The 72,089-nt window shown below is 40.4% G+C and overlaps 4 protein-coding genes, 1 non-coding gene and 1 pseudogene across 6 annotated transcripts; 2 read left to right on the forward strand and 4 right to left on the reverse strand.

The window, feature by feature from the left end:
• Positions 1-2,466: 2,466 nt before the first annotated feature.
• On the reverse strand, positions 2,467-5,346 carry LOC104701144 (uncharacterized). 2 transcript variants are annotated; one of them, XM_010416785.3, is made up of 5 exons: positions 4,988-5,346; positions 4,039-4,422; positions 3,786-3,913; positions 3,060-3,695; positions 2,467-2,959 (listed from the first exon to the last, which is right to left on the reverse strand). In XM_010416785.3, exons 4-5 carry the CDS (start codon positions 3,210-3,212, stop codon positions 2,582-2,584), a joined length of 531 nt encoding a protein of 176 aa, XP_010415087.2. In that variant the 5' UTR covers positions 3,213-3,695; positions 3,786-3,913; positions 4,039-4,422; positions 4,988-5,346; the 3' UTR covers positions 2,467-2,581. The 2 variants fall into 2 exon arrangements, with proteins under 2 accessions (XP_010415087.2, XP_087312593.1); XM_087456467.1 differs by having other exon boundaries at positions 4,039-4,341; positions 4,988-5,303.
• A 378-nt stretch (positions 5,347-5,724) lies between these two features.
• Positions 5,725-42,262, reverse strand: LOC147941316 (uncharacterized; annotated as a pseudogene).
• LOC147941317 (uncharacterized) lies at positions 8,922-10,073 on the reverse strand. Its single transcript, XM_087456981.1, has one exon. The coding sequence runs from the start codon at positions 10,071-10,073 to the stop codon at positions 8,922-8,924; it is 1,152 nt and encodes a 383-aa protein (XP_087313107.1).
• On the reverse strand, positions 23,864-23,970 carry LOC147941318 (small nucleolar RNA R71). Its single transcript, XR_015562923.1, has one exon. It is a non-coding gene; the product is annotated as a small nucleolar RNA R71 (small nucleolar RNA).
• Positions 42,263-47,955: 5,693 nt separating the features above from the next.
• On the forward strand, positions 47,956-48,957 carry LOC104704615 (uncharacterized). Its single transcript, XM_087458467.1, has one exon. It carries the CDS (start codon positions 47,956-47,958, stop codon positions 48,955-48,957), a length of 1,002 nt encoding a protein of 333 aa, XP_087314593.1.
• Positions 48,958-70,066: 21,109 nt separating this feature from the next.
• On the forward strand, positions 70,067-71,805 carry LOC147941319 (uncharacterized). Its single transcript, XM_087457958.1, has 2 exons — positions 70,067-71,250; positions 71,343-71,805. The coding sequence occupies exons 1-2, from the start codon at positions 71,002-71,004 to the stop codon at positions 71,721-71,723; spliced, it is 630 nt and encodes a 209-aa protein (XP_087314084.1). The 5' UTR covers positions 70,067-71,001; the 3' UTR covers positions 71,724-71,805.
• The last annotated feature ends 284 nt before the right edge of the window (positions 71,806-72,089 follow it).

Raw genomic sequence — 72,089 nt, forward strand, 5'->3', positions numbered from 1 at the left:
TTCGTTTAAGTTTAATAACTCTCCCAAGCATGTAATGGTCGAACTTGTTTTGTCTTTGTTTTAGCTTTCATTGTTATGTGTTTATAATGCTCTGTTTATTATGCTTTCCTTTCGTTATTTTGACATTTTGAACAAAAAAAAAAAAATCAATATCACAATTAAGTACAACAATTTTTTAAATAAGCATATAATTCTGGAAATTCCAAGAATCAAAATCGATTAATCATGTAAACCCAAAACTCAATTTTTCTGATGGGATTGAAATTTAAGTTTAAAAACTCACAAGACAACAAACAATCAGTAAAATGACAATCAAACTAAAAAACCCATATCAAATTTCACATGATCTGAAGATTTCTCTTACTTTGGATCTCTACCCTTGTCAGAATGGTTCTTGTCATCGGCTTCTTTATTAACTTTCTGCAGATCTTTCGTTGATGCGCGGATAGAGAGAGAGAGAGAGAGAGAGAGAGAGGTAATATGTAATTAAACTTGAGAAAAGTATATGAGTAGTAGAAAGTAGGTGTAGTGGTGAATAGTTTTGGAGAAAGTGGGTGTGGATGCAAAATTCCCATAAATAATAAACCAATATCCAATAATTCAATCCAACTAACAACAATGTAAAACAATAAATCAGTAACCTAGCAATGCTCTAATAACTCATCTCTCACACCCTAACAGAAGTTAGACCACAATCAACGAGATACAAGAACATCCTCCACTTCATTGCCTTGATTCCACGATCACACTTTGCATTTACATGCACCACAACACATATGAGATGCATGAGTATTTTATAAACACTCAGTGAGGCAATCCTCCCATCTACTGGGCTATACACAAAAGCAATTGAGATATCCTGAACCATCAAACAACAATCAACAACCAAATAATAAACCAGGACAACTGCATCGACCGACACCAACTGGGGTTAAATCGATCGACACAAGCTTGCATCGACCGATACAAGGTTCACTTGCATCGACCGACACTCACACTGCATCGACCGACGCATGCTTGACATTGCACAAAATCCCGAATTGCATCGACTGACGCCTCCACATGGCATCGACCGATGCTCCTAGGTCAAACTGCCTCGTCCTCGCATTGCATCGACCGAGACACATAGTGCATCGACTGATGCATATGCCGAGCATCGTTTTCCCCCAAAGCTTCTCCCTGGATCTCCGTCCCTAAACTACCAAAACACACAAACCAAAGCCACAAAAAGCTTCCCAAAGCCTTTGCCAAAGAAGATTTTGAACCTAAAACGATGGATCTACGCTCCTAGCACGTTTCTATAACGTTTCTAGCTTCAGATCTCTCAAGAATAGTCACCAAACTCCCAAAATCTCACCAAAAACCTCAAGGATAGTGAAGAACTCTTCTTCTCTCTACTTTTCTCTCAAAAGCGGCTAAACTCATCCAAACCCTCGAGTTCCCCCTGTTATAAACGATTTCAGGGTTTTCCTCACCCCAAAACGCAACGTTTAACTTAAACTCGTTCGCGAAAACCAACTTTGAATCGATCGACACCACCCCTGCATCGATCGATGTACATCCTAAACCGGGATTCCGGTTCGGGATGTTACACTCACCAACAAGCTAAGAAAACCCCTAAAACCCTTAAGAATACTCAAGAGCTTCTTTTCTCCCTCTCTCTCTCTGGAAAACGGCGACCAAACAATAATAACACGACTAGGTCGACTTTTTCCCTTAAAGACTCGGTTTGGGGATCCCAATTAAATCAAACCAACCCAAAATCGACAATTAAAACAATATGGTCGAACCAGAAATTGCTGGTGTCGATCGACACTACCCTTCATCCCCAAAATCCACAATTTTGGTTTACGAATGTGACATAACCTATCCGCTGTCCACTAATAAAAAAACGTGGTATAGCTAGGAAATTTTTCGTGGCTGTAATCTATAATCCGTAGCTATAAGACTTATTAGCCACAAATTGCTACAAATACATTTCCTGGCTATAGCGTCGTGGCTGTGAGGATCTGTGGCTTTTCGTGGCTACAATAGCGATGATTTAGGAAGAGTACATTTGTGGCGATCCAACCTTGTTCGTGGGTAAGTAGTGACGGGAGTTGTTGTGGTTTTCCATAGTTCCTGTAGCTACAACAAGAATCGTGGGTTCCCGTGGTTGACTTTGTCATGGACGTTGGTGTGGTTTTCCGTGGTTCCTGTAGCCACAACAATAATCGTGGGTTTCCGTGATTGACTTAGCCACAACGTATTTTGTGGTTGGTTCGTGGGTAATTTGATAAGGAGCCATGAATTTAATCGTAGCTTTTTTGTGGGTACTGGTACGTAATCCACAATTTGTGTTGTGGGTTTTCCGTAGAAAATTGTTAAATGAACAGGTTTTTTTTTTGGTTCATAACGAGCAGATCAAAATTGTCAAAAATTATAGCTTTGTATGAAAACAACATAAATATTATAAGGCTTAACCGATAATAAGAACTGAACATAAATATAATCCAAATAATTTTGGTTTACAAAAAACACGGAGACATCATTTAATCCAAAATACCAAAACATAAGTCAAGTCATGTGTCTTATAATCATATCATTCCTCATTATTATTGTTCTGAGGTTGTAAAGGAGTGGAGGCAGGGACTGATTCACTAACCATGGCACGAGCACGTGAGGGTGTGATCCATTTGTGAGTTATGGGATCAATGCCAATACCCCTTAGAATCACATGTGTTGAAGCTTTCATTGATGCTGCACATTCCTTTACCACTTTCATGTCATCTTTGAGCAACATCACATCTTCTTTCAGCATTGCCATATCTGCTTTAACTGCTTCTACATTAGTCTCTAAACTAGATAACCGCATATCAATGTCAAGATTGTGGGCAAGATGTAAAGTCTTGTTTGGGCTGACATCTTTATCTTGAGCGCTGCCCAGTCCATAAATACGACCTTTTTTTGGTTTATTTATCTGGACAAAATAATATAGTTTCAGTGTGAAAAATATATGATATGAACTATTGAGCTGCAAAGAAACCCAAATCCCAAAAGATTAAAGCAATTGAACTAACCTCCACAAATGATTGGTTGATGAGATGAGTGTGGGAAGGAAGTGGAGATCCTTCAGCAGCTCCATCAGCAGCTTCAAGTTGGGATACAGTTAGCTCGACTTCTTCGACAATGGACTTTGCACGATAGTCAACATATGTTCCATCTTTGCGCATGTGTGTCTGACGTAGAAGATCTGTGTATGGTACCGGTTCATCTTTCCAAGACTTAAGCTTCTATAAACAAGAAAATGCAACAATTCACCCAAAAAGAAACATCAAAGTAAATTAAAGAATCAGATATTCATGTTTTCTGGAAACTAAACCAACATACACTAATTATAATGGAGACAACAATACAGTTTAAATAATCAAAGAAACGCATGGAACATTCATAATGTAATACTAAATCAAACAAAAAGTATCCCTTTGCCATTAGGATTAGAAAGGCGATTTTCCGAGTTGGTCTTGGACTTTTCAACCATCTCTTCTGTTGCCCAATTTACCATCATCCAGTCCCAAATCTATTTGGCTAATGTATTTGGGGTTTATGTTGTCTCTCTTTTTTGTGCTAATACGATCACGAACCGAAACAATAACCTCAGTCCTCCATTTGCTATGTACTAAATCGTGGTGCACCTTATCCCAGTAATAATTTTGCTACAATAGAAACAAATATGTTAGTTAGATGATGATGTATATAAAGATAATTTAAACAGTCACAAAACGGTAATAAAAACAAACACTGACCACAAAATCCTGCCACCCACTAATCCTTTTTGTTATGAGGAACTGTGAACCAATTCCACCAAGGTCCCATGAAATTGCTCTGCCACGTTGTTCAGATGGATTTATTGACAGATTTGTCAATTTTGAACCTGAAATGTGTACAATAGCACCATTTTGAAAGTACTAAGAATTGTAACAATAGTGTTTTCTATGTGTGTACATGTAACTGTCAACTTTTAACAAGAACAAAATCATATCATAAAGCTCCGTTGACCTTCTGAGGATGGAGGTGTGGCTGGTCTCGCCTTGCTGGTGCATTAATTAGTGCCTCAAGGGTAACATTATTAGAACTGCTAGCACCATTAGAAGATACACCAGTAGCTCATGGTGGCATGTTAGCTCTCAGTGGCATGGTAGCACCATTAAAAGAAAAGCCAGTAGCTCCTGGTGGCATGGTAGCTCCATTAAAAGAAAAGCCAGTAGCTCCTGGTGGCATGGTAGCACCATTGGAAGATACACCAGTAGCTCCTGGTGGCATGGTATCTCCCGGCGGCATGGTAGTTGGCCTGAAACTGGGCTGTTCTTGAGATGAATCTGGTGTCGCATGGTAGTTGGCATGAAACTGGGCTGTCCATTGTCGCTTTGTTTTTGATGTAATCTGTAGCAGTTAATATGATCTTATTCAAATCAAGATAAAATATAACTAGTTGAAGCCAATGCAAATTCCAAATGAATCAACAACAGACGTAATACTAGGATTTGTACATTAATATATATCTTCTCCATCACAAGTGTGGAACAACGTATTTGGCTGTGTGATTAAAATAACTATATTGAGTACAATGTATATATGAATGACTCAAACATATATAGACAAAGTAGTCTAAGCAAATGATTAATTATCCCAAGATAGACAAAGGCAATGAATGCACGCTCACCAAAACCAAATTAATATATATCTTCTGAAGGATAATGTAATCATAGGAACAATTTAAATCACACAATATTACTGGTTTTAAAATTCAAAAAAATATTGTGTAGTTCATAAAAGTGAAGAGAATTCAGTATAATTCTCAACAAATAACCATAAATCAATACCCCAAAAATCTTTGAGACTATACATCAAACATGAGGTTTAAAACGCAAATAATTTTGTATCCAAGAAAAATTAGGACCAGCGATGGTTCTAGAACTGGAAGATTGGTGATGCAGGGGAGATTTACCTGAGACATTGATGGTTCTAGTCTTCTAGAACTGAAATTTTGGGAGCGTGAGAAGTTGAATAAGCAGGAAGAGACGAGAAACAGAAGCAGCGGTGGTGTGGGTTTTAGACGACGAAGCCGGAGGAAGAGGAGAGAAGAAGTAGCGGTGGTGTTGGATTTAGACGAGAGAGCTTAATTAGGTTAGTGGAAGAGGAGAGAATTACACTTAAGGAAATAAAATAGATGAGGAAGACGAAGAGAAACACTTAGGCAAAAACATAAATCACTGCTTAATATTTTATTCTTCCCCCACACACCCAAAATTATTTAGGCGCAAGTCCCAAATTTTTCCACCTTCTCCCAAATTGCACTCCCTCCAAATTGTAATAAAATATATATATTTAATCTAGTTTTTTACATCATATTATTTTATGTAATTATTAGTTTTGTAATAGTAGATTTATTATTCATAAAATATGACATATGTCTCCTATAAAATATTTAATGTAATTATTAGTTTCGTGGGAGTAGATTCATTATTCACAAAATATGACACATCATATAAATTATTTAATGTAATTATTAGTTTTGGAGTAGATTTATTATTCACAATATATGACACATATCTTCTTGAAGTATAAATTATTTAATGTAATTATTAGCTTTTGAAGTAATAGGTTTATTATTCATAATATGAAAGATATTTTACAAAAGACGACACAACTAATGATGGATACATAATTAGATAAAATTAACACTTAATCGGAGTTCGAATCACAGTCGATCACACACATCTTCTATATCATCTTCTGATACATACTCGTCATCAGGATCATCCGACGGTAAATCTTCATAATTAGAAATGTCTTGCACAGCATGAACTTGGACCCTTAGCAATTCACTTGGTACAACCACTTGGTTGTATCTATCATCTTGTAAAGCTATTTCATCTACTTCCAATGTTTCGCGAACACCTCGAGGTAAGACTTTAGTACAAGCCCACCAATCATCTACCGTTGTACCTCCACCCAAACGTGGATAAGGAATGAAACAAACTTGATCACATTGTTCTGGTAACACAAAATGATCGTATTTCTCGTATCTTCTACGTGGTGCGACATCAACAATACCAATATGATGTCTGCGCACCCCACAACTTTTTGTCTGAAACAATCCGACCCATTTAAAATATATATATATATATAATAATAATAATAATAATAATAATCTAAACTAGTGGTCCCATACCCACTAGATACCTAACCACAACAACCAAGAGCAGAAATGACCGATACCATTAAACCAATAAAACAATAGTATTCCATAACCATTAATTCAATAAAACCAAACATCATGAATCACATAAACAGAAATCCTGAACAACATTCTAGGACTCACCTCTAACAACCTAACAGAAGCCAGACAACAACCAAGCGAGTCACTAGAACATCCTCCTCTTCATTACCTTGATTCCACGATCACACTTTTCCTTTACCTGCACTACAAACACAAATTGAGATGCATGAGTATTTTATAAACACTCAGTAAGGCAATCCTCCCATCTACTGGGCTATACACACAAACAATAGAGACATCTCTATCCATCAACCAACAATCAATAGCCAAACAATAACAAACCCGGACTCTGCATCGATCGACACCAATCCATGCATCGACCAACACCAATTGGGGCTGCATCGACCAACACAAGCTTGCATCGACAAACACACACACTGCATCGACTGACGCATGCTCGACATTGCACGAAATCCCTAATTGCATTGACCAAGGCCTCCACATGGCATCGACCGACGCACATGCCGAGCACCGTTTTCCCCCGAAGCTTCTCGCTGGATCTCCGTTCCTACACCAACAAAACTCGATCCCAACCCACAAGAAAGCTTCCCAAAGCCCGAAATAACATTCTAACAAGCCAAACAACACATAAACAAGCAAATCAGAGAGATCTCCAGCTTAGATAAGCCATGGTCATGTACTTACCTTTGCCATAGACGATTTTGAACCTCAAACAAGCAAAACAACGCTCCTAGGAAGCTCCTACAACAATCCTGATACGCCCAAAATTGGAGGATCACTCAGCCGGATTAGAAAGTATAGAAACTCGCCAAGGTGCAAGGTGCAACAAGGGATATTTGATGGATTGAGGGGTCACACAGCAGTTGCAGAAGGCTGCTGATATTCCCAACTCCAATCACTGTTAGATATGACACACTAGTCCAGCAAGAGGAGGCTGTTACTTGGATATTACACACCAAGAAACAAAGAAATGTTCTAGAAAAAGAACAAAGAGATAGACTCATAAAATGAAAAGGAAATTGATTGATGATTCTCAAATAAGATTACATGAGTTTATATAGTGATAAGAAACTTGGTAACAAAGCCAAGTTTGATTATTCTTGAAACTAAAAGATAATAAAGATAGTAAGTTAAATGAAGATTCAACTTTTGGTGCATGTTTCTCTTCCCAAGGTGTCCTTCCCAAGGTGAGTTGAACTCCATTTTCGTCATCCCTCTTTGACCACAAAATAAAGTGATTATTTTGGGCTTTCTTGGACTTGAATTAGGCTCAAAGTGGGCTGGACTTGATAGATATCATCTCCAATAGTTTTTCTCATGCTCTCTTTGGCCATAAGCTCTTGAATAAGCCCATTTAGTGCATATCTTAGCTTCTTAGCTTTTGCTCTAGTCATTGGTCCTCCAGGTACATGCAATGGTTTCTCAGCAAAAAGCTCATCGGGTTCAAGCTCAGCTATAAGTTCCTCATGTTCAAGCTCAGATACAAGCTCCTCCTCATTAGCTCCATCCATGGTCACATCATCCCCCTCCTCTTGAAAAGGATTTGTCCTCAAATCTGGATCATCTGCCACAAAGGGAACTAAATCAGAAACATTAATGATTGATCTCACATTGTACTTACCTTGAAGATCAAGTTGGTAGGTATTGTCATTGATCTTTTTTTTGATCTCGAAGGGTCCATCAATTCTAGTCTTGAGGTTTGATTTCCTTTCAGCGGGAAACCGTTCTTTCCTCAAGTGAACCCACACTTGGTCTCCGGGTTTGAATACCATCTTGCGCCTTCCTTTGTTAGCTTCTTTTGCATATTGCTTTGTTTTCTCTTCGATGTTTATTCTAGCTTTCTCATTGATCTGTTTGTCAAGATCAGCTTTCTTTTTCCCATCCAAGCTAGCTATTTCACTCAAAGGTAGAGGGGTTAGATCCAATGGAGATAAAGGATTAAAGCCATAAACGATTTGGAACGGAGAAAACTTAGTTAAAGAATGAACTGATTGATTGTATGCAAAATCAACATGTGGTAAACAATCTCCCCAATTTTTAATGTTCTTTTTGTTCAAAACGTGCAAGAGAGTAGACAAAGTTCTATTAACTACTTCAGTTTGTCCATCAGTTTGCAGATGACAAGTAGAGGAGAATAGCAAATTAGTTCCTAGTTTAGACCAAAACGTTTTCCAGAAGTAACTCAAAAACTTTGTCTCCCTATTAGAAACAATTGACTTAGGCACTCCATGAAAACGAACAATTTCCTTGAAGAACAACTCAGCAACATGCAAAGCATTATCAGTTTTGTGACAAGGTATGAAATGCGCCATTTTTGAAAATCGATGAACGACCGCAAAGACTGAATATTTACTAGTCCTAGTTCTAGGCAAACCAAACATAAAATCCATAGAAATATCTGTCCAAGGCTGAGTAGGAATAGGATGTCGATACTTTACCGTGATGTTGTTGATGGCTCTACAATCAACACACATGCGCAAACTTTCATCCTTTTTAGGCAAAAGTAGGACTAGAGGTGCACATGGGCTCACACTCTCTATGATATGTCCCTTCTCCATGTGTTCATTAACTTGCCTTTGAATCTCCAATGTCTCCACAAGATTAGTCCTGTAAGCTGGTCGGTTTGGAAGTGATGCACCTAGGATGAAATCAATTTGATGTTCTTACCTCTTATTGGCGGCAAATCGTTAGGGTTCTCTTTTGGAAAGATATCTGAGAATTCCTGCAAAACATCTATCAAATGACTCGGGAGCTCTGGTGCAAGGTCAGAAAATCCTATTAGTGTTTCTTTATACACAAGCAAAACCAATGGCTGTTGAGAGTACAAAAATTTCCTTACTTGACTTTCTTTGACAAAGAAATTGGAGTTCTTAGGAGATACCTCAGGTTTTGCTGGTTTAATTTCTTTGTCTCGGCTATTCTTCAACTGGAGCTGGTCTTGATGGACCTCCAATGGAGTTAAAGGAACCATAGTGATCTTTTTTCCTTTATGCTCAAAGGAATGCCGGTTGGTGTAGCCATCATGTATCACCCTCATGTCAAACTGCCAAGGTCGTCCTAGAAGGATATGGCTTGTATCCATGGGAAAGACATTGTACATGATCTCATCTTCATATCGCCCGATGGTAAGAGGAACCATGACTTGTTCCTTGACACACTGTTCGCCTGTCTCATTCAACCATTCTAGTTTAAAGGGATGAGGTCTGGTCTCAAGTCCAAGCTTCCTAACAAGAGTATCACTAGCAACGTTAGTACAGCTTCCATCGTCAATTATCAAAGAACAAACTTTATCTTGAACTAAACATCTAGTGTGAAAGAGATTCTCCCTTTGTTCTCGGTCATTGGACTTAGGCTGAACGCTCAATGATCTCCTAGTGACCAGAAGTGTCCCTTGAGTTGGATATTCAAACTGTTCTTCCTCTTCGTCAAAGATTGGACCAAGATCTTTCTCTTTTTCTTTATCGTCCTTGGACTCCACGTCACCGTTATCTAGGAGGATCATTACCTTTTGATTCGGACATTTGTTGGCATAATGTCCAAGTCCTTGACATTTGAAACACCGAATATCTCTTGCCCGATTGTTGGTCTCGACTGCTTTTCCTTTATCAAGACGAGTCGGAGCATTAGTCTTAAAAACTGAATTTGATGGGGTTGGAGACTTACCTTTATCTTGATAACTTGGTTTTGGAGCAGAGGAAGGTTTAGAGAAACCACTTCTCTTGGTTTGTTGTTCGATTAGAATCGCCTTGTGCAACATTCCCTCCAAGCTTTCATATTCTTGAAGCTCCATTCTGTCCTGAATGTCCCGATGGAGGCCTGCAAGGAATCTGGCCATGGTAGCTTCTAAGGTTTCATCTACATCCGCCTTGATCATTAAGCTTTCCATTTCATGGATATAGTCCTCCACAGATTTGGTTCCTTGAAGCAAGCATCTGAGTTTTTGGTGGAGATCTCTGTGGTAATGAGCCGGCACAAACTGTTTCCTCATCACGGTAGTGAGCTCATCCCATGAAGCTATTGGTCTTCCACCTGTCCTTCTCCTGTGAGTCAAAACTTGATCATACCAGTTTCTAGCATAGCCTATAAATTCAGTTGCTGCTAACCTAACCTTCTTGAGTTCAGAAATTTTTTGACAATCGAATATTAACTCCATTTTCCTTTCCCATTCTAGGTAAACATCCGAATCGTTTTTACCTTCAAAGGTTGGAATTTTAAGTTTTAAACCACCTAAATTGTCATTTCTTGTACCAAAAGGATTGATATCACCTTGATCACGGTTTCTATGACTTCGTCTAGGTCGGTTGATGGATCGATCATCTTCTTCATGGAACTCTTCTTCTTCAATTTCCTCCTCAGGCCGGTAAATCCTCCTTGAACGTTCTCTCCTAGCTGCGGGTCTAGAACGGGTTTGTTGGCTATTCTGAATCTCGTCAAGCCTCTGGTGTAGTTATTCTAGACCTGTATTCATAAGGTTAGTAATAGTGTCATTCAATTCCCTCATCTGCAAGTTAGATAGCCCGGCGACAAAATTTCCTGGTCGATCTCTTTCTCCATCACTTTCCATGGTTTCCTGAAAACTTAACACCAAAAGTTAGCAGATAAAAATTCCTCACACACAAAAGTTTTTCTCTCAATTTTGGTATGTCATTTAAGAGCTTTCTCCCTAAGTTCTAAGAGAACAAATCCAAGCAACCCAATGAAATTCCCAAGCAACAAGGGAAGAAGGAATATAGAAAGACAAGATAATTTTGTGAAATCTGTTTTAACCACTCCAAGGCTGGATTTCTCCTCATCCAGAAGGATTTCTCTTTCACCACCTAGCCAAATGTAATTTTTTTTTCTCTCTCTTTTTTTTTTTTTTAAAAATAGAAATGGCCTAGGTAAGGAGATGGCCCGGATTTGAGATAGAAAGAAGAAGAAGTATTTAGAAATAGAAGATGAGAAGATGAACAAACAAATACCGGTTGAGTGTCTCTGATACCACTTGATACGCCCAAAATTCGAGGATCACTCAGCCGGATTAGAAATGATAGAAATTCGCCAAGGTGAAAAGTGCAACAAGGGAGATTTGATGGATTGAGGGGTCACACAGCAGTTGCATAAGGCTGCTGATATTCCCAACTCCAATCACTGTTAGATATGACACACTAGTCCAGCAAGAGGAGGCTGTTACTTGGATATTACACACCAAGATACAAAAAAATGTTCTAGACAAATAACAAAGAGATAGACTCATAAAATGAAAAGGAAATTGATTGCTGATTCTCAAATGAGATTACATGAGTTTATATAGTGATAAGAAACTTGGTAACAAAGCCAAGTATTGATTATTCTTGAAACTAAAAGATAATAAAGATAGTAAGTTGAATGAAGATTCAACTCTTGGTGCATGTTTCTCTTCCCAAGGTGTCCTTCCCAAGGTGAGTTGAACTCCATTTTCGTCATCCCTCTTTGACCCCAAAATAAAGTGATTATTTTGGGCTTTCTTGGACTTCAATTAGGCTCAAAGTAGGCTGGACTTGATAGATATCATCTCCAATAGTTTTTCACATGCTCTCTTTGGCCATAAGCTCTTGAATAAGCCCATTTAGTGCATATCTTAGCTTCTTAGCTTTTGCTCTAGCCATTGGTCCTTCAGGTACAAGCAATGGTTTCTCAGCAAAAAGCTCATCGGGTTCAAGCTCAGCTACAAGTTCCTCATGTTCAAGCTCAGATACAAGCTCCTCCTCATTAGCTCCATCCATGGTCACATCAGATCCCAGCTACAGATCTCTACCGGAACAACCTCCAATCTCCCAAAAACCTAAAGAACACTCAAGAACTTTTTCCTCTCTTTCTGTTTATGCAGAAAGGGCCCAAACCTCAGCCAACCCACGAGTTTCTGCTTTTATAAGCGATTCCAGAGTTTTTCTAACCCCAAAACGCAATGTTTAACTTAAACTCGTCCGCCCAAAACCGGCCTTGCATCGACCGATACATCACCACCATCAATCGATGCACATCCCAAACTGGGATTCCGGTTCACGGATGTTACAATTCTCCCCCACCTACATAGATTCATCCTCGAATCTCCAACAACCATCAGCCAATGACTCCTGTGCAACCGCCTCCGCGGTCTGCACCTCCTCCGACCGATCTACGAAGGTCACCTCTAGGCGATAAACTCACGTTCTAGGCATTATTTTCTCTCGACTTTTGGACTTTCCTTTACTCATAGGTCTCAACCTTGAGTTTTCATTGGCTCCTCATCATTGGGCCTAAGCCCACATGCCATAATATATAAGAAAGTCCAATATTCGTCTCTCGGGTTGCTACCCCACAACGTGCCCCCTGATCGTCATCTGAAGTCGATATATAACCCGTACTCACAAGCCACAAAGTCTCAGAATATTGCGGTACCAGGAGAACTAAAGTTTCCCCAAGAGTCACGAGCAAACAATTCTGAACACGTTTGAGCTCTATCCCTATCTAGGTTTCCTTCCCATGGCTCGCGTAAAATAACACAATGTCCTACCAACCACATATTCCCTCACTGGAATACCTCATGACCACCCAAGGATCATCAAAATGCTACAAGGACCGCCACAAAGGCCAACAAATGTCCTACCCAGGACCGCCACCAAGGCCAAATGTCTAAACAAACCGCCACCAAGGCAAACAAATGTCCTAAATAGGACCGTCACGAAGACCATTCTTCCCGGAGGACCGTCACGAAGACTACTCACCCCGAAGGATCGTCAAAAAGACCTCTCGTTCCAAAGGACCGTCGCAAAGACCTCTCGTCCCGAAGTTCCATCACAAAGACCTCTCGTCCCGAAGGACCATCAAAAAGACCTCTCGTCCCGAAGGACTGTCAAAAAGACCTCTCATCCCGAAGGATTGCCTAAACAGGCTAAACGTCCCGAGGGACCGTCACAAAGACCACAAAATTGGATTACAACCCGCCACGAAGGCCACACCTGTCTTGCAAGACCGCCTCACACAGCACAGAATGACTCTCCAGTCCGCCACGAAGGCCACACAAGCCCCTCCAAGGTTCACAACCACTAAAAATGGACAAATTCTAACTCCCATAAAACTTTCCATATTTAGGACTTCCAACATCTGGAAACTTTCCAATTTTAGAAATTTTTATTTCACTAAACTTTCCTTCTTTACCCATTGCCGCACGGAAATTTTAAACTCCGAACACCACCTCATAATGTTACTTAGTCGCACAACCAACCACCCCTAAGCGACCAAGTAAACAAGAGAGATTGGCTGGAATACTCCATTTCCGCTCCAGCCACGGACTACAACTGGGACCAGGCTAGACAAGTTCAAGTCATGACCTGCTTCTTAAACCACTTCTTGAACCTTGCCTTCATACTCGCCTTAGGCTCCCAAGTCTGCTCTTCAACACCTTCACAGTCCCAAAGGACTCTCATTAAAGGAATTTTCTTCTTCCGAAGTTGCTTGATCCTCCTCTCGAGAACCCTCACCGGTCTCGCCTCCAAAGTCATGTTAGGCTGAAGATCCTCAGGAATCTTAGCGAATAACTGGTCATCCTTACGGAAAAACTTCCGCAACAAAGACACATGGAAAACCTTGTGGAACGCACGCATAACCTCAGACAACTGCAGCCTATCTGCTACCGGTCCCACCCGCTCAATCACTCTGAACGGACTCATATACCTCGGACTAGACTTAGTCTCAGTCAATGACCTGTTCGGATCTTGCAACATGGCCATCTTGAGTATACTCTGTCTCCCACCTGAAACTCAAGATCTCTCTTCCTCTTATCGGCGTAACTCCTCTGCCGATCCTGGGCTTCCTTCATGTTCAGCTTGAGAACTTGAATCTTCTCTGAGTTCTCCTAAACAAAACTAGCACCATACATGCTCCTCTCCCCCACCTGAGTCCAGCATACCAGTGTACGACATGGCCTCACATACAACGCCTCATAAGGAGCCATCCTAATACTCGCCTGATAGTTGTTGTTGTAAGCAAACTCTACCAAGCTCAGGTGATCTGCCCAATGGCCACCCCAATCCAGCACACACATCCTCAACAAATCCTCCAGCGTCTAGATCGTCCTCTCTGACTGCCCATCTGTCTGGGGATGATAAGTTGTACTCATCTGCACCTTAGTGCCCATCTCTGCCTGAAACGCTCTCCAGAACACTGAAGTGAACTTGGAATCCCTATCAGATACAATACTCGCTAGCACCCCATGCAACTTGACTATCTCCTTCACATATTTCTTAGCTAAGACCTGTAACATCCGCGAACCGGAATCCCGGTTTGGGATATGCATCGATCGATGCTGGAGGAGCATTGGTCGATGCTGACTCTTTTTCCTGCATTTTGACTTAAGTTAAACGCAGCGTTTTAGGCAAAAGGGAAAGATCAAAAGGGAAAGAAAAACCCTTAAGTCGTTCTTTTTGTCTCATTAGACGACTTTGGCCGTTTTTGAGAGAAAAGAAGGGAGAAAAAGTGTTCTTGATTGTTTATGATTCAGAAACTTCTTGGCAAAGGTAAGTGCATGACCATGGCTTATCTAAGCTGGAGATTACTCTGATATGTTTGTTTCTGTGTTGTTAGGCTTGCTAGTATGTTATGTGAGGCGTTAGGAAGCTTTCTTGTGGCTTGGGATCGATTCTTGTGGTTGCAAGAATGAAGATCCGACGAGAAGCTTCGGGAAAAACAATGCTCGACATGAGCATCGGTCGATGCACTATGTGAGTTGGTCGATGCTAGTGCGAGGACGTCGCGGATTGACCTAGGAGTGTTGGTCGATGCCAGGTGGAGGCGTCGGTCGATGCGATTAGGGTTTCCGCGTGATGTCGAGCATGTGTCGAACGATGCAAGTGGAAGCATCAGTCGATACAAGTGAACCTGGTGTCGACCGATGCATACCTTGTGTCGGTCGATGCTGGTCCCTGATGGTGTCGGTTGATGCAATCTTTGTGTCGGTCGATGCAGAGCCTGGTTTGTTTGTTGATTATTGTTTGATGGTTAGAGTATCTCTATTGCTTGTGTCTATAGCCCAGTAGATGGGAGGATTGCCTTACTGAGTGTTTATAAAATACTTATGCATTGCAATTTGTGTTTGTGATGCAGGTTAAAGCAAAGTGTGATCGTGGAATCAAAGCAATGAAGAGGAGGATGTTCTAGGGACTCGATTGGATGTTTTCTAGCATTGCTAGGTTGCTAGAGTTGGGTATTTAGAACTTGCTAGGTTGCTGGTTCCTTGTTTCCTGTTGTTTGATATTGGAGTATTGTTATATTTGATTATTGGTTATTAGTTATTGGATTATTGTTTGGATATTGGTATCTGTTATTTCCGCTGTTGGTTGTGCTTGTGGTTAGGTGGCTAGTGGGTATGGGACCACTAGTTGTAGTTTATTATTATTATTATTTATTATTTATTATTAAAATAAAAACAAAAACGGGTCAGGTCGTTTCAGTTTGGTATTAGAGCCCTTCCGGTTCTAGGTTTGGGTTCATTAGGTTTCTGTTGTGATGTTTGGGATTGCATGTCTCGATTGATTATGTGAGTTAGTCAATTGTGTGTGGCATGGAGTCCTAGAACATCCTCTTCAAGCCTACAGTGTGATTCCATGGTGAGTATATGTTTTTGTGTTACGTATAATTGCATGCTTAGCCTTCTGTTCATGGTAGTGTAGATGGTTAGAGAGGATGCTGTTGCTGGTCGTGGTCGTGGTCTTGGACGCGGACGTGGTCGTGGTAGGGGGAGAGCCCCAGTGGTTAGTGAGACCGAGGACCAGAGTGTGACAGCAGAGGGTGTTGGCAAGTCGCAAGGTGTCCAGGGGGTTTCCGTGAGTGTGGCCGGAGGGGGCGGTGTTGATGCTTTAGTAGCCGGTGATGTTAGGGCCCCAGGTGCGGGTGTCCTAGTTGTTGGAGTCCCGGGTGTCGACCTTGTGGGTTTGCTGGCACAGTTGTGAGAACGGTAGACGCCAGTGACACCGGCTCAGGCTCAGGTAGTGCTGCCAGTGGCTGCGGATGTGGGGGTCCATTCTCGTTATATCAGCATGCTAACAGAGATGGGTCGTATTCGTACCAAGTGGTTTTTGGGAGGTATTGATCCTACCGCGGCGGAGGCGTGGAAGACGAGTGTGGAATTTAACTTCTATACTCTGAGATGTCGTGAGGAGTTTTGGGTGGACATTGGGGTCCACCATTTGACTGGTGATGCTCTGTTGTGGTGGAGTTCTGTGGCAGCCAGGAGAGTGCAGAGGGAGATGTCTTTGGCTGACTTCATCTTGGAGTTAAACCGCAAGTATTTCCCTAGAGAGGCACTGGATAGGTTGGAGGTGCAGTTCCTTCAGCTAGCTCAGGGAACTCGGTCAGTGTGGGAGCTTGACTTAGAGTTCAGTCGCCTTCTGAGGTTTGGGGGTCAGGATATGGAGTATGAGGAGGCTCAGATCAGGAGGTTTTTGAGGGCCCTACGTGATGATTTGAGGGTTCACTGTAGAGGGCGGAGTTATGCTACGCGTGCAGAGCTCGTTGAGACTGCAGCAGGGATTGAGGAGGATATCGGGGCACAGTCAGTGGCGGCTAGCCGAGTAGTCCAGCCTAGCAAGGCTCAGGTGTGGAGGCAGGGATCACAAGGTTGCTAGCTGTCCCAAGAGGAGTGCTCCGGCGGCAGCAGATCGTGTGTGCTATCATTGCAGGGAACCAGGGCACATCAGGCCCTATTGTCCCAAGTTGCAGCCGGTAGCAGTGGCAGCGTTGCAGCAGGTGCAGCCGGGAGGGCAGCAGGTGGCACAGTTTGAGCAGGCGCCACGGGTTTACACGACTGTAGAGAGTGGTGGAACCAATGCCGGGGTGATCACAAGTATAATCTATGGTAATTAATCTTTGTGAATTCCTAGTAAGTTCAGATTTTTTGTTGTCCTGTGATAATGTGTTAGGTTCTCAACATATGAGGTTTGTGTAGGGACCTTGTTGGTGGGAGGGTTTAAGTCCCATGTTATGTTTGATTCGGGAGCTACTCATAGCTTCATTACTCCGGAGTGTGCAGAGAGCGCGAGAATCAGAGGGGATTCCGGGGAGCGTGCAAGAGTTGTCAGAGTTGCGGGAGGCAAGTTTCTGAGGGTTATTGGACGAGCCAGAGGAATTGATATTCAGATCGCAGGGGAGTCGTGGCCTGCGGATTTGCTTATCAGCCCAGTGGAACTGTATGACGTTATCTTGGGGATGGACTGGTTGCATCGGCATATGGTTCATCTGGTATGTCATCAGGGTAGAGTGGAGTTTGAGCGCTCAGGAGAGAAGTTGGTTTATCAGGGGATTAGACCGACTTCAGGGAGTCTCGTGATCTCGGCCATTTAGGCTGGGAAGATGATCGAGAAGGGCCGTGAGGCTTATTTGGTTACTATATCTATGCCATAGTATGTGGAGAAGTCTACGGTTAGCGGTATTCAGGTTGTAGAGGAGTTTGAGGACGTGTTCCAGTCATTGCAGGGATTACCACCTTCTCAGTCTGATCCTTTTATGATTGAACTGGAACCAGGGACGACACTGTTATCCAAGGCTCCTTACAGGATGACTCCAGCAGAGATGGTAGAGCTGAAGAAGCAGCTAGAGGATTTGTTGAGCAAGGGATTCATCCGTCCTAGTGTATCACCGTGGGGAGCGCCGGTGTTATTCATTAGGAAAAAAGATGGGAGTTTCCGCTTGTGTATTGATTACAAGGGTTTGAACCGGGTCACTGTGAAGAACAAGTACCCTCTTCCGAGGATCGATGAGTTGTTGGATCAGTTGAGGGGTGCTACTTGGTTCTCCAAGATAGATTTGGCGTCGGGTTATCATCAGATCCCGATAGATGAGGCACATGTGAGGAAGACTGCTTTTAGGACGAGATATGGGCATTATGAGTTTGTGGTGATGCCGTTTGGGTTGACTAACGCACCAGCTGCGTTTATGAGATTGTTGAACAGCGTGTTTTAGGAGTTTCTGGATGTGTCTATCATCATTTTCATCGACGACATCCTGGTTTATTCTAAGAGTGCAGTGCATTTGAGGGCAGTTCTGGAGAAGCTGCGGGAGCAGAAGTTGTTTGCTAAGCTGAGCAAGTCTAGTTTCTGGCAGCGTGAGATGGGTTTTCTGGATCACATTGTGTCTGCAGATGGGGTTTCTGTAGATCCGGAGAAGATTCAGGCTATCAGGGATTGGCCTAGACCGCAGAATGCCACGGAGATCACGAGCTTTCTCGGGTTGGTAGGGTATTACTGGAGATTTGTGCAGGGGTTTGCAAGCAGAGCACGTCCTATGACTAAGTTGACGGGGACGGATGTTCCTTTTGTTTGGTCACAGGAGTGTGAGGAGGGCTTTGCAAGCCTGAAGGAGATGTTGACTACTGCTCCGGTGTTGGCTTTGCCTGAGCAGAGAGAACCCTATGTGGTTTATACAGATGCATCCATAGTGGGTTTGGGATGTGTGTTGATGCAGCATAAGAAGGTGATTGCCTATGCTTCGTGGCAGTTGTGGAAGCATGAGGACAACTATCCTACTCATGACTTGGAGATGGGTGCTGTAGTTTTTGACCTGAAGATTTTGAGATCTTATCTTTATGGTGCAAAGGTACAGGTGTTTACAGATCATAAGAGCCTGAAGTATATATTTACTCAGCCCGAGCTAAACTTGAGGCAAAGGCGGTGGATGGAGCTGGTGGCAGATTATGATCTGGAGATAGCCTATCATTCTGGTAAGGCTAACTTGGTTGCAGATGCTTTGAGTCGGAAGCGGACGGCTTCGGCTCAGGAGCAGGATATGGAGTCTCTGGTAGGGGAGATCAGTGCGTTGAGCTTGTGTGCGTTTTCTTAGGAGCCGTTGGGTTTGGTTGCAGCTGATAGAGCAGATCTGTTGAGCAGAGTGCGGTTGGCACAAGAGAAAGATTTGGGGCTGGTGAATGCCTCAAAAGATGTTGATTATGAGTATCAGGTTTCGGCTAATGGTACTATTCTGGTGCATGGGCGGATCTATGTGCCCAAGGATGAGGAGTTGAGGCAAGAGATTTTGAGAGAGGCTCATGCTAGCATGTTCTCTATTCATCCAGGAGCGACTAAAATGTACCGAGATCTCAAGAGGTACTATCTCTGGGTCGGGATGAAGAAGGATGTGGCTAGTTGGGTTGCGAGGTGCGATGTGTGTCAGCTAGTGAAGGCTGAGCATCAGGTACCAGGTGGTTTACCTGAAGAGTCTTCCCATTCCAAAGTAGAAGTGGGACATGATTACTATGGACTTCGTAGTTGGGTTGCCAGTGTCCAGGACGTTTGATGCTATCTGGGTCATTGTAGAACGGTTGACTAAGTCGGCAGATTTTCTGGCCATTAAGAAGACTGATGGAGCAGCGGTCTTGCCTAAGAAGTATGTGAAGGAGATAGTCAGGTTGCATGGGGTGCCAGCGAGCATTGTGTCTGATAGGGATTCCAAGTTCACTTCGGTGTTCTGGAGGGCATTTCAGGCTGAGATGGGCACTAAAGTGCATATGAGTACAACTTATCATCCCCAGACGGATGGACAGTCAGAGAGGACGATCCAGACGTTGGAGGATTTGCTGAGGATGTGTGTATTGGATTGGGGTGACCAGGCGAGTATTGGCATGAGTCCTTATAAGGGTTTGTATGGGAGGCCGTGTCGTACATCGTTATGCTGGACTCAGGTGGGGGATAGGAGCATGTACGGGGCAAATTTTATTCAGGAGACCTTGGAGACGATTCAGGTCGGAGGAGCTATGCCGATAGGAGGAGGAGAGATCTTGAGTTTCAGGTTGGAGATAGAGTATACCTCAAGATGGCCATGTTGCGGGGTCCGAACAGGTCATTGACTGAGACTAAGTTGAGTCAGAGGTATATGGGTCCGTTCAGAGTGATTGAGCGTGTTGGACCAGTGGCTTATATACTGGAGTTACCTGAGGTTATGCGTGCATTCCATAAGGTTTTCCATGTTTCTATGTTGAGGAAGTGTCTCCGTGAGGACGATCAGTTGTTAGCTAAGATTCCTGAGGATCTTCAGCCTAACATGACTTTGGAGGCGAGACCAGTGAGGGTTCTCGAGAGGAGGATTAAGGAACTTTGGAAGAAGAAGATTCCTTTGATGAGAGTCCTTTAGGACTGTGATGGTGTTGAGGAGCAGACTTGGGAGCCTAAGGCGAGGATGAAGGCAAGGTTTAAGTAGTGGTATGAGAAGCAAGCCACGACTTGAGCTTGTCTAGCCTGGTCCCATCTGTAATTCGTGGCTAGAGAGGGAATGGAGTATTCCAGCCCATCTCTCTTGTTTACTTGATCGCTTGGGGTGGTTGGTTGTGCGACTAAGTAACATTATGAGGTGGTGCTCGGGATACAAAGTTTCTGTGAGGTGGGGTTTTTGGAGGAAAGTTTCCTAGAATGGAAAGTTTCCAAAAGTGGAAAATGGTAAAAGTGGAAAGTTTTATGTGAGTTAAAATTTGTCCTTTTTAGTGGGGGAAGCCGTGGAGGGGCTTGTGTGGCCTTTGTGGCGGACTTTTTAGTCATTGTGTGGCCTTAGTGGCGGTCTTTTGAGACATTGTGTGGCCTTTGTGGTGGGCTGTTTAGCCATTGTGTGGCCTTTGTGGCGGGCTGTTTAGCCATTGTGTGGCCTTTGTGGCGGGCTGTTTAGCCAAAGTGTGACCTTAGTGGCGGGCTGTTTAGCCAGAGTGCCTGTTGAGGCGGTCCTTCGAGACAGATGGTCTTTGTGACGGTCCTTCGGGACGAGTGGCCTTGGTGGCGGTCCTTTTTATGAAATTTATTTGGTCTTGGTGGCGGTCCTGTTTAGGACATTTGTTTGGCCTTGGTGGCAATCCTGTTTAGGACATTTGTTTGGCCTTGGTGGCGGTCCGGTTTAGGACATTTGTTTGGCATTGGTGGCGGTCCTATTTAGGACATTTGTTTGGCCTTTGTGGCGGCCCGTTGGGCAGTGAGATGATCCATGTGTGGTCATGAGGTATCCCAGTGAGGGGATATGTGGTTGGTGATGTTCATATATTTTACCTTGTTTTCCCTTAGTTTATTTACAACTTTTGCATCTTTTGCTATCCATTTAGGCCATTATTGTGTAGCTTTAGGACTAATCATGCATTAGAGTATATTTGCATTGCATTTGCATCTTTTCATGCATAAACAGGTGATTTTGGAGCTTAAGGAGCATGGAAGCAATGCTGAGGAGAAGTGAAGCAATCCTGAGGAGAAAACAAGAGAGTTAAGGCTGTAGAATCAAGGTCCGGAGTCCAACTCGACCGCACCACTCGACCGTGTGCTGAGAAGGACTCGACCGAGTGGAGAATGCACGAGAGAAGCCAGCTCGACCAGCCACTCGACCGAGCACTGGTCGAGTTGACCGAGCCGTTGACTACTTTGACTTTTTGTATTTTTAGGGCTTCCACCTCACCTCCTATATAAAGCCCTTGTACCTGCAGCCACCAAAGAGTCCAGCTTTTTAGAGAGTCTAAAACCTAGTTTTTACCTTTTTTAGATTTTATTCCTTTTGCACTTTCTTTTATTTTTAGATTTTGTACTTGTTTGAGAGAGAAAGACTAGATTCTTCTATTTTGTTTGTTTCATAACTTTCAAAGTATTAAGATTTCGAGTTTTATTCCTTCATCAATATTGTAGATCTCTGTTTCATCTTTCTAATGATGCAAGTTTCATTATTTTCTGGGGTTTTGACATATTTCACCATGTGTTCTTGTGAGTAGTTTGTTTAGGACCTTGAGGATGGGTTAGGCTGGGTTGATCTTGTGGTTTGTTTGATTTGGTCAAGCTTGATTGTTGTAGATCTCTTCTAGGCTAGATGATCTTAATGCTGATCCTATATCTGAGAAGGTAGGGTTTGATTTCAAGCATCTTAGCATCACACCAATGTCTAAGGAGCATAGATAAGGCTAGATCTAGAGCTTACCATTAGGCTTGCTAAGAGATTAGAAGTCTTGTTTGGTTTGAGATGTATTGCTTAATGCCTGCTTGTGTAGATTCTTTTCTTTGTGAGAACAAGTCTGGAAATGCATAGGTTTGATTGTTTCTTGCCATGAGAGTGGATTAAACATGTCTTAGAATAGTATGTCTAGAGATCAGCTCAATGTTTGCTTGAGATTTGTTGACCAAGTTAGATAACCACAATGATTAGCTCAGCCCATGAATCCCTCCTCAAGGCCTTCTTTGTTTATTGAAATCTTAGTCTAAATATCATTGCTTGCTTGTTGTTTGATTAGTTTTAGCATTGCTCTGTTTTTCTTGTGTTGCTCTGTTTTCATGTTTAAGTCTAGCTCGACCACGTACTCGACCTACACTCGGTTGAGTGCTGCTCGAGTTCATCCCCAGAACTTGTGTTTTTAATTTGTGATTGTCTTGTTTCATTCCTGTTTCATTTCCATTGCATTCACGTAGTTTCCTGTTCATTACTTGTCTTGCATTAGTTCATTAGCTTAGTGTCTATCTCTGTTCTAGTTTCATCATAGCTTTAATTTGTTTGTTCTTTTTGCATTTAGTATCTTATTCTAGTTGTTTTTACTTTCTGCATTTTATATCTCATTTTAGGATTGTTAGTGACAAACAATCTTTACAATTGGCTTGACTTAGACTCATATGCACATCTTAATTGTTCACAATCACTCAGATAGGATTGACACCTCTTATACTGCAACTGCATAAGGGGAATTGAAACACCCTGACTTCTATTCATTCCATACATCATCATTCCATACATCTTTCTTTCACCACACCACAAAGAAAGTCAGTTTCAATTTGGCGCCGTTGCCCATTTGAGTGTGTTTTGTGACATTTAGGATCATTATTAGTCTAAGATTAAATTCGTTTAAACACTTGTGAAGTTACTGAACTCGAATCTTCCTTTGCTTGGCTGTTTTGTGTTTCAGGTACCCACTCGACCACCTACTCGACCACCACTCGACCGAGCTGTGATCGAGCACTTGATCGAGCCAGAAGCTGGATCCAAATAGCCATTACTTCCCAGTCGACTCGACCACCCACTCGATCCTGTGCTCGACCGTGTACCTGTTCGAGTCTGTAGTAGAGTTTTTTGATGCACACAAGGTCAAAAGGCAAAGACAGTCTTCAACAGCCTATTGACAACATCCACAGGCTACAAAAGGGTTTGAGACATAAGCAAGGAAGAGTAGTTCAACAACAAAAAGGTCAAGACATCATGGAGCAACAAGCTATCCATGAGCAGAGACCAAGGCACATTGGTGCAGGAGATGCACCCAATACCTACAACCAAAGGGCTGGAATTGTGCCACCTTCAGTAGCAAACAATAACTTTGAGATCAAGAGTGGATTGATCTCAATGATACAAGCCAACAAGTTTCATGGGTTGCCAATGGAGGATCCACTAGATCACCTTGATGAGTTTGATAGAACATGTGGACTCACAAAGATCAATGGAGTGAGTGAAGATGGATTCAAATTAAGGCTCTTCCCATTTTCTCTTGGAGACAAAGCTCACCTTTGGGAGAAGACTCTTCCTACTGGAGCTATCACCACATGGGATGCATGCAAAAAAGCTTTTCTGGCCAAGTTCTTCTCCAATGCAAGGATTGCTAGGTTGAGGAATGAAATTTCTGGGTTTGCTCAAAGGAATAATGAAAGCTTTTATGAAGCTTGGGAGAGGTTTAAAGGATTCCAGACTCAGTGTCCTCATCATGGCTTCAGCAATGAGTCACTTCTAAACACCTTGTATAGAGGAGTGCTCCCCAAGATAAGAATGCTTCTTGATACAGTCTCTAATGGAAAATTCCTCAACAAGAATGTGGAAGAAGGATGGGAATTAGTTGAGAACCTTGCTCAATCTGATGGCAACTATAATGAGGATTATGATAGGACAATAAGGAGCTCCTCAACTGATCAAGAGGACAAGTATAAGAAGGATTTGAAGATGGTCAATGAGAAACTTGACAAGATACTCCTCAGCCAGTCCAAGTCTATTCACTTCATTGAAGAAGAATCTCCAGTTCAAGAGGGGGAGCCTGAATTTGCTGAGTTGTGCTACATGCAAAACCAGGGAGGATTCAAAGGCTATAACCAAGGAGGTTTCAAAAACAACAATCTCTCTTATAGGAGCACCAATGTGGCCAATCCTCAAGACCAAGTCTATCCACCTCAACAACCTCAATAGCAACAAAACTACATCCCCAAGCAACAACACCAAGTGTTCCAGCCCCAATTGTGTCCCCCACCAGGGTTTCAGACTAACCAAGGCCAGGAACAAGACTTAAGAGCAATGATGCAACAGTTGTTGATTGGGCAAACACAAGGCAAGATTGAGGAAGCCAAACAGTTTGCTGAGTTGAATCAAAGGCTCACATCACAGTACAATGATCTGAACATGAAGTTTGAAGGTCTCAATTCCAGAATGAAGTATATGGAGAGCAACATTGCCTCTACTTCAGCTCCTAAACCCAACCAACTCCCTGGAAAAGCTGTTCAAAATCCAAGGGAGTTCACTGCAAAAGCCATTCATATCTCTGATGAGGAAGTCACTGAGGACAGTGGAGTCCAAGTTTGGGGGAATTGAGTAGTTACTGAAGCTCCAAGTGACGTTTGTGCAAAGCAACTGGAGTCCGTTATTGCACTCGACCAAGTACTCGAACAACCACTCGACCGAGTGCATGCTCGAGTGGTCGATCGAGTTGCAGACTCAGAAGCTGTCAAGCCTGCTAAGTACATTCCTCCTGCTTACAAGCCACCTCTTCCATTTCCAGGACGTTTCAACGCACAAAAAATTAAGGAGCTTAGGGAAATCATTGAGAGAAAGGAGATGATGGCTAAGCAACAAGCGGAAGAGAAGGCTTTGAAGGAAGTGGTTGTGATTGAGAAAGCTGTGGTTGAGGAAGTGTTGGCCATACAAGAGATCACCATTGCTTACCAAGAAGAAGAGAGGGGACCTGCCTTGGAACAGTATGATCCATATCCTCTCTACAAAGATTTTTTGCTTGATTTGTCAAAGAAAAAGGCTGAAGCTCAAGATGAGAAGGATCTTGAGGACCTTGGAGGAGTTATCATTCCAATCAAGCTTAAGGATCCAGGTCCATTCTATCTGCCTTGCACACTTAGCTATCTTCACTACAACCAATGCCTTTGTGATTTGGGAGCTTCAACAAGTGTGATGCCATACTCCATAGCACAAAAGCTTGGGAGAACTGATTTCAAATCCACCAACCTTCATATATGTCTAGCTGATGGGTCAAACAAGGAGATAGTTGGAAGGTTGGAGAATGTCCCAGTCAAGATAGGGAAGGCAAGGGTTCACACTGATTTTGTGGTGTTGGAGATGGACAAGGAACCTGAAGATCCAATCATTCTTGGAAGGCCATTCCTAGCCACTGTTGGAGCAGTTATTGATGTCAAAGAAGGTCTTGTGACCTTGAACATTGCTGAAGATATAGCCATGAAGTTTAACATCTATAACCCAACCAACCTTCCTACCATTGATGATCAACCTTTTACTATCAAGGACAAGGGAGGTCAAGAAGGTTCAAGTGGTGAAGCAACTCCAAAGGCTAAGCTCTCCTTTCAAGATGATTCTGTGGAAAAGCTTAAGAGGTCAGTTCAAGAGTTGACTAGTATGGTTGAGGATCTTCAAGTTAAGCTGAACAAGAGGTCCTTAAAGAAAGCAAGACCAAGGCTCAAAATCAAGAAGAAACATGGTTTGTGTGTTAAGGGTGAGGTGATCAAGGATCAACTTCACAGTGATCAAGAGGTTCCAGGGAGGATTTCATCACCTCCTTGGTATCTAAACAAGGCTTAAGAAGGACACCAAAGTCAAGCTTAGTGACTTTAAACAAGCTCACTAGGGAGGAAGTCCCTAAGGTATCCTTTGTAAATATGGTTTATTTTCCTTGTAGTTTTGATGTGTTTTCTTTTATGTTTGTGTTGGACAGGCCTTTAGGTGAAAATGTAGTTGGGTAAGGAGAGATTTAGACTTGGAGAAGGAGACTCGCAAGCTCACTCGACCTGCCCACGAGAGGTACTCAACCGAGCTAGGAAGGAATTGAGGCCCATTTGATCTTCAAATCGCTAGAACGATAGAGTGGAGGGAAGAACAAGAAGAAAAATTTTGAAATTTCAAAATTTAGTCAAGGTGCTCGACCGTGTACAGTCGAGTGTGGGGTCGAGTGGCAGCAAAAAGCAGGTCAAAGATTCCCATTTCAAATTTGAATGGTATGGACGCTCCACCCTTGTCTCTTTGTCCCCTTAGCTTCTTTATATAGACCTTGCACGAAATTATACCTCTCACATTCTCTTATTTGCTCAAAACCATTGAATTCAAGTTTTAAAATCTCTCTTATAGCTTATCTTTTGCTCAAGCTTAGTTCTTTCAAGTTTTTGGTTCACTAACCTATTAACTTTGAGCTTTGAGTCTGTTCCCTTCAGTTCTATTTGAAAAATGTCTTCAAGAATCACTAGGAAGTCTCAACAAACCGCTGCAACCTCCATGGAACGTCATGATGCTAGCCTTGAATCAAGAGGAGAAGCTGGAAGGGCCACTCGACGCCCCACTCGATCATGCACTCGACCGAGTGGTGGTTCGAGCAGCCGGTCGAGCCAGATGCCGCGTCCAAGGAGAGAGAGAGAGTTGAGGAAGATCCTGAGAGGACTGAAAGTGAGGAGGAAAGGGAGTCAACTCTAAATGAGTTCATGAGGAGACACAAGGCCAAAGGGAAGAGGCCAGCAGTTGAGGTTGAACAAGAGGAGAGTGAGAATGAGAGTGAGGAAGAAAGTGAAAAAGAAGAGATAGAGGATGTTGGAGAAGCTGAGTCTTGTGGGTTGTCAAAGAGGCAACTCTATGATGCTTTCATGAGAATGGAGTTCTTAGGGACCAGATATCCACACAAGGAAACCATGGAGAAGCTAGCCATTGGTGAAGATGTGGAGTATCTCTTTGAGAAGAGCAACCTAACTAAGTTTATGGGGCTTTGCATGGAGGGATACAAAGAAGAGAGTTGTGAGTTTCTAGCCACAGTCAAGCTGCATACATATGCAAGGAAGGATGCTGAGTTTGGAGCTGGTCACATTGCTTTCACAATCAAAGGGAGAAGGTATGAACTTTCAATGAAGAAGATAGCCAATGTGTTTGGTTTTGAGGTTGGGAGCAATAGGAGTTTGATGATTCCAAGAGAAGAGCTCTATGCTGTGTGGGAAATCATTGGGGACAACAAATACTACTCATCCTCCAATTCCAAGAGTTCAAGGATAAGGAGCCCAGTCCTAAGGTACTTCCACAAAGCTCTTGCCAACACCTTCTTTGCTAGGAAGGAAACTGGGAACATTAATGAGGGGGAGCTAAAGATGATTGATTTGGCTCTCAATGGAGTCATCTTCCAAGCAAGAAATGGTACCATCATTCTTGGGAGCACTGTGGAGACTGACCTAGCAATGGTGCTCATTGACCACATGATTTACTTGAGAAGTTGGGTAGGCAAGTTGGAGAACAAAGGATCAAGAGGAGCACTAACCATTGGAGGCATCATTACTCCAATCCTACAAGCTGCTAAGGTTCCACTTAGAGGAGAAAGGGTTTCACCAAGATGGATTGACTCTAGCTACCTCACCTCTACTCTCATCCTAGCTAAGGAGATGCATCAAGGGAATCACATTTTCAACTTTGAACTTCCAACACTTGGGAAAAAGCAACTGATTTTGCCTAACCAAGAGCTCCACCATTCAAGAAGGAGCCAACATTGACTTTTGGCCAGCTGAGGAGCATTTGTTTGATGGGATAGTTCAACCTAGAGTTGATGAAGCTGGAGATGTGCAAATGGCTGATGGGGAGGAGCAATTTTACTTTGAGGATTATGAGCTCAACCCAAGAGATAGTAGAGGAGTGAGGGAGGCTACCAAGAGACTAACCCTTTTGCAAAAATGGAACAAATGGCATGGGAAGAGGTTTGATAAGCTGAAGAAGAAGGTGACCAACATGGCTAAGTCTATCAAGAGCTTAAAGAAGGAGATTGCTGAGTTGAAGAGTGGGAATTCTTCACCTACACCATCAAGCCCTTTGAGGAGGAGTAGCTCAACTAGAGCACTTTCTAGAGTTGCGAACCCTGTGGAACCAGCTAGGGCTTCAATGTATGAGCCAAATCAGAGGAAGAGGAGCTCAAGTACCCGAGAACAACCATTTTCAAGGTACTCGACCGGGTCACTCGAGCACCCACTCGACCGAGCACCTCCAATGCACTCGGCCGAGTTCCAGCCCAGATCACCCTATGGTTTCCCACCTCCAGCTGCTTATCCAGGATATCAAGGTTACCCTCCCATCCCACCCCAGTACTTCATGGATCCAGCACTCTACCAGCAGTTCTACCAGCAGCAAGGTCAACATTTTGACACTCGTGGTCCAGCTCGACCCCCCCCACTCGAGCACGTACTCGACCGAGTCCTGGTCGATTCCCATTGTCGAGCTGCCCCAATCTCCACCTCCAAGTCACCAACAAGACCCCAACTACTCCTATGACAGCATGCAGATGGATGTGGACAACTACTTCCACAACCCCTAAGGTACCACTATCACCTTCACTTGTAGATATCATTGCATTTGACATTGTGTTTTGTTTTTTTTTTGTTTTTCATCTTGAATCCTCAATCAAATTTCTTTCACACAGGGACTGTGTGATTTAAGTTTGGGGGAGGGTTTGAGATAGCATTTGACATTGTGTTTTGTGATTCTTATTTCAAATTTTTAGCATCATCATGTTAATACTTGCATAGCATCTAAGGCATAGAAAAACCCTAAAAATTTGAAATTTTTTGCAAAAATCTTTATAAAAAAAAAGAGTGTTCATGTAGTTTGCACTGCACATTAGAATCTTGTTTAGCATGTTTCATGTAGGATTGTAAAGTATTTGCATTAGGGATCTATGATGAGTATTCCCTTGTTAGCTTGTTTATTCACTAGACTAGGATCAATGCCCAAGTTAATAGTATTTTGATGCTAGTTGAGTGGTTAGAAGAATAAGATTGAACCAAGCCTTGAATTCCTACAAAGCATTTGGTCTAAATTGAAGCATGTTAAGATTTGAAACCATTTCCTATTTATAAGAACCTAATATTGACTTTCAATTATCAATGTGTGCATTGTTTTAAACTCATGGATACCATATACATATTTGGATCATCTTCTTCCTTTTTACCACTCTTGTTGATCCAAGTACCTGATTTCCTCATTAAAAATCAGTTCCCCTACCCCTAAACCAAACCTTCTTTCAAGCCATGTTTATTCTTGTGTGTGTGAGGCCTATTTTTGGGATTGAGCTTGGTAGAAAGTGTTAGGTTTGAACTGACAAGAGTAAAGCTTTGTGTAGTTCTAGTTTGCATTTTTCAAACTAGATAGGACTAGGTGGTTCACTTGTTGGGTTTGGGACTTGGCTGTCATGAAAAGAAAAGAGGAAAAAGAGAAAGAAAAGGTTACAGTCTTTAGGAGGGGAATGTGTTTAAGTAAATTTAAAGTCTAGTGAAAGAATGGGAAGAATAAGGTTGTTTAAAGATGGTTCTAGTTAAAGAAAAGAAAGAAAGAAAAGAGAAGTCTAGCAAAATGCTTATATGTCTTAAGAATAAGAAGAAAAGAGAACCATAGCAAATAAGTAAGAATCCCCCATTCCACTAGAAAGATCAAATAAGAAACCTCTCCTAAGACTTTAAAACCAAAAGAGAAAAGGGTGAAAAAGAAGAAAAGAAGTTAAAGGGTAGCACTAGGATCAATTGGGTTTAGATTGATAGGATAAACACTTTGGGAGCCTTTGGGTAGACAAGGTTTTGTTCTTGTATGTGTCTAAGTGTTCTTACCTTTAGCATTCTTCTAAAGCTCAATCCATTTTTTATGAGAGAACCTTGATATTGATAAGCCCTACTCTAAAAAGAGACCATCATTGTCTCTAAACCTTTTACTGCCAAGCCAAATGAGTTTAAGCATTGCACATAATTGATTCATGTTCTTGATTAATGAATGTTAAAGGAAATGGTTGATTTGAATGCATGTGGACATCTAAGGCTCAAATCAGTGAAGGTTGTGATATGCTTGTCTAAAGTCTTTAAGTATAGCTCATTCAACTTGCATCATAGTACTAGTAACTTGGACATTGATTCTAGATAGTCTATTTGCAAGCTTTAGGAGCTGAGATCCCACTTTCAACCCTCACCTACCTTCTTTTGTCTTGATTATTTGCTTGAGGGCAAGCAAAGACTAAGTTTGAGGGTGTTGATGTTCATATATTTTACCTTGTTTTCCCTTAGTTTATTCACAACTTTTGCATCTTTTGCTACCCATTTAGGCCATTATTGTGTAGCTTTAGGACTAATCATGCATTAGAGTATAGTTGCATTGAATTTGCATCTTTTTATGCATAAACAGGTGATTTTTGGAGCTTAAGGAGCATGGAAGCAATGCTGAGGAGAAGTGAAGCAATCCTGAGGAGAAAACAAGAGAGTTAAGGCTGTAGAATCAAGGTCCGGAGTCCAACTCGACCGCACCACTCGACCGTGTGCTGAGAAGGACTCGACCGAGTGGAGAATGCACGAGAGAAGCCAGCTCGACCAGCCACTCGACCGAGCACTGGTCGAGTTGACCGAGCCGTTGACTACTTTGACTTTTTGTATTTTTAGGGCTTCCACCTCACCTCATATATAAAGCCCTTGTACCTGCAGCCACCAAAGAGTCCAGCTTTTTAGAGAGTCTAAAACCTAGTTTTTACCTTTTTTAGATTTTATTCCTTTTGCACTTTCTTTTATTTTTAGATTTTGTACTTGTTTGAGAGAGAAAGACTAGATTCTTATATTTTGTTTGTTTCATAACTTTCAAAGTATTAAGATTTCGAGTTTTATTCCTTCATCAATATTGTAGATCTCTGTTTCATCTTTCTAATGATGCAAGTTTCATTATTTTCTGGGTTTTTGACATATTTCACCATGTGTTCTTGTGAGTAGTTTGTTTAGGACCTTGAGGATGGGTTAGGCTGGGTTGATCTTGTGGTTTGTTTGATTTGGTCAAGCTTGATTGTTGTAGATCTCTTCTAGGCTAGATGATCTTAATGCTGATCCTATATCTGAGAAGGTAGGGTTTGATTTCAAGCATCTTAGCATCACACCAATGTCTAAGGAGCATAGATAAGGCTAGATCTAGAGCTTACCATTAGGCTTGCTAAGAGATTAGAAGTCTTGTTTGGTTTGAGATGTATTGCTTAATGCCTGCTTGTGTAGATTCTTTTCTTTGTGAGAACAAGTCTAGAAATGCATAGGTTTGATTGTTTCTTGCCATGAGAGTGGATTAAACATGTCTTAGAATAGTATGTCTAGAGATCAGCTCAATGTTTGCTTGAGATTTGTTGACCAAGTTAGATAACCACAATGATTAGCTCAGCCCATGAATCCCTCCTCAAGGCCTTCTTTGTTTATTGAAATCTTAGTCTAAATATCATTGCTTGCTTGTTGTTTGATTAGTTTTAGCATTGCTCTGTTTTTCTTGTGTTGCTCTGTTTTCACGTTTAAGTCTAGCTCGACCACGTACTCGACCTACACTCGGTCGAGTGCTGCTCGAGTTCATCCCCAGAACTTGTGTTTTTAATTTGTGATTGTCTTGTTTCATTCCTGTTTCATTTCCATTGCATTCACGTAGTTTCCTGTTCATTACTTGTCTTGCATTAGTTCATTAGCTTAGTGTCTATCTCTGTTCTAGTTTCATCATAGCTTTAATTTGTTTGTTCTTTTTGCATTTAGTATCTTATTCTAGTTGTTTTTACTTTCTGCATTTTATATCTCATTTTAGGATTGTTAGTGACAAACAATCTTTACAATTGGCTTGACTTAGACTCATATGCACATCTTAATTGTTCACAATCACTCAGATAGGATTGACACCTCTTATACTGCAACTGCATAAGGGGAATTGAAACACCCTGACTTCTATTCATTCCATACATCATCATTCCATACATCTTTCTTTCACCAATATTATGGCATGCAGGCTTCAGTCTTATGAGGAGCCAATAAAAACTCAAGGTTTAGGCCTATGAGTAAAGGAAAATCCAAAAGTCGAGAGCAAATAATGCTTAGAGCATGAGTCTATCGCCTAGGGATGACTTTTCGTATATCGGTTGGAGGAGTGCGGGCCGTGGAGACGGTAGCACGGGAGTCCTTGGCTGAGTGTTGATCGAGATTCGAGGACAAATCTAAATTGGTGGGGGAGAATCGTAACATCCGCGAACCGGAATCCCGGTTTGGGATGTGCATCGATCGATGCTGGAGGAGCATCAGTCGATGCTGACTCTTTTTCCTGCGTTTTGACTTAAGTTAAACGCTGCGTTTTGGGCAAAAGGGAAAGGGAAACCCTTAAGTCGTTCCTTTTGTCTCATTAGACGACTTTGGCCGTTTTTGAGAGAAAAGAAGGGAGAAAAAGTGTTCTTGAGTGTTCTTGGTGATTCCTGGTGTTTGGAGGTGTTTCCTGTAGAGATCTGTAGCTGGGATCGTTGTAGGAGCGTGTTCTTGATTGTTTATGATTCAGAAACTTCTTGGCAAAGGTAAGTGCATGACCATGACTTATCTAAGCTGGAGATTACTCTGATCTGTTTGTTTCTGTGTTGTTAGGCCTGCTAGTATGTTATGTGAGGCATTAGGAAGCTTTCTGGTGGCTTGGGATTGATTCTTGTGGTTGTAGGAACGAAGATCCGACGAGAAGCTTTAGGGAAAACAATGCTCGGCATGAGCATCGGTCGATGCACTATGTGCGTCAGATGATGCTAGTGTGAGGATGGCGCGGATTGACCTAGGAGCGTCGGTCGATGCCAGGTGGAGGCATCGGTCGATGCGTTAGGATTTCCGCGTGATGTCGAGCATCTGTCGAACGATGCAAGTGGAAGCATCGGTCGATTCAAGTGAACCTGGTGTCGACCGATGCATACCTTGTGTCGGTCGATGCTGGTCCCTGATGGTGTCGGTCGATGCAATCTTTGTGTCGGTCGATGCAGATCCTGGTTTGTTTGTTGATTGTTGTTTGATGGTTAGAGTATCTCTATTGCTTGTGTGTATAGCCCAGTAGATGGGAGGATTACCTTATTGAGTGTTTAGAAAATACTCATGCATTGCAATTTGTGTTTGTGATGCAGGTAAAGGCAAAGTGTGATCGTGAAATCAAGGCAATGAAGAGGAAGATGTTCTAGGGACTCGATTGGATGTTGTCTAGCATTGCTAGGTTGCTAGAGTTGGGTCTTTAGAACTTGCTAGGTTGTTGGTTCCTTGTTTCCTGTTGTTTGATATTGGAGTATTGTTATATTTGATTATTGGTTATCAGTTATTGTATTATTGTTTAGATATTGGTATCTGTTATTTCCACTGTTGGTTGTGCTTGTTGTTAGGTGGCTAGTGGGTATGGGACCAATAGTTGTAGTTTATTATTATTATAATTTTTTATTTTTTATTAAAAAAAAAACGGGTTAGGTCGTTTCAAGACCGCTGCTCCATCAGTCTTCTTAATGGCCAGAAAATGTGTATACTTAGTCAACAGGTCCGCAATGACTCAAATATCATCACAAGTCCGAGACACTGGCAATCCTAAAACAAAGTACATAGTGATCATATCCCACTTCCACTCTGGAATGGGAAGACTCTTCAGTAACTCACCAGGGACCTAATGCTCAGCTTTCACTAGCTGACACACATCACACCTGGCAACCCAACTAGTTACATCCTTTTTTACCCGACCCAGTGATAATACCTCTTGAGATCACTGTACATCTTAGTCGCTCTTGGATTAATAGAGAACATGCTTGCATAAGCCTTTCTCAGGATCTCCTATCTCAACTCCTCATCCTTGGGCACACAAATCCGCCCATGCACCAAAATTGTACCATTAGCCGAAACTTGATACTCTGAATAGACATCCTTTGAGGCATTCACCAGCCACAAGTCTTTCTCCTGAGCCAACTGCACTCTGCTCAAAAGATCTGCTCTATCAGCCGCCACCAAACCCAACGGCTCCTGCAAAACAGCACACAAACTCAACTCACTGATCTCTCCTACCAGAGACTGCATATCCTGCTCCTGAGCCAAAACCGCTCGCTTCCGAATCAGAGCATCTGCAACCAAGTTAGCCTTACCATGGTGGAAGGCTATCTCCAAATCATAATCCGCCACCAGCTCCATCCACCGTCTCTCCCTCAAATTCAGCTCGGGCTGAGTGAATATGTACTTCAGGCTCTTATGATCTGTAAACACCTGCACCTTTGCACCATAAAGATAAGATCTCCAAATCTTTAGGGCAAAAACTACAATATCCATCTCCAAATCATGAGTAGGATAGTTGTCCTTATGCTTCTGCAACTGCCGTGAATCGTAGGCAATCAGCTTCCCATGTTGCATCAACACACATCCCAAACCAACTCTGGATGCATATGTATAAACCACATAGGGTTCTCCCTGCTTTGGTAAAGTCAACACTGGCGTAGTATTCAACATCTCCTTCAGGCTTGCAAAGCCCTCCTCGCACTCCTGTGACCAGACAAAAGGAACATCCTTCCCTGTCAACTTAGTCATCGACCGTGCTCTGCTCATAAACACCTGCACAAACCTTCTATAGTAACTCCTGATCTCAGTGGCATTTTGCAGTCTAGGCCAATCTTTGATAGCCTGAATCTTCTCCAAATCTACAGAAACCCCCTATACAGAAACAATGTGACCCAAAAAACCCATCTCACGCTGCCAGAAAATACACTTGCTAAACTTATGAAACAACTTCTGCTCACACAGCTTCTCTAGAATTGCCCTCAAATGCATTGCATACTCCTCAGGACTCTTGGAATAAACGAGGATGTCGTCGATGAAAATGATGACAGACACACTGTTCATCAATCTCATAAACGCTGCTGGTGCGTTAGTCAACCGAAACGGCATCACCACAAACTCATAATGCCCATACCTCGTCCTGATTGCAATCTTCCTCACATCTGCCTCATATATCGGGATCTGATGGTAACCCGACGCCAGAACTACCTTGGAGAACCAAGTAGCACCTCTCAACTGATCCAACAACTCATCGATCCTGGGAACGACCCGGTTCAAACCCTATAATCAATATACAAGCGGAAACTCTCATCCTTCTTCTTAACAAATAACACCGGCGCTCCCCACGGTGATACACTAGGATGGATGAATCCCTTGCTCAACAGATCCTCCAACTGCTTCTTCAGCTCTGCCATCTCTGCTGGAGCCATCTTGTAAGGAGCCTTGGATAATGACGTCATCACTGGTTCCAGTTCAATCGTGAAAGGATCGAACCGAGATTGTGGTAACCCCTGCAACGACTGGAACACATCCTCAAACTCCTCAACAACCTGAATACCGCTAACCGTAGACTGGCCTACTGACTATGGCATCGATATAGTAACCAAATAAGCCTCACGACCCTTCTCGATCATCTTCCTAGCCTGCATGGCCGAGATCACGAGACTCCTCGAAGTCGGTCTAACTCCCTCAAAAACCAACTTCCCTCCTGGATGCTCAAAATCCACTCTACCCTGATGGCAATCAAGATGAACCTTATGAAGATGCAACCAATCCATTCCCATGATAACATCATATAGCTCCACTGGACTGATAAACAAATCTGATGGCCACGACTCTCCTGCGATCTGAATATCAACACCCCTCGCCTGTTCAATGACCCTCAGGAACTTGCCTCTAGCAACTCTGACAACTCCCGCTTGCTCCCCGGGATCTCCTATGATATCAGCACTCTCTGCGCACTCCGGAGTAATGAAGCTATGAGTAGCTCTAGAATCAAACATAACGTGGGACTTAAACCCGCCCACCAACAAGGTCTCTACACAAACCTCATGTGTAGAGAACCTAACACTTTACCACATGCACGACCTAAAATCTGAATCTACTGAAATTCACAAAGTTTAAGTACCAGAAATTATACATGTGATCCCCCGACACTGGTTCCACCAGTCTCGACAGTCGTGTAAACCTGTGGTGCCTGCTCAATCTGTGCCACCTGCTGCACTCCAGGCTGCACCACATGCTGAACCGCTGCCACTACCATCTGCTGTAACTTTGGGCACTTGGGCTTAATGTGCTCAGGCTCCCTGCAATGATAACATAAACGAACCGCTGCCTAAGCCACCGACGTTGCACTCCTATGGGGACAGCTAGCTACCCTGTGCTCCAAACTACCGCACCCGTAGCACCCTGCACCACTCGGCCTCTGCGTAGCTTCCCACTTCCTCTTGGTTCCCTGCACAGGCTTGCCGTCCTTGCCGGAACCCCCATGGTGATGAGCCTTCCTAGGCTGCACCGCTGGACTAACCGTTACTGCCTGTGCCCGGATATCCTCCTCAATCTCTGCTGCAATCTCAACCAGCTCTGCACACGTAGCATAACCCCGTCCCCTACAGTGAACCCTCAAGTCATCACGTAGGACCCTCATAAACCTCCTGATCTAAGCACCCTCACACTCCATAGCACGACCCCCACACATCAAAAGTTGACTGAACTCCAAGGCAAGCTTCCGCACTGACCGAGTCTCCCGAGATAGCTGAAGGAACTGCACCTCCAAACAATCTAGTTCCTCTCGAGGAAAATACTTACGGTTGAACTCCCCCACTTAGTCAGCCCAAGACATCTCCCTTTGCACCCTCCTAGCAGCCACTGCTCTCCACCACAACTAAGCATCACCAATCAGGTTGGGTACCGCTATATCCACCCAAAACTCCTCAGGACATCTGAGAGACTGGAAGTTACATTCCGCTCTCGTCCTCCACGCATCAGCAACAGTAGGATCAGTACCTCCCGAAAACCGCTCGTTACTTATATAGTTCATCTCCCTCAGCATACTGACATAACATGAATGAACCCCTACATCCGCAATCACTGGCTGCTGCACCCCTGCCGCCACTAGCAGTAATAACTTTGCCTGAGTCGAACCCACTCCCGGTATCCGCTCTAACAGCTGTGTCAACAAGCCCGCCAGGTCAACACCTCCTACAGGAACTCCACCCGCTGGGAATCCCGCACCTAGAACCCTAGCATCACCGTCCACTCGAGGACCAACTCTGCCCCCACCGGCCACATCGTGGATCCCTCCTGAAGGCCCTGCGACTCACCAACACCCTCAGCTGTCACACTCTGGTCCACAATATCGCTAACCACTAGGACTCTCCCCGTACCACGACCATGACCGCGTCCACGACCACGACCAGCAACAGCATGCTCTCTAACCATCTTCACTACCATAAACAGAAGGCTAAGCACACAATTAAACATAACACAAAAACATAAACTCACCGTGGGATCATACTGTAGGCTCGAAGAGGATGTTCTAGGACTCCATGCTACACACAATTAACTAACTCACATAATCAATCAAGACATGCAAATCCCAAACATCTACAGCGCAAAGCCTAGCGAACCCAAACCTAGAACCGTAAGGGCTCTGATACCAAACTGAAACGATCCAACCCGTTTAAAAAAAAAATATATAATAGTAATAATAATAATAATATTAATAATAATAATATAAACTATTGGTCTCATACCCACTAGCCACCTAACCACAACAACCAACAGAAGAAATAATTGATACCATTAAACCACAAACATCAAATCCTGAACAACATTAAATCAATAAAACCAAACATCATGAATCACATAAACATCAATCCTGAACAACATTCTAGGACTCAACTCTAGCGACCTAACAGAAGCCAGACAACAAACAAGCGAGACACTAGAACATCCTCCTCTTCATTACCTTGATTCCACAATCATACTTTGCCTTTAGCTGCACCACAAACACAAATTAAGATGCATGAGTATTTTATAAACACTCAGTAAGGCAATCCTCCCATCTACTGGGCTATACACACAAATAATAGAAACATCTCTATCCATCAACCGACAATCAATAACCAAACAATAACAAACCAGGACTCACAAACCAGGACTCTGCATCTACCGACACCAACCCATGCATCGACCGACACCAACTGGGGCTGCATCGACCGACACAAGCTTGCATAAACAGATGCAAGGTACACTTGCATCGACCGACACGCACACTGCATCGACCGACGCATGCTCGACATTGCACGAAATCCCTAATTGCATCGATCGACGCCTCCACATGGCATCAATCGATGCTCATAGGTCAATATGCATCGTCCTCGCATTGCATCGACCGACGCACATGCCGAGCTCCATTTTTCCCTGAAGCTTCTCGCAGGATCTCCGTTCCTACACCACCAAAACTCGATCTCAAGCAACAAGAAAGCTTCCCAAAGCTCCAAATAACATCCTAACAAGCCAAACAACAAATAAACAAGCCATGGTCATGCTCTTACCTTTGCCACAGACGATTTTGAACCTCAAACAAGCAAAACAACGCTCCTAGGAAGCTCCTAAAACGATCCCAGCTACAAATCTCTACAGGAATAGCCTCCAATCTCCCAAAAATCCCAAGAACACTCAAGAAATTTTTCCTCTCTTTCTTTTTCTGCACAAACGGCCCAAACCTCGGCCAACCCACGAGTTTCTGCTTTTATAAACGATTCTAGGGTTTTCCTAACCCCAAAGCGCAACAGAACCGGCCTTGCATTGACCGATGCATCACCAACATCGATCGATGTACATCCCAAACCGGGATTCCGGTTCGCGGATGTTACACTGTCGTATCAAACCGCCTGCATTTGAAAACCATTGTCTTCAAACAAACAGCACCATGGTAATCGATCATGATTATCTCTTCAATAAGTCCGTAATAATCTTTGTCGGTGGTTCCACGTACAATAACACCATAATTTTGAGTTCTTTTATCTTGTAGATGTCTATGAGTGTGGAAGTGGTATCCTCGTGTGTAGTACATAGGCCAAGATGTGAAATTGTGTCTCTGGCCTTGTACAAATTCTACCATCTACAATGGAAAAATATATGATCTACTTGCATCATTGATCTCCAAATAATGTGTATAATTAATTAATTAATATATTATGTGACAATTTTATAGATTAAATTATTGAATCTAACATATATTAATGAATAACATTATTAATAAAATAAACTTACATAATCTTTAACCCATTAGGCATAGTGGTTTTCTTTAGCAATCTCCAATGCGTTCGAGGTAATATCAGGATTGCTTCGCGTCATATATTCTTCAAACATTCTGTTTAAATTTTAAAATTGATGTAAAAATATATATATTTGAAATTATATAATTATTATATACTGATAAAATAACTATAATTATACCTCTCATACGGAGAAAATTCAGCACAATTGAGCATTAAATACGTTTGGAGCACGTTGTAGTCGACATCATTTAACCACCCATTTGTCATTTTCCCACCAATATGTCCTGCAGGTTTGAATATAGTTGGAACATCTGGATAAGCGTAACTAAATTGGATGTCTTCAAGACTTTCAGGAGATTGTGAAAAAACTGCATGTTCAAAATGATTTCTTGAGACATATGAAATCTCTTCAATCAAAGATTGTGCAATAATCAATCCTCCAATTTTAGCCTTCTTTTTTAGATGGTACATACATCTTTCAAATGGATACATCCACCTATACTGCAAGGGGCCACTTAAAGGTGCTTCATCTGGCAGGTGGACAGGAAGATGTTCCATAACATCAAAGAATGATGGAGGGAATATCTTCTCTAAATTGCAAAGTTTCACTGCAACATTTTCTTTCAAAACTGCAATATCTTCAGCTTTTAATGTCTTCGAAGATACATCCCGAAAAAAAAATGCAATATCTAAAAAAAAATATTGGACAGATTATATCAACTTTAAGTATAACTTTAAAAAACAAAAGACAGCATTATTACCTGAAATTGTAGTGTTGACGATTTAGGTAGAAGTTCTAAGAAAGCAAATGGAAGAAGTCGTTGCATGATGACATGACAATCATAACTTTTTAGTCCCGACAGCGTCCAAGACTTTTCATCTACGCAACGGCTAAATTTTGAAGCATAACCATCTGGAAATTTGATATCTTTTTTTAGCCACGTTAGAATTTTTTTTTTACCTTTAGCCGTTAATCTAAATATTGACACTGGCGCTTTTCTATCCAGAGTAAGCTCTAAATCCTTTCTTCTGCTGCATAATGCTGGGAGATCCATCCTCGATCTAATATTATCTTTTGTTTTTCCCGGAACATTCAACACCGTCTTGATGAGATTATCAAAGAATTTTTTTTCTATGTGCATGAAATCAAGATTGTGTCTAAGAAGTAAATCTTCCCAATACGGTAACTCCCAAAAAATACTCTTTTTCGCCCAGTTGTGATGCACACCATACCCATCAATTGTTCGAGCAGGATTGTCGTGGCCATTCCCTCCGCAGTCAACGGTTTTGTACAATCCTTCAATGGTATTGATTCTTTCCCGCAAAATTTCTTCTCCGGTAAGCCACGGTGGAGGATGATCCTTCTCTGTAGCTCCTCGTCTAAACAATTTCACATTCTGCCTGTAAGGATGATCTGACGGTCAAAACCTTCTGTGGCAATCGAACCAGCTATGTTTTCTTCCATGAGGCAACCAATGCGACTTCGTCTCATCTAGACAGTATGGACACGCTAATCGACCATGCGTCATCCACCCAGAAAGCATTCCGTATGCCGAGAATCGCTGATTGTCCACATTAATGCAGCTCGCATCTTGAAATTTTGATTTTTTGATGCATCAAATGATTCCACACTGTCGCTCCATAAACTCTTTAGTTCTTCAATCAGCGGTTGCAAAAAAACATCCAGACTTTTCTTTGGATGATTTGGCCCTGGTATTAGTATTGTTAAGTAAAAATATTCTTTTTTCACACACATACCAGGAGGAAGATTATAAGGAGTCACGATCACAGGCCAAATCGAATGTGCCTCACCATTCATACCAATTGGATTAAATCCATCTGATGACAAGCCTAGATAAATATTACGACTCTCATTAGCAAATGTAGGATATACCTCTTGAAAATGCTTCCACGCTGCTCCATTTGATGGGTGTATCATTTCTCATTCTGGAGAGATATGTTCAGCATGCCATCGCATATGAGACGCTGTCACCTCCGATTGGTATAACCTCTTCAAACCTTCTGTGATTGTTAGGTAAACATTCTTTGGTTAGGTTTATTTTTTCCTTTGTCGTTGTTCGGATGGAATCTGTCTTTCTTACAAAACTGACACTACATAAGCTCTCGGTCTTCCCCTTTCCAAAAAAGCATGCATTTATCCTCACAAAAATCAATCTTTTGTAATGGCAATCCCAGCGCCCGAGTCAATTTCTTCGTTTCATAATAAGACCCAGGAACTTTATTTGGCTTGGGACAAACATCTTTAATTGTTTGTGATATTTCTTCGACGCATGCTTCTGCCAAATTCCACTTTGACTTTATGTTCAACACACGCGATGTCACATACATTTGAGAAATCCCTTCAATGCACCCATCATAAAGAGGTTGATTAGATTCTTCAAACGCTTGAAAAACATTATCATGGTATGGCTCTTCATTGACCGTTTCGTCATATACTCTTAAAAATTGGGCGCAGCTTCTTGTCCCATGTTAACATCTTCGTATGAAATGTTACCATAATTTTCGAACGACAGCTGATCATGTGTAGAATGATTATTCCAAGTTTCTTCTTCAACCGGAAAATAATTTGACCTCGACGATGTTTCACCCGCATCATAACATTTTTCAACATGGCTCGTCCAGACATAATAATTCCCTTTGAATCCATTCCGATATAGATGCTTCGAAACAGTTTGGACATCCCGCTGCTTTATGTTCCTGCACCGTGAACAAGGACAAGGTAAAGTTCCTCTCTCCATATAAGAATGTTGATTACACGCAAATCGAAGAAATGTGTCAACCCCTTCTATAAACTCTTCTGATACATGATTCTTCTGTGGATCTATATGTCGATCCATCCACTCTCTCGAAGCAAAATAATTAAACATATTTGGATTGTATAAAGTGAGAACAATAGCTTAAAAAGAGTAAGTGTTTTGGAAAAATAAGGACTTTTGTTTTCCGTTGTTGTGTATGAAATGATAAGAAGAAGACACGTTTTATTTGTAATACAAACTACCCACGGCTTAGCCGCAACAGTTTCTGTGGCTATAAAAAATATCACATTCACCCACAAATAATTCCATGGAAAATGCTTGGCTTGTAGACAAAAATAAAATCAATCACTCATAGTTTTTGTCGAAATGAATATATTCTCTAAACTTTATGTCAAAAACACAATAAACAAAAAAAACATTGATTGACATTTCTTTATGTCAAGTTTCAAATCACAAATAATTCAAACCTTGTCACAAATTTGCGATGGGGATATCCCATGGTAACCGTAGTCACAAATTAGCCACGCCTTATCCGTCGTCGCTAGGTAGCCACATATTTCTTGTAGCTGGTTCGTAGCTAATTTTTCATGACCTGTTTTCGTGGCCTTTCGTGGCTATTACCCACTGATATTGCGTGGCAAAATCGTAGCTAAATTTCCACAAGCTTTTCCGTGAATTTTCTATAGCTTTCAGCCACGAAGTTACCACAAACCTGCCACGACCACCATTTCGTAGCTATTTCGTAGTTAATCCGTGACTAATTTTTGTAGCCACGGATGTGCCGTGGGAAAGCCGTGGCTATGTGAGTAAATTTTACTAGTGTCTATCTTTCCGCCAATCCAGTATTTCACAACCGTTCAAAATATATTGAGGTTGATTATCACTATGTTCGAGAGAGAGTAGCCCTTGGTCTCTTTGAAGTACAACATGTGTCTGCTGCTCTGCAACTTGCAGATATTTTTATGAAGTCCCTTCCTCGAGAAGCTTTCCAACACCTTCATTTCAAACTGAGTGTTGGGATACCTCCCGCCATCAGTTTATGGGGAGATGAGAGTTTACAACAACCGAGTCATAACAAAAGTGTTTTGGGCTCAAACCAAAACACTACAGACCCATCAAATCCATCAGTCCAACAAGCTTCTCTTCTCTGCAACAACAAGACAAAATAGTGAAGCAGAGAAAGATGACTATGAAAATGCCAAGACCACCAGCTGGAGAGAGCTGTAAGCTGGAGAGAACTGTAAGATTGTACTAACAAGCTGTTATGATTCCCTCTTATCATTAGATGATGAGTAGATAGTCAAATAAATCTATAATGTTCTCCTAGATGTATAAATATGAGCATTGTGGACATGACAAAACTACTGAAAAATAATATTGCTAAAGTTCAGTGTTAAAGCTTTCTTTGTTTATTCTCATATTGGTCTCATTCTCTTAAGTATATAACACGCTTAATTAAGCAACATATTCTCAAACAAGTAGCAATCAACGGTTTAAGCCCATAATGCTAAATATAACTAAAATGGCATAATTGTTTAATATGCACCCATTAAATGTAAGAAATGAAGGATTTGATTGTTCTTTCTGCAATTGCAAATCAGTTGCTGGATCCGCCATGCAGCCATTTTTTGTTTTCGTAAAAAGGTCACCAAATGATAAAGTTGTGGAGTCTAGTTTTTAGATATCTCTTGGGGTTAATAATTATGTTATACTTTAAAGAGTATGGGACTAACCGTTGGCACAATGGTTTAACATAAACCCATTAAATGTAACTACATATATATGCAACCTATAGGCTGAAACTGGTCCAACCTTTTAAAAATTTGCATCCGTTTTAAAGGAATACAATATTTAAATGTTTACTCTGTTTTAAAATATTACACATATTCAAATATTGTGGATAAATCTAAGTATATATATCTACGTTAAGTATGAACAGAAAGACCACCAAAAGTCATTTAACCACTAATGGTAATTTGTTAGAAAAAATTACATGAAAATACATGGTTGATAGCAAAACACGTTTTTGAACATTAGCCAACACCACCAGGATCCACCATGCTTGATATTTATTTTGTTAGTACCTCGTAACATCTTCCAGTGTCTCAGTCTTAATTATAAAACGTGTTAACACAATTTCATTCAGTAGCCATGTACTGTTTATACTTGGCAATTTCGTAGACATAAAAGACTTTTGTAAAGTTTTCACTTTGTATCTTCCCCCTTTCTCTGTTTCTATTATGTAAGATAAATTAGCTAGTCGATATTTTGAAGGCAGTATAATAATTGTTACTATGACATCACTCGTTTCTCTTCTTTTATTTTGCGCTTCTCTCTTTCTTCTTCTAATCGGGGGACAAGGCCAAATGGTTCGTTCTCCGGTTATGTCACGAATCCATGCACCACCTTCAGCATCACGTCGAGGTCAAGGTCCGTAGCAAAGTCGTTCCAATAAACCAAAGAGAAAAGTGGTAACTTAAATTCTATGTCTAAATAATGTCTTGTACATTGTACTTCAAATTATATCAAAAGTTATAAAATCTCTCTTGTAATTATGAAGGATTATATATATAGATGGAATGTGCAAGTTGTTCATATTTTTGTTCACTTTCGTAGTTTCGCTTGTTAAATAAAACCTTTAGGGCTATCTGATGTTAGCATAGATATTAAACTGGTGGTTGTAAATATTTATTATATGATCAATTTTTGTTCTCATTGTTTAATTTTTATGTTTAGCTGAATTTTCTTAGGCCTTATTCTATGTTCAATAGAATAATAGGAATGGTAATCTAATATATACGCTTTTCCAACGTCTTTCTTCACCGAAACGCTCTTTAGCAGAAATTTATAACAGTACAATTTAATTAAGAGAAACTAGTTAACTCACCAAAGAGAGAAAAATTTACTTATGATTGGTAGAGCTTGTCCAAACCTATTTTTATTACCTTTCGAGATTGGATTGACTTGACTGCAAGCGCACTCAAAGAGCAAAAGCTGAGATAATATAATTGCTTGCCGACCTTTTCTTCTGGACAACCTTGATGATCATTTACAATACTTTTTCTGTTGACCATCGTACTATTGGCCGTCGGCCACTTAAAATTTACCTCATAGAAGAGTGTTAAAATTTACCGATAAAATGTACTATCGAAGTTATCAAAATTCAGACAAATTTTGGATTGATGTAGGTTTAGAGATCTTTATACTGCCCTTCATTGATATTTAAGCCAATTTGCTTTAGAGATGTCAAATGCATCAAGTGAGCGGTAAAAATGTTGTCACCCATGTAAAAGGATTGCAGTTTAGATAAACAAACCAAACTATATATGTTACTTCAGTGATATCCGTACTGTTTCTATATATAGTAGTCCAATGAGCTCAATTTCATTATTATTGTAGAGTTGACGTAGATTTATTTCTTCACAGGAATCTATTTGGTTAGATATTTCCTAATTTCCATCCTAAAATGTTTTGGGAGTTTAAAAGTTAAAACCCGTAAAGAATAAAACAAATGTTTTTGTTTATAAATGAAGAATATGTTTTGTTGTTTGGGTGAACAATGTTGTATTTGTATATTTAAATTTCAAAAAGAGAAAAAGATGAATACACAAGATTAGTGATTTGGCTGTAAAACTCCATTTTGAAAGTCTTTTAACCCCTTATACGAGGCCAGTTTATGTTTTATTAATTAAGTTATGAGTCTTATGACTTCTGTGAGTTTAATAGAATGAATTAGAGGCCTTAATTGAGTTGATTTAATCAAACTAACTAACTATTAGGGATGCCATACTGTGTTGTAGTGTGTAGACGCCAAAGCATTAGTAAAAATACTAAATATCAAATATTTTAAATAATATTTCTTCTTTTATAATATATGATGATTTAGAGGAGATTTTTTGTTTCATAATATAATTTTTTTTAAATATAATATTTTTTTTATTAATATTTTATATTATACAGTATTGTTTCTAATTAGTTGAACTTTTTAAAAATAAACATTTCTTAATTTACGTGCTTTTAGTTTTTTTGCTAAAGAATGCTTTTAGTTAATCATATATTTTGAAAAAGAAGAAGTATTATTCTTTTTCCAAAAATTGTATGAATTAATAATTTCTTAATAAATAATAATAGATGACTTCTGCTTCTTATCAGCCCGATATTGCTATTCAAACTTACCTTCATTTGTTAACAATAAACTTGGCGACAAAAAAATCACACGACATAGAAATACCTTTATCACTATTATTGTTTTTTTGTTAAATGGGTATTCAATTAAAAAATATATATTCATAGACTATTTTCGGATTAGATCTATACAAAATCTTTTTAGTATTGGAACTGAATTTTCAAAAAAAAGTTTCAGAAAATTGCAGGTTTTGGGACAGTGACTTTCCGGCGGCTTTCCGGCCAAATTCCGGCCAAATGGCTGATCGGAATTATCGGGTTGATAGTGCAATGGAAAGCTGGTAACGAGTACTACAAGATGGTATACTCATACGTCCAAAACAGAGTTGATTTGAATGAGAAATAAGAGTGTGAAATAAGCTACTTGGGATGGTTTGGGAAATATCCCACATCGGAAATATGACTGATTTTTTACTCATATATATATATATAGTTTCACACTTTTCTAGTTTCAAAAGTGTGTAGATGGAAGAGAAAAGATTCCCACACGCGAACCGAACCGAACCGGGTTGGGCCGAGCATGGACGCGGGGCGAGCCGAGCACGGATGCGTGACGGGATGGGCTGGGCGTGGATGCGGGCATACGTCGTGGGTTTTTGAGTTTTTTGGAAAGCTTTAGACCCATTTAATTTTTTGGAAAGACTTGGTGTGAACTCCAAGCAACTTGGGCAGCACTCCGAGAATATTCACTAAATATTTTCTTGAGACCTCCCTCCTTCCACTATATATAGAGGCACAACCTCTCATTATTTTTCACACTCAAAAACACAAAGACTCCTTTCTCTGAAGATCTCTCTCCCTCTCCCTTGCTTAGTTCAAGTAAGTTCTTAGTTTAGTAGTCTCGAGAGTATAATGTAGATCTGTTCGCTTGAGTTCTATTACTGGTGTGCTACTGTAATAGTTCGTTATCGGTTGTATCTTGGGATTCATAAATCATGATTGTCCGAAAGCACTTACGGCCGATTTATGGAATTAAGGAAAGAGATATCATATCTCGCCTCCGTGATTTATTATATGCTATATATTATGCTGTTGTAATTCATTTCTGATTTCGTTAATTTAAATATAATTCACATCTTTTCTCAATTCAATTTTTGCGCTCCTAACAGTCTTAATTCAATAAATCCGCTTTCTGCTTATCGCTTTAAACGGATTGAGAATTTTTCAAATTTTTTATTTTAAAAAACGATTTCAAAATCTTCTGAAAAACTGTTTCCGCTTTCATCTTTCGGTGCTTACGCGGAAAGTTTTTGAAGAACGCTTTTACTTTAATTATTTCTTCTCTACTCTCTCAAGTTTCCACGAACGCTCTTAATTGAGTGAGTTTGTGAAACAGGTTTCTGTGAACGGTTGTTAAGCGAGTTTGCAAAACTAATTCAGTGTAATTTAATTACTTGAATTGTTTGATTAATATATTAATCAGATCTATTTATTGTGAAACAGAAAAAATGTCTGGAGACAACACCAACAACGTTGACGGTGCTAGGGTTCCTGCAACCCCTGTTGAAACTCCTGCGGAGTTGGTATAACGGCTTGCTAAAGAACTTGAAAACACAAAGCTTACCGATTCGGGTATAGAAAACGTGTGCTAAAATCTTTTCGGTAATAGATCAACCCACATGGGGATGCCACCTTCGGCTTCCCAAGGGATGATGCCAGATAAGTTTGATGGCAAAGCTGGGTTCAAAACGTGGCAAAACAAGATGCACTACTACTTGGTCAGCATGAACATGGAACGATACCTCACAGAGGATCCACCAACGCTTCCACAAGGTGACATTGACGTGTATGTGGTTGGCAGTATGGATAGCTGGGCTCAAGGAGACTATTGTTGCAAAGGTCAGATTCTGAACCGTTTGGTCAATGATCTGTATGATCTCTACAGTATGTACAAGACTTCAAAAGCAATGTGGCAAGCTTTGGAGACCAAGTACAAGACTGATGAGTCTGGGATGCAGAAATTCTCAACTACGAAGTTTCTGAACTTCAAGATGGTGGATTCCAAACCAATAATAGAACAAGTGGAGGCTCTTCAACGCATCTTTCAGGAGATCGAGTTGGAAGGGATGTCGATCTGCAATGTCTTCAAGACGAATTGCTTGATCGAGAAGCTACCACCAGGCTGGTCGAATTTCAAGCATTACCTTAACTTCAAGCGTAAGGAAATGTCTCTTGATGATCTCATCCGTCGGTTGAGAGTTGAGAACAACAACCGTGGAGCTGATTCGGATGCTCAAAGCCAGGGGCATGATATTCATGTAGCTGAGCATAAGGCCAAGTTTAAAGGCAAGGGTAAAGGGATCTCTATTCCTCATAAACCGTTGAAGATTTCATATGGACCAAACTTCAAGAAGAGCAACCTTGAGAGGAAGTTCAAAGGAAAGTGTCATCATTGTGGTAAGATTGGACACAAGGCTGATGTTTGCAAAAGCAAAGCAAAAGATCTCAAGTTGCAGGCAAACCTAACTGAAGAAGACATGGTTGCGGTGGTTACTGAATTTAACATGGTGGAAGACAACCCAGTGGAGTGGAACTACGACACTGGTACTACCACACACATATGCTCTGATAGGACCATGTTCAACACCTACGAGAAGAACAAGTCAAACGAGCAGTGGTAAGGGCAAAGTGGTTCTGAAGCTAACTTCTGATCGTGAGCTCACCTTGCAGAACGTGAAGCACGTACCTCACATGCGGAAAAATCTCATCTCTGGAACAGTGCTAAGCAAGCATGGTTTTTCGATCAATTTTGAGGCTGATAAGTTATTTCTTAAGAAAAAATGGGATGTATTTGGGAAAGGGTTTTGTTAAGGGTGGACTGATCAAGATGTCTGTAATGACAATCCATCCGAAAATTGTAGCTTCTGCTTCTGTTGCTGAAATGAAAGAAAAACCTATTGCTTACTTGGTTGAGTCGTTTACTACTTGGCATGAACGTTTAGGACATGTCAATTAGAAAACAATGCAAAAAATGAAAAAATTGAATTTGATTCCAAAATTCAAAACTAACCAAGAAAAATGTGAAGTGTGCGTACAAGCAAAACTCACTAAAAGTCCCTCACCACGCGTTGAAAGAACAACCGACCCTCTAGGCTTAATTTACACAGGCTTATGTGATTTAAAGTATGTGCATACTAGAGGCGGTAAGAAATACTTTGTTACTTTCATTGATGATTGCACAAGATATTGCTATGTATATCTCTTGCATAGCAAAGATGGAGCACTGGAAAAATTTAAAGAGTTCACCCTCGAAGTAGAAAATCAGCTTCAGAAAACTATAAAGGTAGTTTGAAGTGATAGAGGAGGAGAATATAATGAGCCGTTCAATGCATTTTGCAGAGAAAAAGGCATTATACATCAGACAACAGCTCCCTACTCGCCAGAATCTAACGAAGTAGCGGAACGAAATAATCGAACTCTGAAAGAGATGATGCATGCGTTGTTGCAGGAATCTGGGTTAGCCCAAAACATGTGGGGGGGGAAGCATTGCTTACCACTAATTACATCCTCAACAGGATACCGCATAAGGTTACTGGCAAGTCACCATATGGAGCTTTGGAAAGGTACAATACCTTCGTACAAATACCTCAAAGTGTGGGGGTGTCGAGCAAAAGTGTTTGTACCACCGCCTAAAAAGGTCACAATTGGGCCTAAGACCGTAGACTGTATCTTCATCGGATATGCATATAACAGTAGTGCATATCGATTTCTGGTTCATGAATCAGATATTCCATATATCCATGTGAATACAGTTATGGAATCGAGAAATGCTTCATTTTTTGAAGACATTTTCCCCTGTAGGGAAACTCAAAAACGGACTCGTGAACAACGAGATGCACCGACTTTGGAAGCTGACAATACTTTGAGTACTACTTTTGTAGAAACAGAACTGGAACCTAGAAGGAGCAAACGAGCTCGCAAAAGTAAATCGTTTGGTGATGATTTTCTGATGATAGCATTTCTAGTTGAAAATCTACCACAAACATATGCAGAAGCTATGTCTACACCTGATGCACCTTATTGGAAGGAAGCAGTCAAAACTGAAAAAAACTCTATCATGCAACATCATACTTATGAGATGGCAGATCTACCACAAGGATTTAAGCCTTTGGGGTGTAAATGGATTTTTACGATAAAACGAAACCCAATGGCGATATTGAGCGGTGCAAGGCTAGGCTTGTAGTCCAAGGATTTCGGCAAAAAGAAGGCTTAGATTTCTTTGATACCTATTCACCGGTAACAAGACTATCTTCGATCAGGATGCTCATAGGTATTTCAGCCTTGAGAAATCTTGAAATCCATCAAATGGATGTAAAAACTGCTTTTCTCCATGGAGATTTAGAGGAGGAAATCTACATGAAACAACCTGAGGGATTTGTTATTCCAGGACAAGAACACAAAGTGTGTAAACTTGTGAAGTCATTATATGGACTCAAACAGGCTCCTAAGTAGTGGCATGAGAAGTTTGACAGTATGATGATGTCTAATGGTTTTCGCATTAATGAATGTGACAAATGCATATATTACAAAACTACTCCATCAGGGTATATTTTGTTATGTTTATATGTAGATGATATGCTCATCATCGGCAACAACAAAGACATCATAACTCAGACGAAAAACATGCTCAAAAGAAATTTTGACATGAAGGACTTGGGTTTAACAGATGTAATTTTGGGGATAAAAATCATCAGAACTGATGAGGGCCTTATCTTGTCTAAAACCCACTATGCTGAAAAAGTGCTTGATCGATTCAAGCACTACTCAAATGGGACTGCAAAAACTCCAGAGGATCCTCAAATTCACTAGACTAAAAATTCTGGTGAACCTGTGCAACAGGTGGAGTATGCAAGGGTAATTGTCAGTCTAATGTACTTGACAAACTGTACAAGACCGGATTTAGCGCACTCTGTAAATGTACTTAGTTGCTACACAAGTAATCCAAGACATAATCATTGGATGGCTATAACTAAAGTTTTGGACTATCTACGTTATACCAAAGATCACAGCTTGCACTATGGTAGAGAACCCGGAGTTTTGGAAGGTTTACACTTGGGGGTGCAGCAGTGTCCTGGAAATCTTCCAAACAAACTCTGGCAGCTAAATCAACTATGGAATCTGAATTCATATCTTTGGAGATAGCTATGTTGGAAGCTGAATCACTTCGTAATATCTTGGAAGACATCCCAATATGGGAGAATCCTGTGCCTGCAATACGTGTACACTGTGATAGCCAATCGGCTTTGGGCAGGGCAAGAAATACCCATTACAATGGCAAATCTCGTCACATCAGACGGAGACATAAAACTATTAGACAACTTATCTCGACTGGTGTAGTTACGATTGATTACATCCATACGAAAGAAAACCTAGCGCATCCATTTACAAAAGGTTTGGCGAGAGATCAAGTTATAAAAACATCAAGAGGAATGGGTTTAAAGCCTACGACTTATGAGGAGGTTTGATGGTAACCCCACCTACTCAGATTGGAGACCCCATGACCTAGGTTCAAAGGGACAACTAAATCAAGCTGAATCTGCTACAAGCACTAAGAGACTTTTGTCCTTTTCCAGTTCCTAAAATGATGCAAAGTGCTTCATGTATGTTAGAGGTTAAGCTTATGCTTTTAATGATTTGAAATGTAGCTTTGTAAAATATTTGAAATAATTAAAGGATATTTCTTTAAATACAAGCAGCTATTAAAATCACCTTGTGAGTGTGAAATGGGGCCGTTTCTAGGAGAATATATGAGGCTATACTCTCCAAGTTCACTCATGATTAACCAGGCATGTTCAAGGCCACAATGAATACAATAGAGAACCTCGTTCTACGAGAAAACGAAGCTGTGTTATGCCTGTTGTCTAAGTTTACATACAAATCCGGATGGTTCAAGACATCATGTTCACCATCTGGCTGAGTAAACTTGACAGGTATAACAATGAGTCGGTTCAAGGTTGAAAAACACCACCAACTCATATACAATTAGTTTTTACATATACTCTCGAAGGTCTATCTAGTCTAGCTAGTAGTGTCAGTCTATAGAGTTAGTTATGTCGTCATATGTTTAGACTTATTTCTATTCATGTGGGGGATTGTTGGAACTGAATTTTCAGAAAGAAGTTTCAGAAAATTGCAGGTTTTGGGACAATGACTTTCCGGCCAAATTTCGGCCAAATGGCTGATTGGAATTGTCGGGTTGATAGTGCAATGGAAAGATGGTAACGAGTACTACAAGTTGATACACTCATGCGTCCAAAACGGAGTTGATTTGAATGAGAAATAAGAGTGTGAAATAAGCTACTTGGGATGGTTTGGGAAATATCCCACATCCGAAATATGACTGAGTTTTCACTCATATATATATAGTTTCACACTCTTCTAGTTTCAAAAGTGTGTAGATGGAAGAGGGAAGATTCCCACACGCGAACCGAGCCGAACCAGGCTGGGCCGAGCACCAACGCGGAGCAGGCCGAGCACGGACGTGGGACGGGATGGACTGGGCGTGGACGCGGGCCGTAGGCCGTGGGCTTTTGAGTTTTTTGGAAAGCTTTAGACCCATTTAATTTTTTGGAAAGACTTGGTGTAAACTCCAAGCAACTTGGGCATCACTCCGAGAATATTCACTGAATATTTTCTTGAGACCTCCGTCCTTCCACTATATATAGAAGCACAACCTCTCATTAATTTTCACACTCAAAAACACAAAGACTCCTTTCTCTGAAGATCTCTCTCCCTCTCCCTTTCTTAGTTCAAGTAAGTTCTTAGTTTAGTAGACTCGAGAGTAAAACGTAGATCTGTTCCCTTGAGTTCTATTACTGGTGTGCTACTGTAATAGTGTGTATCCTGGGATTCATAAATCGTGATTGTCCGAAAGCACTTACGGCCGATTTATTGAATTAAGGAAAGAGATATCATATCTCGCCTCCGTGATTTATTTTATGCTTTATATTATGTTGTTGTAATTCGTTTTTGATTTCGTTAATTTAAATATAATTCGCATCTTTTTTCAATTCGATTTTTGCGCTCCTAACACTTAGGACCTAATCCATATACATCAAACCGAGACTAAACCATTGGAAATCAAAACCGACCGGGTTCACAAACGGAACATGATGTGATCATGGATGGAGCTAATGAGGAGGAGCTTGTAGCTGAGCTTAAACCTGAGGAACTTGTAGCTGAACTTGAATCTGAGGAACCATTGCTTGTACATGAAGGACCAATAACTAGAGCAAAAGTTAAAAAGTTAAGGAATGCACTTAATGGGGTAATTCAAGAGCTTATGGCCAAAGAGAGCATGAAAAATTATATTGGGAATGATATCTATCAAATCCAGCCCACTTTGAGCTTGATACAAGCCCAAGAAAGCCCAAAATAATCATTTTATTTTGTGGTCAAAGAGGAGTGACGAAAATGGAGTTCAACTCACCTTGGGAAGGAAACCTTGTGAAAGAAACCTTGGGAAGGAAAACTTCAAGAGTTGAGTCTTTATTCAACTAAATATCTTTCTTGTGTTTTAGTATCAAGAAAAATTAATATTTTACCTTGTTACCAAGTTTTTTATCCCTATATAAACACATATAATCTCATTTGAGAATAATCAATCAATTTTCCTTTTCATTTTATGAGTCTCTCTTTGTTCTTTGTCTAGAACACTTCCTTGTTTCTTAGTGTGTAATATCCAAACAATAGTCTCCTCTTGCTGGACTAGTGTGTCATATCTAGCAGCGATTGGAGTTGGGAATATCAGCAGCCTTCCGCAACTACTGTGCGACCCCTCAAGCCATTAAATCTACCTCGTTGCACCTTGCACCTTGGCGAGTTTCTATCCTATCTAATCCGACTGAGTGATCCTCGAATTGGACGTATCAAGTGGTATAAGAGCCACTTAACCGGTACTTGTCTGTTCATCTTCACATCTTCCATTTCGAAATACTTCTTCTTCTTTCTATCTTAAATCTGGGCTGTCTCTTTACCTAGGCCATCTCTATTATCAAAAGAAAAAAAAATATTAAAAAAAAAAACAAAGAAAGAAAAAAAAAATCCTAATATATATATATAAAAAAAGTGATTGACATTTGGCTAGGTGGTGGAAGAGAAATCCGGCTGGCTGAGGAGAAATCTAGCCTTAGTGTGGATAAAACAGATTTCAGAAAATCTTTTTGTCTTTCTATCTTCCTTCTTCCCTTGTTGCTTGGGAATTCCGTTGGGTTGCTTGGATTTGTTCTCTTAGAACTTAGGGAGAAGAACTTGTGTGACCTACCAAAATCAAGAGAAACACTTGAGTGTGTGAGATTTTTTTTATCTGCTAACTTTTGGTGTTAAGTTTCAGGAAACCATGAAAAGCGATAGAAAAAGAGATCGGGCAGGAAGTTCTGTCGCCGGGCTATCTAACTTGCAAATGAGGGCATTGAATGACACTATTACTAACCTTATGAATACAAGTCTAGAAGAACTAACCAGAGGCTCGACGAGATTCAGAATGGCCAACAAACCCGTTTTAGACCCGAAGCCAGGAGAGAACGTTCAAGGAGGACTTATCGCCCCGAGGACGAAATTGAAGAAGAGGAGTTCCATGAAGAAGATGGTTGATCCATCAATTGACGTAGACGAAGTCATAGAAACCGTGATCAAGGTGATGTTAATCCTTTTGGTACAAGAAATGATAGAGTAGATGACAATTTAGGTGGTTTAAAACTTAAAATTTCAACCTTTGAAGGTAAAAATGATTTGGATGTTTACCTAGAATGGGAAAGGAAAATGGAGTTAGTGTTCAATTGTCAAAAAATTTCTGAACTCAAGAAGGTTAGGTTTGCAGCAACTGAGTTTATAGGCTATGCTATTAACTGGCATGATCAAGTTGTGACTCACAGGAGAAGGACAGGTGGAAGACCAATAGCTTCATGGGATGAGCTCACTACCCTGATAAGGAAACGGTTTGTGCCGGTTCATTACCACAAAGATCTCCACCAAAAAATTAAACGCTTGCTTCAAGGAACCAAATCTGTGAAGGACTATTTCCAGGAAATGGAAAGCATAATGATCAAGGCGGATGTAGATGAAACCTTAGAAGCTACCATGGCTAGATTCCTTGCAGGCCTCAATCGAGACATTTAATATATAATGGAGCTTCAAGAATATGAAAGCTTGGAGGAAATGTTGCACAAGGCGGTTCTAATCTAACAACAAACCAAGATGAGGGGTTTCTCTAAACCTTCCTTTGCTCCAAAACCAAGTTATCAAGATAAAGGAAAGGCAGTCGAGACCAAAAATCGGGCAAGGGATATTCGGTGTTTCAAATGTCAATGACTTGGACATTATGTCAACAACTGTCTGAATCAAAAGGTAATGATCCTCCTAGACAACAGCAAAGTGGAGTCCGAGGAAGATAAAGAAAAAGAGGAAGATCTCGGTCCAATCTCTGACGAAGAGGAAGAACAGTTTGAATATCCAACTCAAGGGACACTTCTGGTCACTAGGAGATCATTGAGCGTTTAACATAAGTCCAATGACCGAGAACAAAAGGAGAATCTCTTGCACTCTAGATGTTTAGTTCAAAATAAAATTTATTCTTTAATCATTGATGGTGGAAGTTGTAATAGTAATACTCTTGTTAGGAAGATTGAACTTGAGACCAGACCTTATCCACGACCATTTAAACTGGAATGGTTGAATGAAACGGGTGAACAGTACGTCAGAGAGCAAGTCACGGTTCCTCTTACCATTGGCCGATATGAAGAGGAGATCTTGTGCAATATCCTTCCCATGGATGCAAGCCATATCTGGCAGTTTGACATGAGGGCGATACATGATGACTACACCAACCGACATTCCTTTGAGCATAAAGGAAAGAAGATCACTCTGCTTCCTTTAACTTTGTTGGAGGTCCATCAGACCAGGTCGAGTTGAAGAAAAGCCGAGACAAAGAAATTAAACAAGCAAAACCTGAGGTATCTCCTAAAAACTCCAAATTCTTTATCAAAGAGAGTCAAGTAAGGAAATCTTTGTACTCTCAACAGCCATTGCTTTTGCTTGTGTATATAGATGTTTTGCAGGAATTCTCAGGTATCTTTCCAGAAGAGAACCCTAACGGTTTGCCGCCAATAAGAGGTATAGAACACCAAATTGACTTCGTCCCAGGTGTGTCACTTCCAAACCGGCCAGATTATCGAACCAATCCGTTGGAAACAAAGGAACTTCAAAAGCAGATTGGAGAGGTTCTTGAAAAAGGTTACATCAGGGATAACCTAAGACCATGTGCTGTACCTGTTATCCTTATGCCTAAGAAGGATGGCTCGTACCACATGTGTGTAGACTGTCGTGCCATCAACAATATTACGGTAAAGTATAGGCATCCGATCCCTAGGCTTGATGACATGCTAGATGAATTGTATGGTTCTTCTGTTTTTTCAAAAATTGATTTGAATAGTTGTTATCACCAAATTCGTATGAAAGAGGGTGATGAATGGAAAACTGCTTTCAAAACTAAGCATGAGTTGTATGAATGGTTGGTTATGTCTTTTGGGCTAACAAATGCACCCATCACTTTTATAAGGTTAATGAACCATGTCTTGGGAACATTCATTGGAGTCTTTGTTGTAGTTTACTTTGATGATATCTTAGTCTATAGAAAGAATCTGGATGAACATGATCAGCATCTAAATGTGGTTCTAACAATTCCTAGGGAGGAAATGTTGTTTGCCAATCTTAAGAATACATTTTTTGTACGGATAACCTTGTCTTTCTAGGTTTTGTTGTTAGTGCAGATGGCATTAAGGTCGATGAGGAGAAAGTTAAAGCTATAAGAGATTGGCCATGTCGTACGACCATTGAAGAAGTAAGGAGCTTTCATGGCCTATTTGGATTCTATAGGCACTTTGTGAAGGACTTTAGCATTATAGTTGCACCTCTTACAGAAGTCATCAAGAAGGATGTAGGATTCAAATGGGAGATCAAAAGAAAGATCAGTGATAATGCCTACCAACTTGATCTTCAAGGTAAGTACAATGTGAGTTCAATCTTTAATGTTTTTGATTTAGTTCCTTTTGTGGCAGATGATCTAGATTTGAGGACAAATTCTTTTCAAGAGGATTGGGATGATGTAATGATGGATGGAGCTAATGAGGAGGAGCTTGTAGCTGAGCTTGAACCTGGGGAACTTGTAGCTGAGCTTGAACACGATGAGCGTTTAGCTGAGGAACCATTGCTTGTACCTGAAGGACCAATAACTAGAGCAAAAGCTAAGAAGCTAAGGAATGCACTTAATGGGCTAATTCAAGAGCTTATGGCCAAAGAGAGCATGAGAAATTATATTGGAAATGATATCTATCAAGTCCAGCCCACTTTGAGCCTAATACAAGCCCAAGAAAGCCCAAAATAATCACTTTATTTTTTGGTCAAAGAGGAGTGACGAAAATGGAGTTCAACTCACCTTGGGAAGGAAAACATCAAGAGTTGGGTCTTAATTCAACTATTTATTTTTATTGTGTTTTAGTTTCAAGAACAATTAATACTTGGTCTTTAAACACATGTAATCTCATTTGAGAATAATCATTCAATTTTCCTTTTCATTTTATGAGTCTATCTTTTTGTTCTTTGTCTAGAACACTTCCTTCTTTCTTGGTATATAATATCCAAGCAACATCCTCCTCTTGCTGGACTAGTGTGTCATATCTAGCACCGATTGGAGTTGGGAATATCAGCAGTCTTCCGCAACTGCTGTGCGACCCCTCAATCCATTAAATCTCCCTCGTTTCACCTTGCACCTTGTCGAGTTTCAATCCTTTCTAATCCGGCTGAGTGATCCTCGAATTTGGGCTTATCAGAACAAGATCGTCGCTGAAACCCTAATCTACAAACATAGAACATGTTGTAGCCACCGTCCAACAGATCTGCGGATGCTTACCGGAACAGAACCTCCGGTAAACCTGGACGACTCTAGCCGAACGGAGATGGTGATCCAAGAACCGTTTCCATCCCGCCACCATAGAGCTGTTTTGAGAAGGATGATAAGAACCGAGCTCGTCTTTGTCGAAGACGCTTCTTGCTCAGTTGTAAGAGAGAAAGAAAGTAGGGAGTAGACGAAGAGACCTTCGACGGTGGCTTAGCTTCGCCGGATCAGAGACTATTTCCCCTATCAAAACCAATCCTGTGAAAGCTCCAGAATCTCCGGTCCCTAGATCTAACTATCTTCCTCGCTTGTTCCTTGCCATGAATCTCCCTCTTCCACTCCACGTTGCTATATCGCTAATAGAGCTCTTACCATAGGAGAGCGCAGATGCTTCTCCACTCTACAGCCCCCTTGATTTTGATCCAATAGCTTCGCCGAGAAGATGAAATGAGTCGTGAATGAAGAACCATGAGCCAAAGGATCCTCATAGTCACCGGAATTGACATAAGACCCGCCATTGATGCATGAGTTTGTGATTAGAAAAAGAAAAGTTTGAGAGAGAATTAGCCGTCAATGAGATCCATGTGTCCGACTTCTCCCGACTTTGCATAAGAATACCCTTAGCATTATTGAAAGGATGAAAATGACTTGTCTATGTATATATATATATATATGTATATGGTACGTTAGGCTAGGAGGATCATTTCGAGGGTTGAGGAAAATACCGTGTCCACGTTACGCAAGAACATCCCCTATACACCCTTGAATAGTGGAGAATAAGAAATCACTCAGTCATATTACGTTACCAAATGAAATCTCAAACCGCAGATTCATATGTTGTTTACAAAAAAAAATTACCCAATGATGTGTGATATGTGTCATGGTATGGTTTCATGGCAGGGTAAAATAGTAATTACTTGTATACAGGTTCATATATTCTGTAATTTATACTTCGTTTTAGCACTTTGTATAATATTTGTCATTAACTTTTACTATATTCTCACGTTCACGACACTAAAGGTTTACTTTTTTTTGGTAGTATTGTAGAAGACACTAAAGGATATTTGATATTCATTGGAAATATACTTAATACAAAAAAAAATTGTGACACGTATTTGGAGTGCTTGTAGGGTAACATTATCACCAAGGCTACTGTAACGACCCGTGCTGGGCGAACCAGCGGTACACACGCGATACGTGTAAAGATACATGCGTGGTACGGATAGTGGTACATGTAGTGGTAAGTGTGCGGTACGAGTAGTGGTACGAGTAGCGGTACATGTAGCGGTATGGGTAGCGGTATATATAGTGGTGCGTACGCGGTGCAAGTAACGGTGCATAATCGGTACATGCAGCTGTACACGTAGCGATGAACGGTGGAACAGTCGTACACTGGCATGGGTTCAAGAGGTTAAGAGGATCCGAATGAGAATGGAGAGTTCGAGACTACCGAAATAACATTAGTGAACATATGTTTGAATTGAAGAAACAGAATCCCAAGTTTACAGTGATTGATGATGTAGACATGTAAGTTTCTGGATGAAATTGGATAGTGGAGTGTCTAGTGTAAGTGATAGTATGAATGATAGTACGAGTGATAGTGAAGTAGGGACTGTCGAGTAAATGGCCGTATCAGTGAAAGATGGATCGGGCCAATGGGACAAGGTTGGACCGACATGACAATGGGCCGATGGGTGGCCCGGGGACTCGAAAATCTTTGCGAAAGATTTAGGCCGACTCACGGAAAAGAGAACTCGAGAGAAATGGAAACTCGCAGAAAAGGCAAATCGATAGGATAAGGATAGTTGCGAAATATAAGGTAACTTGGGGTGCGATAGGGCTTACCGTTTTGGGAAGCCCAAGGCGGTTTAGCTGACCCTATATATATGTACAACCCTAAACTCTCGAGAGAGCATCGCATAAACATCCTTAAGCCGCCGCGAGAGAAAGAGAGAGAGTTCCGTCGAGCCTTAAACAGAGGGATCCTAAGTCATAGTTGAGAGAGAGATCGGTAAGGGATTCCCAACCTTGGTCCGTCGAGGGTTTTATGGTCTCAGCATTGGACGTTAACGATGGCCAGTATGTCCGTGTTTGAAACAGGACCGAATCGGAGACCATACATATAGAACAAGGGGAAACCGAGAGATTAGCACCTAGGATCGAATCCAAAGGTGAGTGCGTGACTGTGTCCGAGTTCTATGGTCGATCTCTTGACCGATGGTTTATGCAGTCTTGATTGCTTGCTTGTCTTGGTTAATGTTTTATTGCAATAAATCGATGATTGGTCTAAACGATTTGACAACTATCCTATGGGTTATTTGACATGCATGACTTCATTAAATTAGACCTATGTCGGATTGAGATTATTGAACTGAGCCTAATGAGACGGGATGACCGCTCCACTAAGAAAACTTGTTTGCTTACGCCTCTTTTTATGGTCGCAGAAAAAAAAGGTCTGATGACGAGGACTTATGTGGCTGACCAGCTCGTGTGACGAAGACAAGGAAGGGAGAGGATGGTGGCCTTGGCTAGTTTTGTTTTCGGTTTAGTATTTTACATGACTTTTGCTGTAATAGAACCTCATAATAAATTGATAGGCCCTAAATTGTCTTAACGGTCATGTACGAGTTGGTACAAAATTTTAGGGTCGGGGTCTTACAGCTACCCTGATTGGAATCCGAATATTCTTAAATTGAAATTAAAACTAATCTGATCCATATATTTTACAGTTGATATGTATTTATTTTAAATTTCGTAGTTTACCTTCACTTTTATGCTCTATTTTAGAAATCGTTGGATGCTAGTCGGGCCGTCAGGATGGGCCTAGCACCTAGCAAGAAAATCGGAGATTTATCGGAGACTAGTTTTAGGATTATTTTTTTAAGTTAATAATAAAATAAAAAACTATAGTAATAATATATATATCTATATAATTCTATTTATGATCAAAAAAAAACATCAAATAAAATATAAAACTATAGTATTTTCTTTAAAATTATGATAAACACATAATTTTAAAATAAATTTTATGATTTTTATTAAAACTTTATACATTAGTTATTGTAAACATCACAAACTATTAATCTAAATGTCTAAATAACAAAAAAATATTTAATTTATATTTGGCTCCAAAAATAATTCGTATTCAAAAAATGAAGCGGAGAATAATCGGACTAGATGGGTTATAATCAAATTAGACAAGAATAATTAAATCATCGATGTGGCGGAGATTATTCATTAATCGAGATGGAGAGACTGGCCTAGCGATTTTACGAAGTGTAATCATGGTTAGGCGGGAATTTTTAAAAGAGAATTTTATCAATTATGTCATGTATAATACTAATCTTTTTAACAAATATCATTTTCACTAAATCATTTTCCCGCCTGTCAGACCTTCTATGTTTAAAAACAATTAAATCCTTCTACAATTCTTTAACACAATAATTAAAAAAACAATTATTTAATTATTTTTTTTACAAAATCTGAAATTTACTTTTCATCTTCTTTTTCCTCTTTCTCTCACTCCAGCGATATAACTTGGATTTTTTTTTTCTCTCTTTTCCTCTCTAACTTTTTCATTAAAATCCTCAAACCTTTCATCTTTTAATCTTTATATCACTCATGTCTCTATCCAGCGATGAAATATAATAGTGAACAACCATACTATAGACCGTTTCTTCATCCACGACATTCTTCGGTCATGTCTTCCATCTGATCCATGTATGTTTTTTGATGAATCAGATCTAGTTGACTAAGTCCAAGTCCATTTTGTTTTAACCAGATTTAGCGGTTTGTCTCGTTCCAAAGATGTTCTCGTTGATGTTGAGTATGACTTTTTCATGTTAATTGTGTTTTTGCTTTTGATTTCTTACAAAAACAGTGACTCAACATTGGGCATTCGATGGACAAGATTCGGTGGACCATATTCGATGGAGCAGATCCAATGGACAAAATCCGATGGACCAGATTTGATGGAATAAATTATCCATTTCATTTCATGTTTCGTAACTTGTTGTCTATTTTGCATATATACTGACCAACTGATTGCCACATTCCAGCCAAGTTTTACTCTTTGGACCAGAAATTTGTCTTTTGATGGACCAGATCCGGTCCACTTAATATGTCCATTTCATATTTTTTTCTAACTTGTTGTCCATCATGTTTTTCATTTTGATCGACAACTAATTACGATTCATAATAGTATGTGGCCTTTGGTCTATCTATATTTGACATTTGTCTATTTGTTATTTACTTTTGCTACTTATAACTTCACTTTCAAACATTGCACATATTGTCTATCATAACTTTTCTACTACAGTTAGTGTATTGAAAAAGAAATATGTTTCAGATGACATAAATGAAAAGACCATAAATGATATAAAGATCCATGACATCAAATTATGGACCAACAATTTTTATGAGAAAGAATATTATGTTAATAATTAATGTTGTCCACCGCATAAACTTTACATCAATACCAAACAATTAAGAGTTATTTAAAGGAAATACCATGAACAATAATAATAAAAAAAAAACTCAAGGAAAATGCCACATTACACGAACCTTTTCCGCAATGCAACACCTCTAACTCCAAAAGACAAAAATAACCTTTAGACTGTTCAGACGCGGTAACGAGAGTGAGAGAGAAGACACTCCGAATCCAAATTTATTTTGGATTTTTAATAATAAGTCGACCGCTCGTCTTCTCGCTTCCCTTTCTTTCCACTCTCGATCACTTCTTCTTCGATAAAGGTTTACTGTTCAATCCCGAACCATGGCCGACGAGGATCCCACTGCCTCCAAAAACAAAATCTCCTCAGATAACAAAGACGAGAAAGTTTCAAACCTGACCAATTCCTCCACAATTTGTGCTCCCAAGACAAGCAATAATCCAAACCCAGACAGTGCGGCGACGCGCCAATTCTCAAGTCCGGCAAAATGGCAATCCTCCATTCCGCCGATACGGTTACCCTCAACTCGGACGAAACGGCAAATTTAAACTCAGGAACTAACTCAGTATCCGACCACAGGCCACCACTTCGGTATGTTAAACTCCCCATATACTGGCTAATGTACCGTATTCGTAACTGAAAGTTGTAATGGATTTATACACATGTTTATTTTGTAGATCTGGTCCCATTTAAACTACACCCATTGATGACAACCAAATGGTCGAGATCGCAGACACTCATCGAATTGCAACAATTCCGAAATTTCCCAATTTCATCAGCCGCTCTGCGTAAGTGTTTCCTATGCATTGATATAAGTTGTCCATTGCCTAAATGATGCCAAAAACTTAAATTATCCTTTGAAATTTTTTGTTCAACAAATTGAATTTGTCCATTATTTGATCTGTTTCTTTAGAAATGTCCTCTTCAGATTGAGTGAAGTCTTATTGTCCATTAATTGAACGGATTGTAAAAAAATGTCCTTGTTAGAATTCATTTTCTTATTTTTTTGGTTGTCCACCATAGTAGACCACTGAACGTTCTAATAAGCCGAACACTTTCCTGTCCATTCATATAAGTTGTCCATTGCTTAAATGTTTTCAAAAAACTTATAATGTCCATTCATAAGTTTTTCTTAAAAGATAAAGTTGTCCATTAATTTCTCCGTTTCTTATAAATTGTTCTTGTCAGATAGAGTGATATATAATTGTCCATTAATTGATCAAAAAACTTAAATTGTCCTTTGAAAATTTTTGTTCAACAAATTGAATTTGTCCATTATTTGATTTGTTTCTTTAAAAATGTCCTCTTCAGATTGAGTGAAGTCTTATTATCCATTAATTGAAATGATTGTTAAAAATTATCCTTGGCAGAATTCGTTTTCTTACTTTTTTGGTTGTCCACCAAAGTAGACCACAAAACGTTCTACTAAGCCGAACACTTTCTTGTCCATTCATATAAGTTGTCCATTGCTTAAATGTTTTCAAAAAACTTATAATGTCCATTGATAAGTTTTTCTTAAAAGATAAAGTTGTCCATTAATTTCTCCGTTTCTTATAATTTGTTCTTGTTAGATTGAGTGAACTATAATTGTCCATTAATTGATATGTTTTTTTTTTGCACAATTCGTTTTATTTTAATCAAATGGAAGTACTTTTAATGTTGTCCACCGGCGTAGACCACAGTTCCTTCTCCTAAGCATGTAATAATCATTGTTGACGAAATTTATATTTCTTGTCCACTGTTTCAAAAGAATTATACTTGTCCACTTTCGGAGACAATAGCTAGATTCATTTCGCAGTAAAAATGGGTTAAGAGTATAGTTGTAGACAATTTCATGCTTAATATCTAGAGCTCTGTCAGAATAATTTACTTGTTTAAAAACGTTGTTGAAGTATTAGATGGTTATGATGAGTTTAAGTGGTTAAAAGAATCATGCTTTGGGCGATTGTTTGAACTCCCAGTTAGGAAGAGCTCGCTGTCTGGCAAACATGTCCACCAGTTTCTCTGTCGCTCTCTCGTAACGAAGAAGAAAAGAGAGTTGTGGCTTGTATTTGGTGGTCATCCCATACGGTTTTTGTTGCGAGAGTTTGGAATCATTACGGGACTCAATTGCGGTCAATTCCCTTCTGAAGAAAATCTTTCTAAGTTAGAGAAGGTCAAGAACCGTACTATCACACTCTTATAGGACCTAAGAAGTCATACAACATACAATATATTGTTAATCTGTTGAACCTTGACAAGAGGTTACCAATATCAAAACGAATGGATGCGGATAGAAGGCTACGTTTGGCACTTATTGTCATAGTTGAAGGTATTTTAGTATGCGACTCTTCTAATGTGAGAGCCTCGATGAGAGTTGCAAAGATCTCGAAGCATTTGTTAAATATCCTTGGGGCCGGATGTCATTTCTTAAGACGTTAGAGATGGTCAAAGTCGGTGAGAAAGTAGATAGTCTACACAAACTGGTTGATAAATTAAATCAGTCTCATACAGCAACACACGGCTTCACACTTGCTTTTCAGCTTCTTATTCTCAATGCCATTCCCCAATTAGAGCAATACCTTCCTGATGCAATGGATGAGCAAACATTTACTGATCGTTCTGTGCTCCATTTGACTAAACTTAAAATCTTTCACAATTCAAACATCCTGGAAATAGAGCTACACTCGGGGGTAAGTTCATAATGCGTACGTCGTGTTAAGTTTTGTTTTGTTGTCAAAGAAATGTACCTGTTTTGTAACATGAAGTCAATCTATTTGGTAGGTTGATGTTGAGAGCATTTTACACGATGATGATAATGTAGACATACAAGACTACTCGTGGGGTGGGATGAGACGCATGATGTGGCAGTGGAATACATCTGTAAGAAGCTTAAAGAAGGTCATATTTTTAAAAAGAAGACTAGCATGGTGGTTTCAGACATCTACCACTAATAACAGCGATGGCTAACAAGTAAAAACCAAAGAAAGAAGTAGTGAAACCTAAGAAACCACCTCCAAAACCCACACCGAATATACAAGTGAAAGCACAATGCCTTGAGAAGGAAAAAAAAACCATAAAAGGTAGAACCCGTGATAGGGAGGAAACTGAATTTCATGCTGATTGTCTTACTCCTCAAGCCCTACTTAATGAAGTAGACCGGAGAATAAATGAACATACCTCAAAGATAGAGTCAATGTTGTCTGTAGAGAGGGCTGCCATGAGAGACGAAATTGTTGATGATGTTCTATAAACTTTGCGAGAAAAAGAATTATTTAATAGGAGTATAAAGCACCCAAATTTGTTGCAGGAGATCAACAAGTCATCTTGGTCTATTGGTGTGAGCGAGTCGAGACAGCCCACTGATTTACTGGATAATAAAGCATGGTCTCGCTTTATTCCTGGTATTTCAGAGATTCTCACCAAAATTAACTCTACTGCCGAAATCAAGTATTCGTTGACTACTAATTTCCCTATTCATAAAGAAAACCGGAAATTGAAACTCTTATAATTTTCTTATCCAAATATTCAGGGTGGGTGTGAAGATGTTTCTGCTATTGGAAAGACATCAGGTATTGAGGAAGATGGAAATGGGAGTGAATCTGATGACGAGGCTCAGGTTTATAGTGGCAGTGAATCTGAAGGAGAAATTGGTGTCACGAATGATGTAGTTGATGTTGGTAGTGAATCCAAAAATTGTGTTGATAAGGAGGACGAGGAAGAGGATGGGGTGAAGGAGGACAACAATGAGGATGGGGTGAATGATAAGGATGACGACGATGGGGTGAATGATAAGGAGGACAAGGATGGGGTTAATGATAGGGAGGGCGATGATGGGGTGGAAAATGTAAGGGAGGATGATGATAGGAAGGACGATGTAGGGGAGCAAGATGTAGAAGACGGTGGTGGAGAAGATGATGTCGAAGATCATTTCGGGGGACCCCTACCTGAACATTATGGGGAGGACGTCGATGGTATAGGGAAAGATCAGATTGGGAATTCCGAAAATAAAGATGATTTCGAGGAATAAGGAGAAGAAGAGGGGGACGAAGAAGGAGATGAGGAGAAGGAGGAAGAAGGAGATGAGGATGAGGAAGAAGAAGTTAATGGGGATGATGACATGGCAAGCGATCATGAACAAACTGTGGAGGATGATGGTGGAAAACAAATGTAGTATATGATGGACGAAATGAATATGTTGAATTTGGTAGACTACCCGGGAATAACTCGACCACAGTCGAGGTAAGTTGTATAACTGTCGTTGTTACGTTAATTATTAAGCAAATGTGTACTACCTTTATTGTTCATGGAACAGGAAACTACTCCAATCCCTACGAAGAAATGGTCTCGGTCCACTACAGATGAGCAAACTCAATTTCCCCTAATCCCTACGAAGAGGCTTAGGACGAAGCCTAGAAGGTTTGGGCAGTGTTCATCCTCTACCAAAAAAAGGAAGGCATCTAAAAGAGAATCTGACGTCCATGTATACATGCCTTTCCGGCCTGTGTCCGCGTCTTTGAGAACAAAGCTAGAGGCTTAGGACAAAGCCTAAAAGAATATTTTATTATAACTATAAAATATTCTTTTAAATATCAACGTTTCTGATACTTTTAACATATTGGTTAACATAGAATATATCATTGATGGCCATCGTGAGAAGAGGGAATTTTTTGAAATCATTTATACTCCCACTAAATGGGTCGATTCTCCTGTGAGTACATTCTATTTGTATTTATCGATGAGAAGTATGTACCCTTTCACTAATAGTACTTTTTACACAGCATATGGAAGCAATGCTCAGCATATTGTGGAGGAGATTAGGTGAGTCTTTCTTATAGGGAAGGATCGGTGTATTGGATACATGGTTTACGCAGACAATTGCTGAGGATTATGGACGGTTTCTAAAGACAAAGAATAAGGCTAATATCTTGTGTTTTTGTTGAGTTTTAAGACCTGTTTTTGCATAGTTTTGTTGCATAATCTTGTCATTCTAGGTTGTTTTAGGAGCATATGCATCTTGTGTGTTATCTCTCAGGTTCTTGGAGTAATCTCATAACATTTGTAGCATTTGGACCTGTTTTGGTGCAAAGAAGCAAAGAGGAGTGAAGTTGGAGAAGTGACAAGACTAGGAACCACACGCGGCCTAGGCAACCGGTCAAACCATGGCCGATTGGCACACACGGACAGCACACACGGCCAAACCCTGCCCGATGCCACTCCTCGACGTCAAGAACATGAGCCACACACGGCCAGCACACGCGACCAAACCTTGCCCACATGAAGCCATCGGCCACCCTTAATCGGTCCAAGGCTGGCTTCTTGAACCTACCTAGGTGACGAACAGGGACCATCCGCGGCCACCACCATCGGCCAAAGTGTGCCCGGCTGTCCCAATCGGCCATCCACCATCGGCAATAAGCTGCCCGGTTGCCGCCTAAGTCCACACTTGTTCTAGCCTTAATCCAGGTTTGATTCGGTTTGAACTGGGTTGACCCGACTCCCTTTTATTTTCCTATAAATACATTAACCCTATTAAGGAAATGAGGATCTTTTATATGATCTTTTTTTTATCTCTTATTTAGCAGCCACTTAGGGTTCTTAAGCTTATCTACTCTTGGTTTGTTGAATGATTGAGTACTTCTAAGTTTTTAATAGCAATTTCTTCTTCAAATCTCTTAATCTATAATCTCTTATTATGATTTCACAAAGATCAAACTCTTTCCTTTGTGTGATCATGATGATGAGTGAGTAGATCCTTTAGAACTTTGGGCTTGGTAGATTAGGGAGATAGATGATTGATCTTTGATGTCTAGGGCTTTATTTATGTGTTTCCTATCTTGTTTAGTGTTAATAATGCTAGATAGCCTTGATCAAGCTTGAATCTAGACATTAGAATTTCCATGCCCAGAAGGTGTTTGATGAAATTCCTGAACCAAACTATTCAAGAGCTTTGCATTCCTAGCCAATGGAAATTGATGATTAGGGTGCTTAGTGGTATTTAGAATTGTTTATAATGCATGCTTACCTTGTGATTGCCTTTGGAAATTGTTGATTATCACTTGATTAGCATAGGATCTCTATCATGGAAATGGATTGATTTACATAACTGTTCTTAGCCATAGAATTGTGCTTGAATGTTGCTTAGACATCTAGGATTGGTTAGCTATCTCCCAAATCAAATACCTTGCCCAAAGTTCACTTGTTTAATCTTGATTTAAAGTCTGTTTCTAGTTGTGTTCTGTTTCTTTGAGTTTGCATTGTTTGAATTTTCTTGTTTTCTTTCTTGAATCAGTTTGTTAGTTAAGATTATTACAAAAGAACCTTCATCTGTTTAAGTTTAGATTAAGCATCTTTGTGCATTCTTAGTGAGTTGATTAATACAAATTGTGGATTGATAATTTAATTGAAGTAAAGTTACTACATCAAAGGCATCATTCAAATTGAACAGTTTGATCAAGAACTATGTGAAAAGAGTAGTCCCCAGCCGTTCTGCCGAATTGGGATGGTATACTGACGTTGATACTGTGTATGTACCATTGAATTGGGGAAAGCGTCATTGGGTTTCTGCTGTTATTAAATTAAAGTTGGGACAAGTATTCATCCTAGATCCCCTCATCGTAAACAATGACTCCAGAAGATTGCCACGGCTGCTGAAACCCCTGCTAGCAATGCTTCCATTGATTATTAGGGAGTTTGTAGATACAAATGCAATTGATTACACTATCCCTAACACATTCAAGTTTGAGAGGGTTGTTGATGTTTACCAGAACGACCGGACGGACGACTCTGGGCCTCTGACATGCAAATTCATAGAATTACACGCTCAAGGTCTGAGTCTGGATGGACTAACAGAGGATATGGTAGACGAGCTGAGGATGCGCTTCGCCATTGATTTGTAAGAGGAATTTGTACTCTCTCTAAGTTAACTTTAAAAATGTTTTTTTTTTGATGAACTATGTATCAGCACTATATTAGTTAGACGATTGCTTAACTTACAACGATTAGCATGAGACTTCCTACACGATGGACGAATTAATGACGGACAATTTATATCAATATTATTGATAGACAACTATGCATACCTTCAATTCCAACATAATAGCAATGAATGTTAGCTAAGGGATTTTTAGTTTATGTGTAGAAGTTTTATCTTGGGGGAAAAAAATGTAAAGGTTTGCCATAAGCAACCACCAACACACCAACCAACTCTTCATTCATAGTTGTCCATATGTACCACTTGCCTTTTCAATTTCAACACACAGACGCAATGAATGTTACCTAAATATTCATTTACAACCAAACACTTAATATTCATTTCAACAACATAATCAACCACCAACAAACCAACCAACTCTTCATTAATAGTTGTCCTTCTTTATAAAGGTTGATCAACATGGTATGTAACTCTTCATGCTAGTTGGACCTTGAGCATTAAACATGATAGATTTACTTTCCCTCCTAGAACATATTACACTTTACATTGTTAGCCTCGTCGCTAAGTCCGGTTTCAGTTCTTAGGACCACTTATTGTTGTTGGCCTGTTGGTTTGCGACTCACTTTCAACGAGTTCGTTGAAGAAAATCCTTTTTATTGAAGAAAATCCTATGGTTGTTAATAGGCGGTCTTTATTCCGCCCTTTCTTTGTGTGTACCATTAAAGCAAGAAACCCAGCTGCAATGTATCTACAAGGCATTAGATACGTAGCGAGGAATGGTGACTATCGAGAAGCCATTGCCATGCTCGGTTACAAGTGGAGCTTCCTCTTCGGTAAATAACACCCATCTTCCTCCATGACATTTACTCTCACGATTTTGATGTTATGTGTAGGGGAAACCGAGGAGGGTATTGGTCTTATGACAAACTTCACGCGTGCATTCAGTGACGGGAACGAAGTCGATCTAGTCGCACATATGGTTTTTTATGATTTGGTTGCAATTGGTGGAGGATCAACAAATTCTCGACCTAGACCGTTGTCAAAATTGGAAAGGAAGATCCCTATCCGCCATAATTTGTGTAACGCGTGTTGTCAATGCAAACGTTGCTACACTTGGTGGCGTTGCCAAAGATTTAAAGGTTTGTTTACCATACCATAAATGATTATTGTTGTCCTTATGAATGTTGTACATCTTATGTATTAGCTAATCTTGTCTTCAATGGGTTTTTTGTAGTCCATCCAGCATCCTATTATGTATCGTAATTTTTTAAAATAATCTAGTTGAGCAGACTAAATTTATATCAACTGATACGTGTTGTCAGATAAAACATTGTATTCCAATTTAATTTATTAAATACAAACCATAACAATTGTTTATAATTTTCTGAGTCCTTTAACCTATTAAAAGGAAATGACTCCCCTTGTCTGCCCCCACTCTTTCCACCTTAACCTAATCTTGTATCTAACCAAGATGGGGCAATATAGCTACAGTCAACCATCTTCATCATCTCCCTCAGCTGCCTCATCCGTCAATTCCCGTGACCATGGAAACAGTAAGTTTGTCATCCCTAAGAAATGCCATTGTGGTGGGGCGATGTATCTTGAACCGGATATCACTTCTGGTGGCGGCCGATTGTTCTACAAGTGTCAAAATCATCTTGTAAGCCTCCCAAACTCATCTTCTCACTATCATATCCCCTTGTGGCCCCATTCAATATTAATAGGTGTCCTTATTTAAATACTTTCGGCTAGGACGGTGGTCTTCATTTACTAAAGTCTTGGGACAAAGTTGTGGTCGATGAAATTCATGATCTCCAGATGAAGAACCTTGAGCAGGAGGACAAAATTGCTTACCTGACTCGCGGACCCAATGGTGAGACCTTTGCACCCTCAATGATGTGGGCTGAACTAAAATTCCAGCGCGAAGAACTGAGGGAACTCCAACAACATGTCCATGTAAGCTATGATGGCTATACAGAGCTACGGGATGAGTTGATAGCCAATTACAGTAATCAACAATCCTCAACCAGAATGTCCGGTTGCAGTAAGTGTCCCACCAATCTTTTATACGTTGCCATTTCTTTCCTCGTCGTTGTCGTCCTCGTTACCATTTTTTACTCTGCTTTAAAATAGGACGTCAGTCTAGATCTAATTCTTATGTTGTCCACTAAGTATTATGGTACGTCTGTACTTGTAATAGACTAAAATATTCAAACACGAACTTGTGGAGGACAAAGTAGATAACAGCGGAATATGAGATAGAGGACAAATAACGAATGCAACATATGTTGTCTGCCACTGTGGACAACAAATTACCCATAACCAAAAATTGTTGTTTCCTATTTGACTCACGTCTACAAAGTTCCTAAAACGCAAAAAAATGAAATTAAAGACAACTTTCTCATGCGTTATATAATGTCCACTAAGTTTGTCAACATCTTGTAAACCAAAAACAAAAACATGTGTGTGGAAGAACTAAACAATAACATGTGTACACTG

Source organism: Camelina sativa, chromosome 7 (genome assembly GCF_030686135.1).
Source record: "Camelina sativa cultivar CO46 ecotype springtype chromosome 7, ASM3068613v1".
NCBI classification, from domain to species: domain Eukaryota; kingdom Viridiplantae; phylum Streptophyta; class Magnoliopsida; order Brassicales; family Brassicaceae; genus Camelina; species Camelina sativa.

Coding starts and splice junctions, on each gene's coding strand:
- LOC147941319 (XM_087457958.1), top strand. CDS start 71,002: ATGACTCCCCTTGTCTGCCCCCACTCTTTCCACCTTAACCTAATCTTG. Junction 71,251..71,342: donor ACAAGTGTCAAAATCATCTT/GTAAGCCTCCCA, acceptor ACTTTCGGCTAG/GACGGTGGTCTTCATTTACT.
- LOC147941317 (XM_087456981.1), bottom strand. CDS start 10,073: ATGGAGCTTCAAGAATATGAAAGCTTGGAGGGAATGTTGCACAAGGCG.
- LOC104701144 (XM_010416785.3), bottom strand. CDS start 3,212: ATGCGCAAAGATGGAACATATGTTGACTATCGTGCAAAGTCCATTGTC. Junction 2,960..3,059: donor TCAACCAATCATTTGTGGAG/GTTAGTTCAATT, acceptor TATTTTGTCCAG/ATAAATAAACCAAAAAAAGG.
- LOC104704615 (XM_087458467.1), top strand. CDS start 47,956: ATGGGGATGCCACCTTCGGCTTCCCAAGGGATGATGCCAGATAAGTTT.